Source organism: Dendropsophus ebraccatus, chromosome 5 (genome assembly GCF_027789765.1).
Source record: "Dendropsophus ebraccatus isolate aDenEbr1 chromosome 5, aDenEbr1.pat, whole genome shotgun sequence".
Lineage (NCBI taxonomy): Eukaryota > Metazoa > Chordata > Amphibia > Anura > Hylidae > Dendropsophus > Dendropsophus ebraccatus.
Window position 1 is genome coordinate 162,684,516 of NC_091458.1, and position 72,089 is coordinate 162,756,604.

General features: G+C 42.3%; 1 protein-coding gene across 2 annotated transcripts; it reads right to left on the minus strand.

Annotated features, from left to right (window-relative positions):
- Positions 1-8,560: 8,560 nt before the first annotated feature.
- Positions 8,561-49,137, minus strand: LOC138793298 (KN motif and ankyrin repeat domains 1-like). 2 transcript variants are annotated; one of them, XM_069971818.1, is made up of 3 exons: positions 48,960-49,137; positions 16,151-16,231; positions 8,561-11,505 (listed from the first exon to the last, which is right to left on the minus strand). In XM_069971818.1, the coding sequence occupies exons 2-3, from the start codon at positions 16,185-16,187 to the stop codon at positions 10,076-10,078; spliced, it is 1,467 nt and encodes a 488-aa protein (XP_069827919.1). In that variant the 5' UTR covers positions 16,188-16,231; positions 48,960-49,137; the 3' UTR covers positions 8,561-10,075. The 2 variants fall into 2 exon arrangements, with proteins under 2 accessions (XP_069827919.1, XP_069827920.1); XM_069971819.1 differs by having other exon boundaries at positions 48,956-49,137.
- Between the last annotated feature and the right edge of the window lie 22,952 nt (positions 49,138-72,089).

Below are 72,089 nucleotides of genomic sequence, written 5' to 3' on the forward strand. Positions count from 1 at the left end.
ATTTGGGCTCCTGACTGGTTGGTGTCCCGGGGAGTGGTTCTGTATTACAGGCTCCCCACTGGCTGGTGTCCTGGGGAGTGGTTCTGTAATATGTTCTCCTGACTGTCTGGTCTTCCGAGGAGTGGTTCTTTACTACAGGCTCCTGACCGGCTGGTGTCCTGGGAAGTGGTTCTGTATTACAGGCTCCTGACTGGGCGGTGTATGTGGGAAGTGGTTCTGTAATATGGTCTCCTGACTGGCTAGTGTCCCGGGGAGTGGTTCTGTAATAAGGGCTCCTGACTGGGTGGTGTTCTGGGGACTGGTTCTGTATTACAGGCTCCTGACTGGCTGGTGTCCCGGGGAGTGGTTCTGTAATATGGGCTGCTGACTGGCTGGTGTCCCGGGGAGTGGTTCTGTAATATGGGCTCCTGACTGGCTGGTGTCCCAGGGAGTGGTTCTGTATTACAGGCTCCTGACTGGCTGGTGTCCTGGGGAGTGGTTCTGTAATATGGGCTCCTGACTGGGTGGTGTCCTGGGGAGTGGTTCTGTATTACAGGCTCCTGACTGGCTGGTGTTCCAAGGAATGGTTCTGTATTACAGGCTCCTGACTGGATGGTGTTCCGGGGAATGGTCCTGTATTACAGGCTTCTGACTGGCTGGTGTCCTGGGGAGTGGTTCTGTATTACAGGCTCCTGACTGGATGGTGTCCTGGGGAGTGGTTCTGTATTACAGGCTCCTGACTGGGCGGTGTATGTGGGAAGTGGTTCTGTAATATGGTCTCTTGACTGGCTAATGTCCCGGGGAGTGGTTCTGTAATATGGGCTCCTGACTGGCTGGTGTCCCGGGGAGTGGTTCTGTATTACAGGCTCCTGACTGGCTGGTGTCCCGGGGAGTGGTTCTGTAATATGGGCTCCTGACTGGGTGGTGTCCTGTTGACTGGTTCTGTATTATAGGCTCCTGACTGGCTGGTGTTCCGGGGAGTGGTTCTGTATTACAGGCTCCTGACTGACTGGTGTCCTGGGGAAGTGTTCTGTAATATGGTCTCCTGAATGGATGGTGTCCTGGGGAGTGGTTCTCCAATATGGTTTCCTGACTGGGCGGTGTTCCCGGCAGTGGTTCTGTATTACAGGCTCCTGACTGGCTGGTGTCCTGGGGAGTGGTTCTGTATTACAGGCTCCTGACTGGCTGGTGTCCCAGGGAGTGGTTATGTAATATGGGCTCCTTACTAGCTGGTGTCCCGGGGAGTGGTTCTGTATTACAGGCTTCTGACTGGCTGGTGTCCCGGGGAGTGGTTATGTAATATGGGCTCCTTACTAGTTGGTGTCCCCGGGAGTGGTTCCGTATTACAGGCTCCTGACTGGGCGGTGTATGCGGGAAGTGGTTCTGTAGTATGTTCTCCTGACTGGCTGGTGTCCCGGGGAGTGGTTCTGTAATATGGGCTCCTGACTGGCTGGTGTCCCAGAGAGTGGTTCCGTATTACAGGCTCCTGACTGGCTGGTGTCCCAGAGAGTGGTTCCATATTACAGGCTCCTGACTGGCTGGTGTCCTGGGGAATGGTTCTGTATTACAGGCTCCTGACTGGCTGGTGTTCCGGGGAATGGTTCTGTATTACAGGCTCCTGACTGGCTGGTGTCCCAGGGAGTGGTTCTGTAATATGGGCTGCTGACTGGCTGGTGTCCTGGGGAATGGTTCTTTAATATGGGCTCCTGACTGGTTGGTATCCTGGGGAGTGGTTCTGTATTACAGGCTCCTGACTGGCTGGTGTCCCAGGGAACGGTTCTGTAATATGGGCTGCTTACTGGCTGGTGTCCTGGGGAATGGTTCTGTAATATGGGCTCCTGACTGGTTGGTATCCTGGGGAGTGGTTCTGTATTACAGGCTCTTGACTGGCTGGTGTCCTGGGGAGTGGTTCTGTATTACAGGCTCCTGACTGGCTGGTGTCCCGGGGAGTGGTTCTGTATTACAGGCTCCTGACTGGGTGGTGTCCCGGGGAGTGGTTCTGTAATATGGGCTGCTGACTGGGTGGTGTTCCGGGGAATGGTTCGGTATTACAGGCTCCTGACTGGGTGGTGTCCTGGGGAATGGTTCTGTAATATGGGCTGCTGACTGGGTGGTGTCCTGGGGAATGGTTCTGTAATATGGGCTGCTGACTGGGTGGTTCCCGGGGAGTGGTTCTGTATTACAGGCTCCTGACTGGCTGGTGTCCTGGGGAATGGTTCTGTATTATGGGCTGCTGACTGGGCGGTGTCCCGGGGAGTGGTTCTGTATTACAGGCTCCTGACTGGGTGGTGTCACGGGGAGTGGTTCTGTAATATGGGCTCCTGATTGGCTGGTGTCCTGGGGAATGGTTCTGTATTATGGGCTCCTGACTGGGTGGTGTCCCGGGGAGTGGTTCTGTATTACAGGCTCCTGACTGGGTGGTGTCCCGGGGAGTGGTTCTGTAATATGGGCTCCTGATTGGCTGGTGTCCTGGGGAGTGGTTCTGTATTACAGGCTCCTGACTGGCTGGTGTCCTGGGGAGTGGTTCTGTATTACAGGCTCTTGACTGGCTGGTGTCCTGGGGAATGGTTCTGTAATATGGGCTGCTGACTGGCTGGTGTCCTGGGGAATGGTTCTGTATTATGGGCTGCTGACTGGCTGGTGTCCTGGGGAATGGTTCTGTAATATGGGCTGCTGACTGGCTGGTGTCCTGGGGAGTGGTTCTGTAATATGGGCTCCTGACTGGGTGGTGTTCCGGGGAATGGTTCGGTATTACAGGCTCCTGACTGGGTGGTGTCCTGGGGAATGGTTCTGTAATATGGGCTGCTGACTGGGTGGTGTCCTGGGGAATGGTTCTGTAATATGGGCTGCTGACTGGGTGGTTCCCGGGGAGTGGTTCTGTATTACAGGCTCCTGACTGGCTGGTGTCCTGGGGAATGGTTCTGTATTACAGGCTCCTGACTGGGTGGTGTCACGGGGAGTGGTTCTGTAATATGGGCTCCTGATTGGCTGGTGTCCTGGGGAGTGGTTCTGTATTACAGGCTTCTGACTGGCTGGTGTCCCGCGGAGTGGTTGTGTAATATGGGCCCCTGACTGGGTGGTGTCCCGTGGGGAGTGGTTGTGTAATATGGGCCCCTGACTGGCTGGTGTCCTGGGGAGTGGTTCTGTATTACAGGCTCCTGACTGGGTGGTGTCCTGGGGAGTGGTTCTGTAATATGGGCCCCTGACTGAGTGGTGTCCCGGGGAGTGGTTCTGTAATATGGGCCCCTGACTGGGTGGTGTCCTGGGGAGTGGTTCTGTAATATGGGCCCCTGACTGGGTGGTGTCCCGTCGGGAGCGGTTCTGTAATATGGGCTCCTGACTGGGTGGTGTCCCGGGGAGTGGTTCTGTAATATGGGCTCCTGATTGGCTGGTGTTCTGGGGAGTGGTTCTGTATTACAGGCTCCTGACTGGCTGGTGTCCTGGGGAGTGGTTCTGTAATATGGGCTGCTAACTGGCTGGTGTCCTGGGGAATGGTTCTGTATTATGGGCTGCTGACTGGCTGGTGTCCTGGGGAGTGGTTCTGTATTACAGGCTCCTGATTGGTTGGTGTCCTGGGGAATGGTTCTGTATTATGGGCTGCTGACTGGCTGGTGTCCTGGGGAATGGTTCTGTATTACAGGCTCCTGATTGGCTGGTGTCCTGGGGAATGGTTCTGTATTACAGGCTCCTGATTGGTTGGTGTCCTGGGGAATGGTTCTGTATTATGGGCTGCTGACTGGCTGGTGTCCCGGGGAGTGGTTCTGTATTACAGGCTCCTGACTGGCTGGTGTCCCGGGGAGTGGTTCTGTATTACAAGCTCCTGACTGGCTGGTGTCCCGGGGAGTGGTTCTGTAATATGGGCACCTGACTGGCTGGTGTCCTTGGAAGTGGTTCTGTATTACAGGCTCCTGACTGGCTGGTGTCCTGGGGAGTGGTTCTGTATTACAGGCTCCTGACTGGGTGGTGTCCTGGGGACTGGTTCTGTATTATAGGCTCCTGACTGGCTGGTGTTCCGGGGAGTGGTTCTGTATTACAGGCTCCTAACTGGCTGGTGTCCTGGGGAGTGGTTCTGTATTACAGGCTCCTGACTGGCTGGTGTCCTGGGGAGGTGTTCTGTAATATGATCTCCTGACTGGATGGTGTCCTGGGGAGTGGTTCTCCAATATGGTTTCCTGACTGGGCGGTGTTCCCGGCAGTGGTTCTGTATTACAGGCTCCTGACTGGCTGGTGTCCTGGGGAGTGGTTCTGTATTACAGGCTCCTGACTGGCTGGTGCCCCGGGGAGTGGTTATGTAATATGGGCTCCTTACTAGCTGGTGTCCCGGGGAGGGGTTCTGTATTACAGGCTTCTGACTAGCTGGTGTCCCGGAGAGCGGTTCTGTATTACAGGCTCCTGACTGGGCGGTGTATGCGGGAAGTGGTTCTGTAATATGTTCTCCTGACTGGCTGGTGTCCCGGGGAGTGGTTCTGTAATATGGGCTCCTGACTGGCTGGTGTCCTGGGAAATAGTTCTGTATTACAGGCTCCTGACTGGCTGGTGTTCCGGGGAATGGTTCTGTATTACAGGCTCCTGACTGGCTGGTGTCCCAGGGAGTGGTTCTGTAATATGGGCTCCTGACTGGCTGGTGTCCTGGGAAATGGTTCTGTAATATGGGCTCCTGACTGGTTGGTATCCTGGGAAGTGGTTCTGTATTACAGGCTCCTTAACTGGCTGGTGTCCCGGGGAGTGGTTCTGTAATTTGGGCTCCTGACTGGTTGGTGTCCCGGGGAGTGGTTCTGTATTACAGGCTCCCCACTGGCTGGTGTCCTGGGGAGTGGTTCTGTAATATGTTCTCCTGACTGTCTGGTCTTCCGAGGAGTGGTTCTTTACTACAGGCTCCTGACCGGCTGGTGTCCTGGGAAGTGGTTCTGTATTACAGGCTCCTGACTGGGCGGTGTATGTGGGAAGTGGTTCTGTAATATGGTCTCCTGACTGGCTAGTGTCCCGGGGAGTGGTTCTGTAATAAGGGCTCCTGACTGGGTGGTGTTCTGGGGACTGGTTCTGTATTACAGGCTCTGACTGGCTGGTGTCCCGGGGAGTGGTTCTGTAATATGGGCTGCTGACTGGCTGGTGTCCCGGGGAGTGGTTCTGTAATATGGGCTCCTGACTGGCTGGTGTCCCAGGGAGTGGTTCTGTATTACAGGCTCCTGACTGGCTGGTGTCCCGGGGAGTGGATCTGTAATATGGGCTCCTGACTGGGTGGTGTCCTGGGGAGTGGTTCTGTATTACAGGCTCCTGACTGGCTGGTGTTCCAAGGAATGGTTCTGTATTACAGGCTCCTGACTGGATGGTGTTCCGGGGAATGGTCCTGTATTACAGGCTTCTGACTGGCTGGTGTCCTGGGGAGTGGTTCTGTATTACAGGCTCCTGACTGGATGGTGTCCTGGGGAGTGGTTCTGTATTACAGGCTCCTGACTGGGCGGTGTATGTGGGAAGTGGTTCTGTAATATGGTCTCTTGACTGGCTAATGTCCCGGGGAGTGGTTCTGTAATATGGGCTCCTGACTGGCTGGTGTCCCGGGGAGTGGTTCTGTATTACAGGCTCCTGACTGGCTGGTGTCCCGGGGAGTGGTTCTGTAATATGGGCTCCTGACTGGGTGGTGTCCTGTTGACTGGTTCTGTATTATAGGCTCCTGACTGGCTGGTGTTCCGGGGAGTGGTTCTGTATTACAGGCTCCTGACTGACTGGTGTCCTGGGGAGGTGTTCTGTAATATGGTCTCCTGAATGGATGGTGTCCTGGGGAGTGGTTCTCCAATATGGTTTCCTGACTGGGCGGTGTTCCCGGCAGTGGTTCTGTATTACAGGCTCCTGACTGGCTGGTGTCCTGGGGAGTGGTTCTGTATTACAGGCTCCTGACTGGGTGGTGTCCCAGGGAGTGGTTATGTAATATGGGCTCCTTACTAGCTGGTGTCCCGGGGAGTGGTTCTGTATTACAGGCTTCTGACTGGCTGGTGTCCCGGGGAGTGGTTATGTAATATGGGCTCCTTACTAGTTGGTGTCCCTGGGAGTGGTTCCGTATTACAGGCTCCTGACTGGGCGGTGTATGCGGGAAGTGGTTCTGTAGTATGTTCTCCTGACTGGCTGGTGTCCCGGGGAGTGGTTCTGTAATATGGGCTCCTGACTGGCTGGTGTCCCAGAGAGTGGTTCCGTATTACAGGCTCCTGACTGGCTGGTGTCCCAGAGAGTGGTTCCATATTACAGGCTCCTGACTGGCTGGTGTCCTGGGGAATGGTTCTGTATTACAGGCTCCTGACTGGCTGGTGTTCCGGGGAATGGTTCTGTATTACAGGCTCCTGACTGGCTGGTGTCCCAGGGAGTGGTTCTGTAATATGGGCTGCTGACTGGCTGGTGTCCTGGGGAATGGTTCTTTAATATGGGCTCCTGACTGGTTGGTATCCTGGGGAGTGGTTCTGTATTACAGGCTCCTGACTGGCTGGTGTCCCAGGGAACGGTTCTGTAATATGGGCTGCTTACTGGCTGGTGTCCTGGGGAATGGTTCTGTAATATGGGCTCCTGACTGGGTGGTATCCTGGGGAGTGGTTCTGTATTACAGGCTCTTGACTGGCTGGTGTCCTGGGGAGTGGTTCTGTATTACAGGCTCCTGACTGGCTGGTGTCCCGGGGAGTGGTTCTGTATTACAGGCTCCTGACTGGGTGGTGTCCCGGGGAGTGGTTCTGTAATATGGGCTGCTGACTGGGTGGTGTTCCGGGGAATGGTTCGGTATTACAGGCTCCTGACTGGGTGGTGTCCTGGGGAATGGTTCTGTAATATGGGCTGCTGACTGGGTGGTGTCCTGGGGAATGGTTCTGTAATATGGGCTGCTGACTGGGTGGTTCCCGGGGAGTGGTTCTGTATTACAGGCTCCTGACTGGCTGGTGTCCTGGGGAATGGTTCTGTATTATGGGCTGCTGACTGGGCGGTGTCCCGGGGAGTGGTTCTGTATTACAGGCTCCTGACTGGGTGGTGTCACGGGGAGTGGTTCTGTAATATGGGCTCCTGATTGGCTGGTGTCCTGGGGAGTGGTTCTGTATTACAGGCTCCTGACTGGCTGGTGTCCTGGGGAGTGGTTCTGTATTACAGGCTCCTGACTGGGTGGTGTCCCGGGGAGTGGTTCTGTAATATGGGCTGCTGACTGGGTGGTGTCCTGGGGAATGGTTCTGTAATATGGGCTCCTGACTGGCTGGTGTCCTGGGGAGTGGTTCTGTATTACAGGCTCTTGACTGGCTGGTGTCCTGGGGAATGGTTCTGTAATATGGGCTGCTGACTGGCTGGTGTCCTGGGGAATGGTTCTGTATTATGGGCTGCTGACTGGGTGGTGTCCTGGGGAATGGTTCTGTAATATGGGCTGCTGACTGGCTGGTGTCCTGGGGAGTGGTTCTGTAATATGGGCTCCTGACTGGGTGGTGTTCCGGGGAATGGTTCGGTATTACAGGCTCCTGACTGGGTGGTGTCCTGGGGAGTGGTTCTGTAATATGGGCTGCTGACTGGGTGGTGTCCTGGGGAATGGTTCTGTAATATGGGCTGCTGACTGGGTGGTTCCCGGGGAGTGGTTCTGTATTACAGGCTCCTGACTGGCTGGTGTCCTGGGGAATGGTTCTGTATTACAGGCTCCTGACTGGGTGGTGTCACGGGGAGTGGTTCTGTAATATGGGCTCCTGATTGGCTGGTGTCCTGGGGAGTGGTTCTGTATTACAGGCTTCTGACTGGCTGGTGTCCCGCGGAGTGGTTGTGTAATATGGGCCCCTGACTGGGTGGTGTCCCGTGGGGAGTGGTTGTGTAATATGGGCCCCTGACTGGCTGGTGTCCTGGGGAGTGGTTCTGTATTACAGGCTCCTGACTGGGTGGTGTCCTGGGGAGTGGTTCTGTAATATGGGCCCCTGACTGAGTGGTGTCCCGGGGAGTGGTTCTGTAATATGGGCCCCTGACTGGGTGGTGTCCTGGGGAGTGGTTCTGTAATATGGGCCCCTGACTGGGTGGTGTCCCGTCGGGAGCGGTTCTGTAATATGGGCTCCTGACTGGGTGGTGTCCCGGGGAGTGGTTCTGTAATATGGGCTCCTGATTGGCTGGTGTTCTGGGGAGTGGTTCTGTATTACAGGCTCCTGACTGGCTGGTGTCCTGGGGAGTGGTTCTGTAATATGGGCTGCTAACTGGCTGGTGTCCTGGGGAATGGTTCTGTATTATGGGCTGCTGACTGGCTGGTGTCCTGGGGAGTGGTTCTGTATTACAGGCTCCTGATTGGTTGGTGTCCTGGGGAATGGTTCTGTATTATGGGCTGCTGACTGGCTGGTGTCCTGGGGAATGGTTCTGTATTACAGGCTCCTGATTGGCTGGTGTCCTGGGGAATGGTTCTGTATTACAGGCTCCTGATTGGTTGGTGTCCTGGGGAATGGTTCTGTATTATGGGCTGCTGACTGGGTGAATTGGCACAGAGGACAGTTTTCTTCACTTCCTGGATTTCTATCAGCTACTAGTGTGGCAGAACCGCACAGATATGGAAATACATTGTATACACACATCTATATAACTTTTAATGTACTTTTAATAGAAAATAAGCTTTCCTTATGTGGAGTTCCCCTTTAAATGTTCGTATGTTCGTACAAACATGATGCTAATTCTTCATGTTCGCCGATCATGAATAATTTGTTTGATGATCGGAATAGTTATAACAATCATTTTCGAACATATTCGAACTTGCGAATGTACGCAATTGTGTAATTAGCGCTGTGCACCTCATAATCTGTACGCATGTGTGTAGACCAAATTATACGCTTCTACTGTATGTTTGTTTATAATTGTTCGAGGAACACAAACCGATCACAATAATTTTTTTTTTTTATGTTCGTGTTCGGGATCTGAACCAAACATCGGGATGTGCGCTCATCACTAGTCGTGACGTCACTTTATTTATTTTTTTTTTGGGGGGGGGGGAGGAATTAAAGCCTGCCCGATCTAGTAAATTAAGGGAAATAGCACTAAGCTGGCCCAAAGCCACTGGCAGCGGGACGTCCTCTAGAGGCCATGATCAATAGTTACCACCAGAGGAATTGAGCAGGTGAATCCCCCCTCCCCCCCCAAGAAAAGTGAAAAGTTGTAAATACATTAAAATGGTGACAAATTAAAAAAAAAAATCATAATACAATTATACAATTTTTCCCATAGTAAACAACCATATAATGTGCTGAGTGTGACCTAGACCGTGGTGTCAGGCCAGTAATGTATCATAGTGCCAGGTCGATGTCACTGTCCACCATCTGTCCACCACATTGCGGATATGACGGGGAGATTAAAAACTATTCAAGCAGAATCTGCAGATCAAAGGCCAAATGGTGCTTCTTCCTCTCTGCGTCCCGCCATGTGCTCAATGTTCTATATTATTGGACACGAGATGAAACCTCTCACAGTCCAGTGCTAAACGAATCCATGAGGTGCCCGAATGCCCAGTGTCTCCCCAGATATGGGCCCAGCAGGTGGTACTCTCATAGCTCCCGGTGCTTGTGCTTCTCCGCCATGAAAAAATGTTTGCATGAATAACTTATGTCCGTGCAAAATAAAAGAAAATACTAATGGTTGTGATGAAGACAGCCACAAGTCAAGCAGAGATGAACCGAGCACAATATATTCCCGCTGAAATGAATGGGGAGTTGGAGGGATCGTGAGGGTAAAAGGCTGGTGGAAACCTGTCTCTAGCCGGCATCTAGTTCCTCTCTCCTACTCCATTCTACATGTTGATGCATCTCCATAGTCTGCAGCGTCTATTACATTGGGTAACGGATTATTGCTTGTGCGATGCATCTGAAAATGTGTCAGGTTCACTTTCCTTTGTCTGCACATGGATTGTGTAGAGAGATTTGGACATCTTTACTCTCAATGGCTGCCACTAGCTCCTCGGACATTGGGTACTCTCTGGACACACCTCACCTGTTGGATGACATATGGACTGTTCCTCAGTGGTTGTGGCTGTATTTTTTACTATAGTATTTGTAATTTCTGCAGGTATATTATCCGCTGTAACATTAGAAAAGGAAGACGTGTCCACCAGCTGTGAACCTTGTTGAGGTCATTCCCCGCCATAGGGCACAGATACATCGAGTAATGATTCCACCTGATTTGCCTGCATTGTCTTTTCTTTATCTTGCCATGAGGCAACAGCTACCCTCAGCTCTTCCAGTTCCTCGGCTGCAGCCTTCACATGATCTTCAAGCATGCCGATAACTGCCCTCTGGTGCTCTACAGTATGCTGAAGAAGCTGGATCTCCTTCTCTGCATCAGAGGATAAGCCTAATAAAGATTCCATAACCCATTCACCTACATCTCTGGTTACTGGGGAGGCCTGGGAAGCAACATCTTTGGTGTTCAGCCTGGATTTGTCGTCCATACTAACATCATCGCCAACTGCTACCGATTTACGAGTCTTCTCTTTCACTGCCGGGTGGCGACCGCATGGTTTTTCACCGGCCACTTTCCTGTTCCCTAAGTTTCTATCTGGATCACTTAGTTTCTCTGTTAACCTTTTTAGCTCTGCTATTTTACTTCTTTTATGTCCTGCAGGTCCTGAATGACTTTTCTGTCCAGACTTCACTTCTTCTTCTTCTTCTTTTCTGTCTTGTTCGTCAATGGTACTTGTTTCTCCACTATTTAAAAGACTGTTTTTCTGTTCCTCCAAATCATAGGTCAGCTTCTTGTTTTTTCTTTCTAGAGTTGAAATCTTCCTTTGTAATGCAGGAATAATCTTCACTTGTTCTTCCAGATCTTTCAACCGCTTTAATGAAGCAGCCATCTGTTCCCGAATGTATTGAAGATGAGCTGGAGAAATGTTGGCAGCAGGGGTACTTCTACCAGAATTTACAGGACTTATTTTCACAGACCCCATGAAACCTTGGCTTGACGTGGCATGAGTTTCTCCCCCTTTGTTCTGGTAGACAGTTAGTGATGTTTGGCTAAGGTTTGGTGAACTTCTACTAGCATTGGTAAGTTTAGAAAGATTGGAAGTCTGGAGAGATCTATCAGAGTAGAAACTTAGCTGGTCTTGTTGAAGTCTTCTGCTAGTCTCCTGTAGAGTTTCCTCAATTCGAGGATTCTTTACCAAGTTCTTTGCTGGTGGAGGTGGAAGGAGTTTAAAATAGGGCGTTGGGGACAATGGGTTGGACTTTCTTAAAGCCAATGTTTCTTTGGTGTGTGAGGAATCGGTTTCTGTTCTACAAGCTGTTAAAAATACAGAATCTGATGTTCCATCTTCACTAAAGTCCAAAGATTCAGTTGAGACCCAAGCACCTGTTTGACTTGAAAGACTTCTTAAAGATGATGTGGACCGACGTGGCACCCTTGGTTTCCGATTGGCTTTCAGTTTCTTTAAGGTGTGACCACTCTGAATATCATCAACATATTTCATAAAATCCAAATCCAACTGGAAGCCATATGGAGTTTCAACAGAGTAAGATGTTTTCTCATTTTCATTCTGGTCCCAGTACAAGAAAGGACCTCCGAGGTCTGTGGAAGTGAAATCACAAGGTTTTATACACTGTAATATAATAATACAATAAACATGCATAGGATTTCTTTGTATTTAACATGATTATTAAGGAAGCATTTTGTCTTGTTTTTTATTGTTCCCCTGGCTGCAGGCTGGCACGTATCCTTACCCATGACGATCAGTGTCCTGTGTCACAGCTCCATTCCCATCCTACAGCATTGCTTGCATCCCACTGGCTGTGAAATAACCGCTTTCCTGACCCCTTTTCTATCTCTTTAGGTCTATTGAAGGTCAGAAGTCAGAGCCGTCCCATAGAGATGTATTGGGTACAATGACTTCCGGCCTCCTGAGCTGCAGAGCTGAAGCTGATGAGGTCACAAGGACGCCCGTGGGATGCAAGTGGCGCCATAGGAAGGGAATGAAGCTGCGCCGTAGGACACCGATCATCATGGGTAAGTATACGTGGCGGCCTGCAGCCGGAGGAACAATTTAAAAAAAAACGGAATGCTTTTTTAACGTCATTCTATTTTTGCCAACATATGGTTGTTAAGAAATGGAGGAAAGCATGGATAACATCCCGCCACAGTCCCTTGTCCATTCTCTCATCCCTAAGACACCTGTAAACAATTATGGGCAATAAACTATCCAAAGTCAACACAATACTCCACAATGTATTCAATGTTTTATTAATCTCTATTAAAAATCACACAAATCCATAAAAAACTCAGAAAGGAGGGAAAAAATAACATCATAGCAGCATAATATGTTATAATATATAATATTTAACTCACTACCGCTCCACTCTGGGTCCCTGGAAAAGCTGGATCCAAACTTATCCAAGTTTTCAAGGACTGGATTCAGCTTTTCCAGGCACCTGTAGAGGAACGGCACGGAGCAGCAGTCAGTTATAAAGCACCCGGGGAGAAGCAGCAGTCAGTTATAAGGCAGCCGGGAGGAGTGGCACTGAGCAGCAGTCAGTTATAAAGCCCCCGGGGAGAAATGCCAGTTAGTTTCAAGGAACCCAGGGAGGAGCAGCACGGAGTAGCAGCCAGGTATAAGACGGCCGGGGAGAAGCAGCACGGAGTAGCAGCCAGGTATAAGACGGCCGGGGAGAAGCAGCACGGAGTAGCAGCCAGGTATAAGACGGCCGGGGAGAAGCAGCACGGAGTAGCAGCCAGGTATAAGACGGCCGGGGAGAAGCAGCACGGAGTACCGGCCAGGTATAAGACGGCCGGGGAGAAGCAGCGCGGAGTAGCAGCCAGGTATAAGACGGCCGGGGAGAAGCAGCACGGAGTAGCAGCCAGGTATAAGACGGACGGGGAGAAGCAGCGCGGAGTAACAGCCAGGTATAAGACGGCCGGGGAGAAGCAGCGCGGAGTAGCAGCCAGGTATAAGACGGCCGGGGAGAAGCAGCGCGGAGTAGCAGCCAGGTATAAGACGGCCGGGGAGAAGCAGCGCGGAGTAGCAGCCAGGTATAAGACGGCCGGGGAGAAGCAGCACGGAGTAGCAGCCAGGTATAAGACGGTCGGGGAGAAGCAGCACGGAGTAGCAGCCAGGTATAAGACGGCCGGGGAGAAGCAGCGCGGAGTAGCAGCCAGGTATAAGACGGCCGGGGAGAAGCAGCGCGGAGTAGCAGCCAGGTATAAGACGGCCGGGGAGAAGCAGCGCGGAGTAGCAGCCAGGTATAAGACGGTCGGGGAGAAGCAGCACGGAGTAGCAGCCAGGTATAAGACGGCCGGGGAGAAGCAGCGCGGAGTAGCAGCCAGGTATAAGACGGCCGGGGAGAAGCAGCGCGGAGTAGCAGCCAGGTATAAGACGTCCGGGGAGAAGCAGCACGGAGTAGCAGCCAGGTATAAGACGGCCGGGGAGAAGCAGCACGGAGTAGCAGCCAGGTATAAGACGGCCGGGGAGAAGCAGCACGGAGTAGCAGTCAGTTATAAGGCAGCCGGGGAGGAGTGGCATGGAACAACAGTCAGTTATAAGGCAGGGGGCACACAGTTACATGGTAATATCAAGGTTTTACAAATCCTTAGTCTGGCAAACATGTTTACAACGCCTGCACTTTGCAACAGGATATCAGGCAATAGCATATTCACCGGGATCCATCCATCTATAGGGGCTGTACAATAGCATATTCACTGGGATCCATCTATCTATAGGGGCTAAGACCAGCACAGGGGATTTCGTCTTGCTATCCCCCCCATAGTGTCTAAGGTTCCTAACAAGTTGTTCCCAATACATCATGCCCCATGTCCCATCCTATAGATACATGCAACCAGCAACAAACTGATAGATCTAATGCCATGGAGGAAAATACCAGACATGGCTTCCCATGTTCCACTGATGGATTTCTTTCCTAGTCCAGTTGGCCCCTGAAGGTTATTTTTGTGTGGGTTGCCTGTTTCCTTCTGTGTTATATTTCTAGAGATGTCTTACTACTGTTTGGCCACAAGATGCCGCTACTAAATATTATGTTTCTCCAGCACATTGAAAGCTATGGGGGTTAATGGACTTTCTTTAGTTTTTGCAGAGTGTGACGGCTGTCCGGTCCCTTCCTTCTGGCCAACCAGAACTCTAGTCTAGTAATTTCTCACTAATCACATGTCAAGTCAGCCACTTCACAGTTCCTCCACCAATGAGGGACCAGCTTACTTGTAACCCTATATATGGGAAGATTGGTCAAGTTTAGTGAGATTAGATTAGACTTAAAACTGAGTGTTCCTGATGAGTTTCCTCAGATCTGGTCATTTTGGCCAGGTTCCCGCTCCTGACAGAGATTGATTCTTTCCTTACATGTTTGAGCCTACAAGATGATGGCCTGATAAAACCCTAAGAGGGGCAACTACCACCCAAGAGACCTAACCTGTCTACATCTGGGGTGACCACGCTCTATTAATTATTCATCAGGAAGTCCTTCAGCTCTTCGGACTATCCCCAGTCATGGCAAAGAGCAGATAAATCCAAAGTGCCCCACTGAACCTTTGCTTGATCTCCTCAGGTAATCGTTAGGGATTAGCTACAGCTTGGGGCCCATTTTCTTGGATCTGGGAGTATGGGTTTCTTCTAGCAAATCTCAAATATTAAGGTGCCCCTGACAGAGTTCTGCACCACCTAGACAGTACCCCCTGGTAGCCCCCAAACAACTCTACAAACCCTAACAAAGAGACTGTACCATGTAAAGCTATCACCCCACTATTTCCAAAGGAACTGGCCATCACACTCAAGCGCAAACCAATTGCTCTAGACTTGTGCCGAGTATCAAGCTGTACTGTCGCTTCAAGAAGTTTCCAGTAAAGCATTCAATGTTAAGTTTATCCTGGACTCTGTGGTTCCTCCGCACTGCAGGGACACCAGGGACTGCCTGCACCTACAACCTATTACCTGGCGTGTGTCGGTATGGGAGGATGCACACCACTCCTGGCCTCCGTGACAAGTGCCGCAGTCGTACCACGACACCAGCCCCGGCAATATCCATCTAGTACCCCCTGGGCCACCCCACTTCTTAGCACTATATACTATTAACATCAGGAGTTAGTTACAATTTGGTCAAAGTCTATAAGACCACAGACCGATTCACGGTTCCTGATTCCCTAACGTAAAATGGCGCAGTACTGCACGGCGACCACCATTGCCAAAGCAACAGTCCCCGAGGAAGGACCGACCCAGCAGTCCGGCAGCCCCTCTACTGCCAGACAACCCTCTGGGCCCTGCAGACACCACGCTGCAGCAAAAAATGGCCGCCACACAGCAGCTAAGAAAGACCTGCAGGAGGAGAGCTGGCCGGGGCAAAAATAGGTGAATGGGTCAGAAAAAAAAACACTTCTCATCATTATATCCAAACATCAGCAGTGTATAAGCCTATACACTCCTGACGTTAGTATTAAAGGGGTATTAAAGGGGTACTCTACTCAAACATAACTTCTAATATACTGCTGCCCATGGTGAGACTAACAATTCCTGCCACACTTGTAATTATCTATTCAGTCTCCTTCCCCCAGTTCTCAGCTGCGGCTTTCTGCTGAGGACACAGAAATCTGTGTGTGAGCCTCTCTCTCTGTCTCTCCCTACTCCCCCTCCATTCTGAGACAGCTAATGTAAACAAGCCCCTGGCTGGCTGTATCTGCAACATTGTAGCTTCTTTGTAATGCTGGGAGGATTAATAACATCAGCAACTTGACTTGTATGGAAGGAATTGTTAGTCTCACCATGGGCAACAACATATCAAAAGTTATGTTTAAGTGGAATACGGCTGAGAAGCGGAGTGTAAGCCGTGTGGATGTGCCGCCATTGATGGATCTACCCCATGCGGAATTTACTGCCTTAGGGTATGTGCACACTGAGCAATTCTCGAGGAATTGTAGCTGAAAGTTTTCAGGCAGAATTTAAGCAGAATTTAAGCCCCCCATTGACTTCTATAGGATTCCTCTAGCAGATCTACAGCAGAAAATTTTGCTCGGAAATTCTGCAGTGTGAACAACAGAGCAGAAAACCCATTGAAAGAGACTTTGCTCTGTACATATTTTACGGGAGGAATTTCAAGCTGAATTCCTCGCCTTTTCCTCAGTGTGCACACAGCCTTACATCACAGTATTAGGAATCTAATGTCGTCTAATGTGTCTAGTTTTTTATTTCCATCGTGTCATTTTATCGTAACTGAGTTACCTGGAAGGTCATTTCTTAGATTAACAGAGTCCGTCATCCCGATGGCTGAGAAATCCCGGTAACAAATGACGTCCAAGCCACCTGTAATACACACAATATAAGCTATACATGTATGTAAAATAAAGAACTCATCAGGCTATGTTCACACAACGTAAAAAAAAAAAAAGAAAGACGTCCGTTATTGGCGAGATTTAGTTGACTGCAATGCATTGAAGTCAATGGAATGACGGACGTCCAATACACACATTGTATAAAATGACGGACATTATCTGCACGCACATCAAAATAATGATCATGACAATTATTTTCGGACGTCTTTTGCAAACAGTGGACGTAATTTTTTATTTGTTCACACACAGTTTTTCTTTTTTTTCACAGTTTTTACTATTAAATTCAATGGACAAAGGGCGATCAGTCCACCTGACCTAGAATAATGGACCGACAGCTGTCACTGCACTGACCGGCGGCCAGACAGCAAAATGATGTCCGACATTTCAACTCAAAATGACAGATGCCATTTTACATGGAGAGGGAAAACTGTTGTGTGAACATAACCATACAATGCAAGGAAGAAGGGTCTGCAGCCAGTCCTAGCGTCATGAAGACCATTGCAGCTGCAGGTTTATAGATGCTCAGGTTCACACTACAAAATAGTCAATTCTTTTGGCGGAGTCCCCGTGACACATTCTATCAAAGGGACAGGCAGAACTTCAGGAAGGGAACTCCGCTTGAAATTCTGTGCAAATTCAGAAGTGTGAACTGACCCTTAGGTCAGTTACAGTATACAAGGCATTACAAAGAAGCTACAATGTTGCAGATAAAGCCTGCCAGGGACCTGTTTACATTAGCTGTCTCAGAAGGGAGGGGGGGAGGAGGGGTAGACAGAGGGAAAGGCACACACAGATTTTTGCATCTTCAGCAGAAAGCAGCAGCTGAGAACTGGGGGAAGGAGACTGAATAGATAATAATGAGTATGGAAGGAATTGTTTGAGTATGAATGTTTGAGTGGAATACCCCTTTAATAAACCAAGAAGACATAAACTTCTGTATTATTTAGATATTTTATATTCATACAGGAACATTTATAAGGATATAACATAACGGACCAATGAAAGAGGGTCCTCCAGGGGCCACTACCTCCTTCAGGGGTCACCATGGCCAGCACAGGCCACCATAATTGACCGCAGAATACAAAAGATGAGACTAGAGACGAGTGAACCTGGAGCAGCTGGAGTCCATCCGAACCCGAACGATCGGCATATGATTAGCGGTGGCTGCTGAAGTTGGATAAAGCTCTAAGGTTGTCTGGAAAACATGGATACAGCCAATAACTACAGCCAATAACTATATCCAATAACTACAGCCAATAACTACAGCCAATAACTATATCCAATAACTATATCCAATAACTACAGCCAATAACTATATCCAATAACTACATCCAATAACTATATCCAATAACTATATCCAATAACTATATCCAATAACTACATCCAATAACTACATCCAATAACTATATCCAATAACTATATCCAATAACTATATCCAATAACTATATCCAATAACTATATCCAATAACTACATCCAATAACTATATCCAATAACTATATCCAATAACTATATCCAATAACTACATCCAATAACTACAGCCAATAACTATATCCAATAACTATATCCAATAACTATATCCAATAACTATATCCAATAACTATATCCAATAACTACATCCAATAACTACATCCAATAACTATATCCAATAACTATATCCAATAACTATATCCAATAACTACAGCCAATAACTATATCCAATAACTATATCCAATAACTACAGCCAATAACTACAGCCAATAACTATATCCAATAACTATATCCAATAACTATATCCAATAACTACAGCCAATAACTACAGCCAATAACTACATCCAATAACTATATCCAATAACTACATCCAATGACTATATCCAATAACTACAGCCAATGACTATATCCAATAACTACAGCCAATGACTATATCCAATAACTACAGCCAATAACTACAGCCAATAACTACAGCCAATGACTATATCCAATAACTACAGCCAATAACTACAGCCAATGACTATATCCAATAACTACAGCCAATGACTATATCCAATAACTACAGGCAATAACTATATCCATGTTTTCCACATAGCCTTAGGGCTTTATCCAAGTTCAGCAGCCACCGCTAATCAAATGCCAAACGTTCAGGTTCGGATCGACTCGAGCATGCTCCAGGTTCACCCATCTCTAGATGAGACCTAAACCGTAACTTCAACTAACCGGGAGTGAAAAGGTAGAAAGGCTATGTTGACACATGGTTAAACAGTAACCGTTGCATAGCAGAAACGTTCTTTTTTTTACAATTGACTTGCAGGTACTGTCGGGTGTGCAGGTACTGTCGGGGTGGAGATACCGTTGGGTGTGGAGATACCGTTGGGTGTGGAGATACCGTTGGGTGTGGAGATACCGTTGGGTGTGGAGATACCGTTGGGTGTGCAGGTATCGTTGGGGTGCAGGTACCTTTGGGTGTGGAGATACCGTTGGGGTGTAGGTACCGTTGGGTGTGGAGATACCGTTGGGTGTGCAGGTACCGTTGGGTGTGGAGATACCGTTGGGTGTGGAGGTACCGTTGGGGTGCAGGTACCATTGGGGTGTAGGTACCGTTGGGTGTGGAGATACCGTTGGGTGTGGAGATACCGTTGGGTGTGGAGATACCGTTGGGTGTGCAGGTATCGTTGGGGTGCAGGTACCTTTGGGTGTGGAGATACCGTTGGGGTGTAGGTACCGTTGGGTGTGGAGATACCGTTGGGTGTGCAGGTACCGTTGGGTGTGGAGATACCGTTGGGTGTGGAGGTACTGTTGGGGTGCAGGTACCATTGGGGTGTAGGTACCGTTGGGTGTGGAGATACTGTTGGGTGTGGAGATACCGTTGGGGTGCAGATACCGTTGGGTGTGGAGATACCGTTGGGTGTGGAGATACCGTTGGGTGTGGAGGTACCGTTGGGTGTGGAGGTACCATTGGGGTGCAGGTACCGTTGGGTGTGGAGATACTGTTGGGTGTGGAGATACCGTTGGGGTGCAGATACCGTTGGGTGTGGAGATACCATTGGGTGTGGAGATACCGTTGGGTGTGGAGATACCGTTGGGTGTGGAGATACCGTTGGGTGTGCAGGTATCGTTGGGGTGCAGGTACTGTTGGGTGTGGAGATACCGTTGGGGTGTAGGTACCGTTGGGTGTGCAGGTACCGTCGGGTGTGCAGGTAGCTTTGGCTGTGCCGGCAAATCAATTAACCATTCACTTCAATGTAAAGTACGGCGTCTGGACGACTTTACATTGTGTGAATAGAGAATATTTCTGGATGCTGTTCAGTGGACAGCGTCCGGAAATAAAATCATGTACATGCCTATTAACACCTGTTCTAAAAAACAGACGTTAAAATAATGGTGTGTGAACACAGCGGACGGCATTGGATTGACTTCAATGCAATGCTGCCCCTCCAGTAAAGAACGGACACTAATTCCATTGCAATCAGCGTCCTTTCTTTACTCAAAAAAAATAAAATGTTTTGTGAACATAGCCAAACTGTGCAAATCTTTCCATTATAATTTTACCTGTCAGTTCCTCTCCTGGGGAGCGGGGGCGCAGCCTAAGCACAGGCCCGGCATGACTGGGTTGGCTGGGGCAGGAAGCAAGAGTAGGGGGTTAAATGAAATGTAGATTCCCCCACTTGATAGTGATATGGTGTTGTTCCCACTGGGGTAGGACCCGGAAAACGCTGGTATATTATTGGGGTGCCTGTTGACTAATTGTTGGCGCGGTGCGGCTAGGGGAAATGTTTCGGCACTGATGATGCTAGATGGCGCCCTGCCAGACCTCCCTTGTTTGTGGATCTGAATGTTATTTATACAGAAGTTATATTCTAGAGATGAGTGAATACAATTCGATCGAGTAGTGTGATGAATACGCGGGAAACATTCGAAAGCCCTCCTATCGCACTTGGCGCTTTTTTAATCCAATCACCATGCAGGGAGGCCGTGAGGGACCCTGGGAGTACACACGCAGCGCCAAAACCTACCCTCATTGGATGGCTGAACCACATGACCTCGAATATTTAATAATTGACTTCCGCCTCTCGACCGCAGATGCCTTTCAGCCTAGTCAGGGAGAGATCCTGGAGCAGGGAGAGATCGGTGTTAGTAGGGAGAGATCCTGGAGCAGGGAGAGATCGGTGTTAGTAGGTTTGGTCAGGCAGGATTACTACACAACCCAGAAGTCCTTCTCAGGGCGAAGATCCAGCGAGAAAGTCATCTCTGCATCCAAAGCTTCTCAGGGCTAAGAAATAGATGATATAACAGCAGCATCAGGTGTATTCATCCCAGGACCCTGTGTGTACAGTGACTTATAGTGTCCCTGGCGTAGCCCACTAAGGGCAGGTAAACGTTATACATATTGTGCCAGTTGACCACTAAAAGGCGAGAGGAAGAGTCCAACTGGAACATCCGCCAGGTCCACGGACAATAAGCCAATGCTGGACAAAATGTGGGACAATTTAATGGCATCCCAGCGCAAAACATCCACAGGGACAAGTATTGGCGGATGTTTAGGGAGAACATGGCAGACCGTGACCCTGTCCTCCCGGATCCCTCGGCACCATACAAGCTGGACACATGGCTGGAGCCGTCTCTCTTTGCTTTGGGGGTGCTGACCGCCTGACGCTTATAAAGATGAACAACAACTGGATAGACCCAGAGTTCTGAACTTGTCCACCACAGTAACGCAGCCAACAGTGAAGTGCCTTGTGCCTTGTGCCCTTCCCCCACACATTACCGCCTAGTATTCCTCCTCAACCTCCTACTTCCTCCTTTACCACTGACTGCACCTGTAGGGCCTACTAGACCCAATTTTTCAGGGGGCTCGCTTCAAGGGCCCCCAAGTGATTTTCAAAAGGAAAAACCTTTTGGGCCTACTATGGCCAATGCTTTCGGGGGCTCAACTCAAGGGCCCCCCCATCTAATTTTTCCAGGGCTTGCTTGATGGTTCTAAACATAATTTTTGGAAGGCTGAGCTGAAGCGCCTGCCTGCTACCTTGTTCTTGGAAGGCTGAGCTGAAGCGCCTGCCTGCTACCTTGTTCTTGGAAGGCTGAGCTGAAGCGTCTGCCTTCTACCTTGTTCTTGGAAGGCTGAGCTGAAGCGTCTGCCTGCTACCTTGTTCTTGGAAGGCTGAGCTGAAGCGTCTGCCTGCTACCTTGTTCTTGGAAGGCTGAGCTGAAGTGCCTGCCTGCTACCTTGTTCTTGGAAGGCTGAGCTGAAACGCCTGCCTGCTACCTTGTTCTTGGAAGGCTGAGCTGAATCGCCTGCCTGCTACCTTGTTCTTGGAAGGCTGAGCTGAATCGCCTGCCTGCTACATTGTTCTTGGAAGGCTGAGCTGAAGTGTCTGTCTGCTACCTTGTTCTTGGAAGGCTGAGCTGAAGCGCCTGCCTTTGAGCATAGTGTATTCAAAAACCAATGGAAGAAACCAATACAAACACTGCATAGAGATCTAAATAATAACACATTTTAATTATAAAATTAGGAAAACAAATAACGAAAAACAGAAATAAACAGGAAAAAAAACATCAAGTTGCCTTTGGCGCAACTTGTCAATCTGTCCCTTGAGATTTCTCAGCCCCGGCTGCACATCCCTTAAGGTGCGCATTGCCCCATATGCCCTCCTAGAGAGGTGGTCTGTCTCCTCCGCCAGCTGGTTGAGGGTCTCTATTACTGTTATGTGATGATTAGAAAACTTCTACAGGTGATGAAAAGCGATCATTTCCATCCTGTAGTTTCTCAGGTTTCTGCCCTTACTATATGCTGGAGGAGTTTGTAGGTAAGGGCCGCGCTTCCGTTGGCTCTGGCGGAAAACGGCCGGACAGTCCCCGAGGGTCGGAGCTAAAAAAGAAAGGCGCAAATTAGCCGATGTTTTCTAGAAAGAAATTGAATCTGCATCCCATGTTATTTTACCGACCATTAGAAGAGGAGCTCGATGCTGGAGGCGTCCTCTGGGGAGATGGGGTCCTTTCTGGCGATGGGGTCAGAGGGGCGGGGCTTATCAGTGGTGGCGGTGTGGGAGGGGCTGTCCTTAGCAGTGTGTGAACTATCCAAAATAAATAAATAAATTGAAACAAAGACCTGCCACACGCTCCCCCGTATCGGCGGCTCTCCTCTTCTCCCTCCGAGCACATGTGGTGTGTAATGCACTCGGCCCGCGCTGCAAGCAGGCTCGGACTGGCCCACAGGGGAGCATGGCAATCCCCCGGTGGGCCCTACCCATTGGTGGGCCCCTGAGCAGGAGGTCTGTATCCCTGTATAGCAGCTTCAGGATGACATATAATCCCCCAGTTACTTTCATTGGACGTCACCTTTCAAGAAACCTTAGTGGGCGGCTGTGCTGTGTGCATAGAGCAGGGATGGGGAACCTTCACCTCTACATCAATTGCAAAACTACAACTCCCATCATGCCTGGACAGCTCCTGTACAACAGAAGAGGGATGGGGAACCTTCAGCCTTCTAGCTCAATCCTTCTATTATGAGAGGAGACCATATGCTGTGGCTGCACATGACCGGTGGAGGGAACATATCATATATGTGAGCCTATGTGTGGGCAATAGGGTGGGGGTTCTGTGGGTACAAAGTAAAAGGGTTGTGAAAGTCCCCAGTATATTAAACACCCCAGTAGCAGATCCCAGTATATTACATATTCCAGTCTCAGGACTCCAGTATATTACACATCCCACTATCAGGCTCACAGCATATTACACATCCCAGTATCACTACTCCAGTATATTACACATCCCAGTATCACTACTCCAGTATATTACACATCCCAGTATCACAACTCCAGTATATTACACATCCCAGTATCACAACTCCAGTATATTACACATCCCAGTATCACAACTCCAGTATATTACACATCCCAGTATCACTACTCCAGTATATTACACATCCCAGTATCAGGACTCCAGTATATTACACATCCCAGTATCAGGACTCCAGTATATTACACATCCCAGTATCACGACTCCAGTATATTACACATCCCAGTATCACGACTCCAGTATATTACACATCCCCGTATCACTACTCCAGTATATTACACATCCCCGTATCACTACTCCAGTATATTACACATCCCAGTATCACCACTCCAGTATATTACACATCCCAGTATCACTACTCCAGTATATTACACATCCCAGTATCACTACTCCAGTATATTACACATCCCAGTATCACTACTCCCGTATATTACACATCCCAGTATCACTACTCCAGTATATTACACATCCCAGTATCAGGACTCCAGTATATTACACATCCCAGTATCACTACTCCAGTATATTACACATCCCAGTATCACTACTCCAGTATATTACACATCCCAGTATCACTACTCCAGTATATTACACATCCCAGTATCACTACTCCAGTATATTACACATCCCAGTATCACTACTCCAGTATATTACACATCCCAGTATCACTACTCCCGTATATTACACATCCCAGTATCACTACTCCCGTATATTACACATCCCAGTATCACTACTCCAGTATATTACACATCCCAGTATCACTACTCCAGTATATTACACATCCCCGTATCACTACTCCAGTATATTACACATCCCCGTATCACTACTCCAGTATATTACACATCCCAGTATCACTACTCCAGTATATTACACATCCCAGTATCACTACTCCAGTATATTACACATCCCAGTATCACTACTCCAGTATATTACACATCCCAGTATCAGGACTCCAGTATATTACACATCCCAGTATCACTACTCCAGTATATTACACATCCCAGTATCACTACTCCAGTATATTACACATCCCAGTATCACTACTCCAGTATATTACACATCCCAGTATCACAACTCCAGTATATTACACATCCCAGTATCAGGACTCCAGTATATTACACATCCCAGTATCACTACTCCAGTATATTACACATCCCAGTATCACTACTCCAGTATATCACACATCCCAGTATCAGGACTCCAGTATATTACACATCCCAGTATCACTACTCCAGTATATTACACATCCCAGTATCACTACTCCAGTATATTACACATCCCAGTATCACTACTCCAGTATATTACACATCCCAGTATCACTACTCCAGTATATTACACACCCCAGTATCACGACTCCAGTATATTACACATCCCAGTATCACTACTCCAGTATATTACACATCCCAGTATCAGGACTCCAGTATATTACACATCCCAGTATCAGGACTCCAGTATATTACACATCCCAGTATCACTACTCCAGTATATTACACACCCCAGTATCAGGACTCCAGTATATCACACATCCCCGTATCACTCCAGTATATTACACATCCCAGTATCAGGACTCCAGTATATTACACATCCCAGTATCAGGACTCCAGCATATTACACATCCCAGTATCACCACTCCAGTATATTACACATCCCAGTATCACTACTCCAGTATATTACACACCCCAGTATCACGACTCCAGTATATTACACATCCCAGTATCACTACTCCAGTATATTACACCCCCCCCCCCCGATCAGGCTCACAGCATATTACTCACCGTGCCGTATCTCTGCAAGTATCCGGGGACTCTTATATTTCAGGTCCAACCATTTTTTTGGATTTGGGTGGGGGTCCTTCTCTTGTTGAGATCCTGCTGGAGGGCACGTACCACCTTTCTTATTATCCGCCTTTAATGTGTATTGGGGTTAGTGACAGGGACACGTTCTGGGCCCATAATCCATTTCATCCATGATTTGGACCATGAGCTTCAGCTCTTCATCGCCAAACGGGACGATCTCCTGGACATTTTTCTCTCTCCTAATCTCTGCTCTGCTGCGGCCTAGCGTTCGTACAGCGTAATGCGTGATGCACGCGAATAACGATGCTCTATGGACGCACATTGGGATCTGTTTTGCTAACTCTTAAGCAAAAGGTTCAGATACGTATATAAAGAAGGCGACCAATAAAGATACAACGCAATTTTATTAAACAAATTATTAAAAAGATCTATAAAAAGGATTATATAGAGATGGTATATCAGAAATACAATAACCAGGTGTTCTTAGTATGAGATTGCGTACACTTTTGCATAGATATGAATACAAAGGTTAAGTACTTACAATATCACTAGTGCATAGTCACATCATCTGTCCTTCTAGTATCAGCCACAAGCAAAGCCGCAAGTGGCCAAAACCAAACATCAGCCGTAAATCGGCGCAAGACAGAGAATAAATCACTACCAGGAACATAACGATACTTCATCTGTCATAGAACTTCAACTGGGGAGAGGCTTCCAGCGATCTGACAGAGACCAAGTCCTGGGCCTACACTATGGAAGCGTCCCGGGCCTACACTATGGAAGCCTCCCGGGCCTACACTATGGAAGCCTCCTGGGCCTACACTATGGAAGCGTCCCGGGCCTACACTATGGAAGCGTCCTGGGCCTACACCATGGAAGCGTCCCGGGCCTACACCATGGAAGCGTCCCGGGCCTACACCATGGAAGCGTCCCGGGCCTTCACCATGGAAGCCTCCCGGGCCTACACCATGGAAGCCTCCCGGGCCTACACCATGGAAGCGCCCTGGGCCTACACTATGGAAGCCTCCTGGGCCTACACCATGGAAGCGTCCTGGGCTTACACCATGGAAGCCTCCTGGGCCTACACTATGGAAGCCTCCTGGGCTTACACCATGGAAGCCTCCTGGGCCTACACTATGGAAGCGTCCTGGGCTTACACCATGGAAGCCTCCTGGGCCTACACTATGGAAGCGTCCTGGGCTTACACCATGGAAGCCTCCTGGGCCTACACCATGGAAGCCTCCTGGGCCTACACTATGGAAGCCTCCTAGGCCTACACCATGGAAGCCTCCTGGGCCTACACTATGGAAGCCTCCTGGGCCTACACTATGGAAGCGTCCTGGGCCTACACCATGGAAGCCTCCTGGGCCTACACTATGGAAGCGTCCAGGGCCTACACCATGGAAGCCTCCTGGGCCTACACTATGGAAGCGTCCTGGGCCTACACCATGGAAGCGTCCCGGGCCTACACTATGGAAGCGTCCTTACCACAGGTCCAAACCTCTCTCCCAGATGGCTGCAGCTCTCAGGTTTTATACAGAGTTAGAATCAATAACTTCATACACTTTAGTGCTGCACTAAGTATAGAATACACAGATCTCTGTCCTGTTTGTATTACCTCCATGTTATAGAATAGAATGGCCAGGTCTAATCCTTAGGAGGACAATACTCACACAATGGGACAATGCGCAGATTAATCCTAAAGCAATGATATGAGGTTTTCTTGTTTAGATGATACTATGCGCTATACTATATATTAGATGATACTATGCGCTATACTATATATTAGATGATACTATGCGCTATACTATATATTAGATGATACTATGCGCTATACTATATATTAGATGATACTATGCGCTATACTATATATTAGATGATACTATGCGCTATACTATATATTAGATGATACTATGCGCTATACTATATATTAGATGATACTATGCGCTATACTATTTTCTGTTGAATCACTGGGACTGGTCAAACGTTCTGTTGGTTCGGCAAACTATCGCCATTGGATCAGTAAAAGCCTTCTTCAAACTTGTTGGATGACCTAGAAGTCTCATGTATACTGTCATCGGGGTCAAATGGAGAATGACACATAAAATGGCCGCCAATATGCTTCAAATAGCCCCCATTTATACCTAGCATTACAGGATCATGTATGTAGGAAATACATAAGAAATACGAAGGAAATGTGTGAACATCGCTGTAAATGTTCGTAAAGAGTTTGGAAATATTTTTCCTTCGCAACTGCAGAGAATGGCATTATACTGCGATTTTGGGGTGTTGGGTCCACCCAGGCATGCTCCCCCTGATGTCACAGTGTCATTCCGGAGGTGTTGGCATCGTTTAGGGAGGTTTCATGGGGGACTTGGTGACCTCCAAGTGGTCGAATTTGGATTTCCATGTGCCGAGAATTTCATTCCCATAGACTATAATAGGATCGAAAAGTCTTGAAAGTCGAATAATTCACTACTTGCTCATCTCCAGTAATGTATAGTAATGTATAGTATAGTATAGTAATGTATAGTACAGTATAGTACAGTATAGTAATGTATAGTATAGTATAGTAATGTATAGTACAGTATAGTACAGTATAGTACAGTACAGTATAGTACAGTACAGTACAGTATAGTACAGTATAGTACAGTAATGTATAGTATAGTAATGTATAGTATAGTAATGTATAGTATAGTAATGTATAGTATAGTACAGTATAGTACAGTACAGTATAGTACAGTACAGTACAGTATAGTACAGTATAGTACAGTAATGTATAGTATAGTAATGTATAGTATAGTAATGTATAGTATAGTAATGTATAGTATAGTACAGTATAGTAATGTATAGTATAGTACAGTACAGTATAGTAATGTATAGTAATGTATAGTAATGTATAGTACAGTATAGTAATGTATAGTAATGTATAGTATAGTATAGTAATGTATAGTAATGTATAGTAATGTATAGTATAGTAATGTATAGTATAGTACAGTATAGTAATGTATAGTATAGTACAGTACAGTATAGTAATGTATAGTAATGTATAGTAATGTATAGTACAGTATAGTAATGTATAGTAATGTATAGTATAGTATAGTAATGTATAGTAATGTATAGTAATGTATAGTATAGTATAGTAATGTATAGTAATGTATAGTATAGTACAGTATAGGATAGTATAGTATAGTAATGTATAGTATAGTACAGTATAGTAATGTATAGTATAGTATAGTACAGTATAGTATAGTAATGTATAGTATAGTAATGTATAGTATAGTACAGTATAGTAATGTATAGTATAGTATAGTACAGTATAGTATAGTAATGTATAGTATAGTAATGTATAGTATAGTATAGTATAGTAATGTATAGTATAGTAATGTATAGTATAGTAATGTATAGTATAGTATAGTAATGTATAGTAATGTATAGTATAGTATAGTAATGTATAGTATAGTAATGTATAGTAATGTATAGTAATGTATAGTAATGTATAGTAATGTATAGTATAGTACAGTATAGTAATGTATAGTATAGTATAGTACAGTATAGTAATGTATAGTATAGTATAGTACAGTATAGTATAGTAATGTATAGTATAGTAATGTATAGTATAGTACAGTATAGTAATGTATAGTATAGTATAGTATAGTATAGTATAGTAATGTATAGTATAGTAATGTATAGTATAGTAATGTATAGTATAGTATAGTAATGTATAGTAATGTATAGTATAGTATAGTAATGTATAGTATAGTAATGTATAGTAATGTATAGTAATGTATAGTAATGTATAGTAATGTATAGTAAAGTATAGTCATGTATAGTAATGTATAGTATAGTAATGTATAGTAATGTATAGTATAGTCATGTATAGTAATGTATAGTATAGTACAGTATAGTAATGTATAGTAATGTATAGTATAGTATAGTAATGTATAGTATAGTATAGTACAGTATAGTAATGTATAGTATAGTATAGTACAGTATAGTAATGTATAGTATAGTATAGTACAGTATAGTATAGTAATGTATAGTATAGTAATGTATAGTATAGTACAGTATAGTAATGTATAGTATAGTATAGTACAGTATAGTATAGTAATGTATAGTATAGTAATGTATAGTATAGTACAGTATAGTAATGTATAGTATAGTATAGTATAGTATAGTATAGTAATGTATAGTATAGTAATGTATAGTATAGTAATGTATAGTATAGTATAGTAATGTATAGTAATGTATAGTATAGTATAGTAATGTATAGTATAGTAATGTATAGTAATGTATAGTAATGTATAGTAATGTATAGTAATGTATAGTACAGTATAGTAATGTATAGTAATGTATAGTATAGTAATGTATAGTACAGTAATGTATAGTATAGTAATGTATAGTAATGTATAGTAATGTATAGTAATGTATAGTAATGTATAGTATAGTATAGTATAGTATAGTACAGTATAGTAATGTATAGTAATGTATAGTAATGTATAGTAATGTATAGTATAGTATAGTATAGTATAGTATAGTAATGTATAGTATAGTATAGTACAGTATAGGATAGTATAGTAATGTATAGTATAGTACAGTATAGTAATGTATAGTATAGTACAGTATAGTATAGTATAGTATAGTAATGTATAGTATAGTATAGTAATGTATAGTACAGTATAGTAATGTATAGTAATGTATAGTAATGTATAGTACAGTATAGTAATGTATAGTAATGTATAGTATAGTAATGTATAGTAATGTATAGTAATGTATAGTAATGTATAGTATAGTAATGTATAGTAAAGTATAGTCATGTATAGTAATGTATAGTAATGTATAGTATAGTAATGTATAGTAATGTATAGTAATGTATAGTAAAGTATAGTAATGTATAGTAAAGTATAGTAATGTATAGTATAGTATAGTATAGTAATGTATAGTAATGTATAGTATAGTATAGTATAGTAATGTATAGTATAGTAATGTATAGTAATGTATAGTATAGTATAGTATAGTAATGTATAGTATAGTAATGTATAGTATAGTACAGTATAGTAATGTATAGTATAGTAATGTATAGTATAGTATAGTATAGTAATGTATAGTACAGTACAGTATAGTAATGTATAGTACAGTAATGTATAGTACAGTACAGTATAGTAATGTATAGTATAGTAATGTATAGTAATGTATAGTACAGTACAGTATAGTAATGTATAGTATAGTAATGTATAGTACAGTACAGTATAGTAATGTATAGTACAGTACAGTATAGTAATGTATAGTATAGTACAGTATAGTAATGTATAGTACAGTACAGTATAGTAATGTATAGTATAGTAATGTATAGTAATGTATAGTATAGTACAGTATAGTAATGTATAGTACAGTACAGTATAGTAATGTATAGTATAGTACAGTATAGTAATGTATAGTATAGTACAGTATAGTAATGTATAGTACAGTACAGTATAGTAATGTATAGTATAGTAATGTATAGTAATGTATAGTATAGTAATGTATAGTATAGTACAGTATAGTATAGTACAGTATAGTAATGTATAGTATAGTATAGTATAGTAATGTATAGTACAGTACAGTATAGTAATGTATAGTATAGTAATGTATAGTAATGTATAGTATAGTACAGTATAGTAATGTATAGTACAGTACAGTATAGTAATGTATAGTATAGTACAGTATAGTAATGTATAGTATAGTACAGTATAGTAATGTATAGTACAGTACAGTATAGTAATGTATAGTATAGTACAGTATAGTAATGTATAGTATAGTACAGTATAGTATAGTATAGTACAGTATAGTATAGTAATGTATAGTATAGTACAGTATAGTATAGTACAGTATAGTAATGTATAGTATAGTAATGTATAGTAATGTATAGTACAGTACCGTATAGTACAGTACAGTATAGTACAGTATAGTACAGTATAGTACCAGTATAGTAATGTCCCTACTAGTATAGCTACAGTATATGGATAGGAATAGTATAGTATAGTATAGTACGAGTTATAGTAATGTTATAGTATAGTAATGTATAGTAATGTAATAGTAATGGTATAGTAATGTATAGTATAGTAATGTATAGTAATGTATAGTAATGTATAGTAATGTATAGTATAGTAATGTATAGTAAAGATAGTCATGTATAGTAATGTATAGTACTGTATAGTATAGTAATGTATAGTAATGTATAGTAATGTATAGTAAAGTATAGTAATGTATAGTAAAGTATAGTAATGTGATAGTATAGTATAGTATAGTAATGTATAGTAATGTATAGTATAGTATAGTATAGTAATGTATAGTATAGTAATGTATAGTCAATGTATAGTATAGTACAGTATAGTAATGTATAGTATAGTAATGTATATGTATAGTAACAGTATAGTAATGTATAGTATAGTACAGTATAGTATAGTATAGTATAGTAATGTATAGTACAGTACAGTATAGTAATGTATAGTACAGTAATGTATAGTACAGTACAGTATAGTAATGTATAGTATAGTAATGTATAGTAATGTATAGTACAGTACAGTATAGTAATGTATAGTATAGTAATGTATAGTACAGTACAGTATAGTAATGTATAGTACAGTACAGTATAGTAATGTATAGTATAGTACAGTATAGTAATGTATAGTACAGTACAGTATAGTAATGTATAGTATAGTAATGTATAGTAATGTATAGTATAGTACAGTATAGTAATGTATAGTACAGTACAGTATAGTAATGTATAGTATAGTACAGTATAGTAATGTATAGTATAGTACAGTATAGTAATGTATAGTACAGTACAGTATAGTAATGTATAGTATAGTAATGTATAGTAATGTATAGTATAGTAATGTATAGTATAGTACAGTATAGTATAGTACAGTATAGTAATGTATAGTATAGTATAGTATAGTAATGTATAGTACAGTACAGTATAGTAATGTATAGTATAGTAATGTATAGTAATGTATAGTATAGTACAGTATAGTAATGTATAGTACAGTACAGTATAGTAATGTATAGTATAGTACAGTATAGTAATGTATAGTATAGTACAGTATAGTAATGTATAGTACAGTACAGTATAGTAATGTATAGTATAGTACAGTATAGTAATGTATAGTATAGTACAGTATAGTATAGTATAGTACAGTATAGTATAGTAATGTATAGTATAGTACAGTATAGTATAGTACAGTATAGTAATGTATAGTATAGTAATGTATAGTAATGTATAGTATAGTACAGTATAGTACAGTACAGTATAGTACAGTATAGTACAGTATAGTACAGTATAGTAATGTATAGTATAGTACAGTATAGGATAGGATAGTATAGTATAGTATAGTACAGTATAGTAATGTATAGTATAGTAATGTATAGTAATGTATAGTACAGTATATAAGATAGTAATGTATAGTATAGTTATGTAATAGTATAGTATAGTAATGTATAGTATGTATAGTACATATAGTAATGTATAGTATAGTAATGTATAGTATAGTATAGTACAGTATAGTAATGTATAGTATAGTAATGTATAGTATAGTATAGTACGTATAGGAATGTATAGTACAGTATGTAGTAGTATGTATAGTAAGTATAGTATAGTATAGTACAGTATAGTAATGTATAGTATGTAATGTATAGTATAGTATAGGTACAGTATAGTAATGTATAGTATAGTAATGTATAGTATAGTATAGTACAGTATAGTATAGTATAGTACAGTATAGTAATGTATAGTAATGTATAGTATAGGATAGTATAGTATTAGCAGTTAGTATAGTACGTATAGAGTATAGTATAGTATAGTATAGTATAGTACAGTATAGTAATGTATAGTACAGTATAGTAATGTATAGTATAGTAATGTATAGTACAGTATAGTAATGTATAGTATAGTATAGTAATGTATAGTATAGTAATGTATAGTATAGTATAGTACAGTATAGTAATGTATAGTACAGTATAGTAATGTATAGTATAGTAATGTATAGTATAGTAATGTATAGTAATGTATAGTACAGTATAGTAATGTATAGTATAGTATAGTACAGTATAGTAATGTATAGTACAGTATAGTAATGTATAGTATAGTATAGTAATGTATAGTATAGTATAGTACAGTATAGTAATGTATAGTACAGTATAGTAATGTATAGTATAGTATAGTAATGTATAGTATAGTAATGTATAGTACAGTATAGTAATGTATAGTATAGTATAGTAATGTATAGTATAGTAATGTATAGTATAGTATAGTACAGTATAGTAATGTATAGTACAGTATAGTAATGTATAGTATAGTATAGTAATGTATAGTATAGTATAGTATAGTAATGTATAGTAATGTATAGTAATGTATAGTATAGTATAGTAATGTATAGTATAGTAATGTATAGTATAGTATAGTACAGTATAGTAATGTATAGTACAGTATAGTAATGTATAGTATAGTATAGTATAGTAATGTATAGTATAGTATAGTATAGTAATGTATAGTACAGTATAGTAATGTATAGTAATGTATAGTACAGTATAGTAATGTATAGTATAGTAATGTATAGTATAGTATAGTACAGTATAGTAATGTATAGTATAGTAATGTATAGTATAGTATAGTACAGTATAGTAATGTATAGTATAGTAATGTATAGTATAGTATAGTACAGTATAGGATAGTATAGTACAGTATAGTAATGTATAGTAATGTATAGTATAGTATAGTATAGTATAGTATAGTACAGTATAGTATAGTATAGTAATGTATAGTATAGTATAGTACAGTATAGGATAGTATAGTAATGTATAGTATAGTACAGTATAGTAATGTATAGTATAGTACAGTATAGTATAGTATAGTATAGTAATGTATAGTATAGTATAGTACAGTATAGGATAGTATAGTAATGTATAGTATAGTACAGTATAGTAATGTATAGTATAGTATAGTACAGTATAGGATAGTATAGTACAGTATAGTAATGTATAGTAATGTATAGTATAGTATAGTATAGTATAGTATAGTACAGTATAGTATAGTATAGTAATGTATAGTATAGTAATGTATAGTATAGTATAGTAATGTATAGTATAGTATAGTATAGTACAGTATAGTACAGTATAGTAATGTATAGTAATGTATAGTACAGTATAGTAATGTATAGTATAGTAATGTATAGTATAGTATAGTAATGTATAGTATAGTATAGTATAGTAATGTATAGTACAGTATAGTAATGTATAGTAATGTATAGTACAGTATAGTAATGTATAGTATAGTAATGTATAGTATAGTATAGTACAGTATAGTAATGTATAGTATAGTAATGTATAGTATAGTATAGTACAGTATAGTAATGTATAGTATAGTAATGTATAGTATAGTATAGTACAGTATAGGATAGTATAGTACAGTATAGTAATGTATAGTAATGTATAGTATAGTATAGTACAGTATAGTAATGTATAGTATAGTAATGTATAGTATAGTATAGTACAGTATAGTAATGTATAGTATAGTAATGTATAGTATAGTATAGTACAGTATAGGATAGTATAGTACAGTATAGTAATGTATAGTAATGTATAGTATAGTATAGTATAGTATAGTACAGTATAGTATAGTACAGTATAGTAATGTATAGTATAGTACAGTATAGTATAGTATAGTAATGTATAGTATAGTACAGTATAGTAATGTATAGTATAGTACAGTATAGTATAGTATAGTATAGTAATGTATAGTATAGTATAGTACAGTATAGGATAGTATAGTAATGTATAGTATAGTACAGTATAGTAATGTATAGTATAGTATAGTACAGTATAGGATAGTATAGTACAGTATAGTAATGTATAGTAATGTATAGTATAGTATAGTACAGTATAGGATAGTATAGTACAGTATAGTACAGTATAGTAATGTATAGTATTGGTATATACAATTCCAATCCACAGGGCAGCAGATGCGGCTTTATTAATGATCATTAAGTTACCGCTATTAGCAGGACAATAGTAGTATAAATAACCATAAAAACTTCATTGTTAACATCGACAGGGTAAATGTATTTCCATCTGCATGTGATATAACAATATATAGTAATAAGGTAACATGAGGGGAATCTATCCAGAACCATATATATATAGATAGATAGATAGATAGGAAATAGATAGGAGATAGATAGATAGATAGATAGATAGATAGATAGATAGATAGATAGATAGATAGATAGATAGGAGATAGATAGGAGATAGATAGATAGGAGATAGATAGATAGATAGGAGATAGATAGGAGATAGATAGATAGATAGATAGATAGATAGATAGGAGATAGATAGATAGGAGATAGATAGGAGATAGATAGGAGATAGATAGGAGATAGATAGATAGATAGGAGATAGATAGATAGATAGAGAGAGACAGAGAGAAAATACGTATATAGAATACCACAGACACCCCAGATATACTATAGTCACCAGATATACTATAGTCACCAGATATACTATAGTCACCTCATATACTATAGCCACCAGATATACTATAGTCACCAGATATACTATAGTCACCAGATATACTATAGTCACCAGATATACTATAGTCACCAGATATACTATAGCCACCAGATATACTATAGCCACCAGATATACTATAGTCACCAGATATACTATAGTCACCAGATATACTATAACCACCAGATATACTATAGTCACCAGATATACTATAGTCACCAGATATACTATAGTCACCAGGTATACTATAGTCACCAGATATACTATAGTCACCTCATATACTATAGCCACCAGATATACTATAGCCACCAGATATACTATAGTCACCAGATATACTATAGTCACCAGATATACTATAGCCACCAGATATACTATAGCCACCAGATATACTATAGCCACCAGATATAGTCACCAGATATACTATAGTCACCAGATATACTATAGTCACCAGATATACTATAGTCACCAGATATACTATTAGCCACCAGATATACTATAGCCACCAGATATACTATAGTCACCAGATATACTATAGTCACCAGCTATACTATAGGTCACCAGATATACTATAGCCACCAGATATACTATAGCCACCAGATATACTATAGTCACCAGGTATACTATAGTCACCTCATATACTATAGCCACCAGATATACTATAGTCACCAGGTATACTATAGTCACCAGATATACTATAGTCACCAGATATACTATAGCCACCAGATATACTATAGTCACCAGATTACTATAGCCACCAGATATACTATAGTCACCAGATATACTATAGTCACCAGATATACTATAGCCACCAGATATACTATAGTCACCAGATATAGCCACCAGATATAGTAGCACCAGATATACTATAGCCCACCAGATATACTATAGTCCACCAGATATACTATAGTCACCAGATATACTATAGTCACCAGATATAGCCACCAGATATAGTCACCAGATATACTATAGTCACCAGATATACTATAGCCACCAGATATACTATTAGTCACCAGATATACTATAGTCCACCAGATACTATAGCCACAGATATACTATAGCCACCAGATATTACTATAGCCACCAGATATACTATAGTCACCAGATATACTATAGCACCAGATATACTATAGTCCACCAGATATACTATAGCCACCAGATATACTATAGTCACCAGATATACTATAGTCTACCAGATATACTATAGTCACCAGATATACTATAGTCACCAGATATACTATAGTCACCAGATATACTATAGTCACCAGATATACTATAGCCACCAGATATTACTATAGTCACCTCAGATATACTATAGTCACCAGATATAATAGCCACCAGATATACTATAGCCACCAGATATACTATAGTCACCAGATATACTATAGTCACCAGATATACTATAGTCACCAGATATACTATTAGTCCACCAGATATACTATAGCCCACCAGATATACTATAGTCCACCAGAGATACTATAGTCACCAGATATACTATAGTCACCAGATATACTATAGCCCACCAGATATACTATAGCCGACCAGATATACTATAGTCACCAGATATAGTCACCAGATATACTATAGTCACCAGATATACTATATAGTCACCAGATATACTATAGCCACCAGATATACTATAGCGACCAGATATACTATAGTCACCAGATATAGTCACCAGATATACTATAGCCACAGATATACTATAGCACCAGATATACTATAGTCACCTCATATACTATAGCCACCAGATATACTATAGTCACCAGATATACTATAGTCACCAGGTATACTATAGTCACCAGGTATACTATAGTCACCAGATATACTATAGCCACCAGATATACTATAGTCACAGAATATACTATAGTCACAGGTATCCTATAGCCACCAGATATACTATAGCCACCAGATATACTATAGTCACCAGATATACTATAGCCACCAGATATACTATAGTCACCAGATATACTATAGCCACCAGATATACTATAGTCACCAGATATAGTCACCAGATATACTATAGTCACCAGATATACTATAGCCACCAGATATACTATAGTCACCAGATATACTATAGCCACCAGATATACTATAGTCACCAGATATACTATAGTCACCTCATATACTATAGCCACCAGATATACTATAGCCACCAGATATAGTCACCAGATATACTATATAGTCACCAGATATCCTATAGTCACCAGATATACTATAGCCACCAGATATACTATAGCCACCAGATATACTATAGCCACCAGATATACTATAGCCACCAGATATACTATAGTCACCAGATATACTATAGTCACCAGATATACTATAGTCACCAGATATACTATAGTCACCAGATATACTATAGTCACCAGATATACTATAGCCACCAGATATACTGATAAGCCACCAGATAGACTATATTCACCGTCATATACGATAGCCACCAGATATACTATAGTCCACCAGATATACTATAGTCCACAGATATACTATAGTCACCAGATATACTATAGTCACCAGATATACTATAGCCACCAGATATACTATAGCCACCAGATATACTATAGCCACCAGATATCCTATAGTCACCAGATATACTATAGCCACCAGATATACTATAGTCACCAGATATACTATAGCGACCAGATATACTATAGCGACCAGATATACTATAGTCCCCAGATATACTCTAGTCACCAGATATACTATAGTCACCTCATATACTATAGTCCACAAGATATACTATAGGCCACCAGATATACTATAGTCACCAGATCATACTATAGTCCACCTAGATATACTATAGCCACCAGATATACTCATAGTCACCAGATATACTATAGTCCACCAGATATACTATAGTCACCAGATATACTATAGTCACCAGATATACTATAGCACCAGATATTACTATAGCACCAGGATATACTATAGTTCACCAGATATACTATAGTCACCTAGATATACTATAGCCACCAGATATACTATAGTCACCAGATATACTATATAGTCACCAGATATACTATAGCCACCAGATATACTATAGCGACCAGATATACTATAGTCACCAGATATAGTCACCAGATATACTATAGCCACCAGATATACTATAGCCACCAGATATACTATAGTCACCTCATATACTATAGCCACCAGATATACTATAGTCAACAGATATACTATAGTCACCAGGTATACTATAGTCACCAGGTATACTATAGTCACCAGATATACTATAGCCACCAGATATACTATAGTCACCAGATATACTATAGTCACCAGGTATACTATAGCCACCAGATATACTATAGCCACCAGATATACTATAGTCACCAGATATACTATAGCCACCAGATATACTATAGTCACCAGATATACTATAGCCACCAGATATACTATAGTCACCAGATATAGTCACCAGATATACTATAGTCACCAGATATACTATAGTCACCAGATATACTATAGCCACCAGATATACTATAGCCACCAGATATACTATAGTCACCAGATATCCTATAGCCACCAGATATACTATAGTCACCAGATATACTATAGTCACCAGATATACTATAGCCACCAGATATAGTCACCAGATATACTATAGTCACCAGATATACTATAGCCACCAGATATAGCCACCAGATATACTATAGTCACCAGATATACTATAGCCACCAGATATACTATAGCCACCAGATATACTATAGTCACCAGATATACTATAGTCACCAGATATACTATAGCCACCAGATATACTATAGTCACCAGATATACTATAGCCACCAGATATACTATAGTCACCAGATATACTATAGTCACCAGATATACTATAGTCACCAGATATACTATAGTCACCTCATATACTATAGCCACCAGATATACTATAGTCACCAGATATACTATAGCCACTAGATATACTATAGCCACCAGATATACTATAGCCACCAGATATACTATAGCCACCAGATATACTATAGTCACCAGATATACTATAGTCACCAGATATACTATAGTCACCTCATATACTATAGCCACCAGATATACTATAGTCACCAGATATACTATAGTCACCAGATATACTATAGTCACCAGATATACTATAGTCACCAGATATACTATAGCCACCAGATATACTATAGCCACCAGATATACTATAGTCACCAGATATACTATAGTCACCAGATATACTATAACCACCAGATATACTATAGTCACCAGATATACTATAGTCACCAGATATACTATAGTCACCAGGTATACTATAGTCACCAGATATACTATAGTCACCTCATATACTATAGCCACCAGATATACTATAGTCACCAGATATACTATAGTCACCAGATATACTATAGCCACCAGATATACTATAGCCACCAGATATACTATAGCCACCAGATATAGTCACCAGATATACTATAGTCACCAGATATACTATAGTCACCAGATATACTATAGTCACCAGATATACTATAGCCACCAGATATACTATAGTCACCAGATATACTATAGTCACCAGATATACTATAGGTCACCAGATATACTATAGCCACCAGATATACTATAGCCACCAGATATACTATAGTCACCAGGTATACTATAGTCACCTCATATACTATAGCCACCAGATATACTATAGTCACCAGGTATACTATAGTCACCAGATATACTATAGTCACCAGATATACTATAGCCACCAGATATACTATAGTCACCAGATATACTATAGCCACCAGATATACTATAGTCACCAGATATACTATAGTCACCAGATATACTATAGCCACCAGATATACTATAGTCACCAGATATAGCCACCAGATATAGTCACCAGATATACTATAGCCACCAGATATACTATAGTCACCAGATATACTATAGTCACCAGATATACTATAGTCACCAGATATAGCCACCAGATATAGTCACCAGATATACTATAGCCACCACATATACTATAGTCACCAGATATACTATAGTCACCAGATATACTATAGCCACCAGATATACTATAGTCACCAGATATACTATAGCCACCAGATATACTATAGCCACCAGATATACTATAGCCACCAGATATACTATAGCCACCAGATATACTATAGTCACCAGATATACTATAGCCACCAGATATACTATAGTCACCAGATATACTATAGCTACCAGATATACTATAGTCACCAGATATACTATAGTCACCAGATATAGTCACCTCATATACTATAGTCACCAGATATACTATAGCCACCAGATATAGTCACCTCATATACTATAGTCACCAGATATACTATAGCCACCAGATATACTATAGCCACCAGATATACTATAGCCACCAGATATACTATAGTCACCTCATATACTATAGCCACCAGATATACTATAGCCACCAGATATACTATAGTCACCAGATATACTATAGCCACCAGATATACTATAGCGACCAGATATACTATAGCCACCAGATATAGTCACCAGATATACTATAGTCACCAGATATAGTCACCAGATATACTATAGTCACCAGATATACTATATAGTCACCAGATATACTATAGCCACCAGATATACTATAGCGACCAGATATACTATAGTCACCAGATATAGTCACCAGATATACTATAGCCACCAGATATACTATAGCCACCAGATATACTATAGTCACCTCATATACTATAGCCACCAGATATACTATAGTCACCAGATATACTATAGTCACCAGGTATACTATAGTCACCAGGTATACTATAGTCACCAGATATACTATAGCCACCAGATATACTATAGTCACCAGATATACTATAGTCACCAGGTATACTATAGCCACCAGATATACTATAGCCACCAGATATACTATAGTCACCAGATATACTATAGCCACCAGATATACTATAGTCACCAGATATACTATAGCCACCAGATATACTATAGTCACCAGATATAGTCACCAGATATACTATAGTCACCAGATATACTATAGTCACCAGATATACTATAGTCACCAGATATACTATAGCCACCAGATATACTATAGTCACCAGATATACTATAGTCACCTCATATACTATAGCCACCAGATATACTATAGCCACCAGATATAGTCACCAGATATACTATATAGTCACCAGATATCCTATAGTCACCAGATATACTATAGCCACCAGATATACTATAGCCACCAGATATACTATAGCCACCAGATATACTATAGCCACCAGATATACTATAGTCACCAGATATACTATAGTCACCAGATATACTATAGTCACCAGATATACTATAGTCACCAGATATACTATAGCCACCAGATATACTATAGCCACCAGATATACTATAGTCACCTCATATACTATAGCCACCAGATATACTATAGCCACCAGATATACTATAGCCACCAGATATACTATAGTCACCAGATATACTATAGTCACCAGATATACTATAGCCACCAGATATACTATAGCCACCAGATATACTATAGCCACCAGATATCCTATAGTCACCAGATATACTATAGCCACCAGATATACTATAGTCACCAGATATACTATAGTCACCAGATATACTATAGCGACCAGATATACTATAGCCACCAGATATACTATAGTCACCAGATATACTATAGTCACCAGATATACTATAGCCACCAGATATACTATAGCCACCAGATATACTATAGTCACCAGATATACTATAGTCACCAGATATACTATAGTCACCAGATATACTATAGTCACCAGATATACTATAGCCACCAGATATACTATAGTCACCAGATATACTATAGTCACCAGATATACTATAGTCACCAGATATACTATAGCCACCAGATATACTATAGCGACCAGATATACTATAGTCACCAGATATAGTCACCAGATATACTATAGTCACCAGATATACTATATAGTCACCAGATATACTATAGCCACCAGATATACTATAGCGACCAGATATACTATAGTCACCAGATATAGTCACCAGATATACTATAGCCACCAGATATACTATAGCCACCAGATATACTATAGTCACCTCATATACTATAGCCACCAGATATACTATAGTCACCAGATATACTATAGTCACCAGGTATACTATAGTCACCAGGTATACTATAGTCACCAGATATACTATAGCCACCAGATATACTATAGTCACCAGATATACTATAGTCACCAGGTATACTATAGCCACCAGATATACTATAGCCACCAGATATACTATAGTCACCAGATATACTATAGCCACCAGATATACTATAGTCACCAGATATACTATAGCCACCAGATATACTATAGTCACCAGATATAGTCACCAGATATACTATAGTCACCAGATATACTATAGTCACCAGATATACTATAGCCACCAGATATACTATAGCCACCAGATATACTATAGTCACCAGATATCCTATAGCCACCAGATATACTATAGTCACCAGATATACTATAGTCACCAGATATACTATAGCCACCAGATATAGTCACCAGATATACTATAGTCACCAGATATACTATAGCCACCAGATATAGCCACCAGATATACTATAGTCACCAGATATACTATAGCCACCAGATATACTATAGCCACCAGATATACTATAGTCACCAGATATACTATAGTCACCAGATATACTATAGCCACCAGATATACTATAGTCACCAGATATACTATAGCCACCAGATATACTATAGTCACCAGATATACTATAGTCACCAGATATACTATAGTCACCAGATATACTATAGTCACCTCATATACTATAGCCACCAGATATACTATAGTCACCAGATATACTATAGCCACTAGATATACTATAGCCACCAGATATACTATAGCCACCAGATATACTATAGCCACCAGATATACTATAGTCACCAGATATACTATAGTCACCAGATATACTATAGCCACCAGATATACTATAGCCACCAGATATACTATAGTCACCAGATATACTATAGTCACCAGGTATACTATAGCCACCAGATATACTATAGTCACCAGATATAGTCACCAGATATACTATAGCCACCAGATATACTATAGTCACCAGATATACTATAGCCACCAGATATACTATAGTCACCAGATATACTATAGCCACCAGATATACTATAGCCACCAGATATACTATAGTCACCAGATATACTATAGTCACCAGATATACTATAGCCACCAGATATACTATAGTCACCAGATATACTATAGTCACCAGGTATACTATAGTCACCTCATATACTATAGCCACCAGATATACTATAGTCACCAGGTATACTATAGTCACCAGATATACTATAGTCACCAGATATACTATAGCCACCAGATATAGTCACCAGATATACTATAGTCACCAGATATACTATAGTCACCAGATATACTATAGTCACCAGATATACTATAGTCACCAGATATACTATAGTCACCAGATATACTATAGCCACCAGATATACTATAGTCACCAGATATACTATAGTCACCAGATATACTATAGTCACCTCATATACTATAGCCACCAGATATACTATAGCCACCAGATATACTATAGCCACCAGATATACTATAGCCACTAGATATACTATAGCCACCAGATATACTATAGTCACCAGATATACTATAGTCACCAGATATACTATAGTCACCAGATATACTATAGTCACCAGATATACTATAGCCACCAGATATACTATAGTCACCAGATATACTATAGTCACCAGATATACTATAGTCACCTCATATACTATAGCCACCAGATATACTATAGCCACCAGATATACTATAGTCACCAGATATACTATAGTCACCAGATATACTATAGTCACCAGGTATACTATAGTCACCTCATATACTATAGCCACCAGATATACTATAGTCACCAGGTATACTATAGTCACCAGATATACTATAGTCACCAGATATACTATAGCCACCAGATATAGTCACCAGATATACTATAGTCACCAGATATACTATAGTCACCAGATATACTATAGCCACCAGATATACTATAGCCACTAGATATACTATAGCCACCAGATATACTATAGTCACCAGATATACTATAGTCACCAGATATACTATAGCCACCAGATATACTATAGTCACCAGATATACTATAGCCACCAGATATACTATAGTCACCAGATATACTATAGTCACCAGATATACTATAGTCACCAGATATACTATAGTCACCAGATATACTATAGTCACCTCATATACTATAGCCACCAGATATACTATAGCCACCAGATATACTATAGTCACCAGATATACTATAGTCACCAGATATACTATAGTCACCAGGTATACTATAGTCACCTCATATACTATAGTCACCAGATATACTATAGTCACCAGGTATACTATAGTCACCTCATATACTATAGCCACCAGATATACTATAGTCACCAGGTATACTATAGTCACCAGATATACTATAGTCACCAGATATACTATAGCCACCAGATATAGTCACCAGATATACTATAGTCACCAGATATACTATAGTCACCAGATATACTATAGCCACCAGATATACTATAGCACTAGATATACTATAGCCACCAGATATACTATAGTCACCAGATATACTATAGTCACCAGATATACTATAGTCACCAGATATACTATAGCCACCAGATATACTATAGTCACCAGATATACTATAGCCACCAGATATACTATAGTCACCAGATATACTATAGTCACCAGATATACTATAGTCACCAGATATACTATAGTCACCAGATATACTATAGTCACCTCATATACTATAGCCACCAGATATACTATAGCCACCAGATATACTATAGTCACCAGATATACTATAGTCACCAGATATACTATAGTCACCAGGTATACTATAGTCACCTCATATACTATAGCCACCCACCAGATATACTATAGTCACCAGATATACTATAGCCACCAGATATACTATAGCCACTAGATATACTATAGCCACCAGATATACTATAGTCACCAGATATACTATAGTCACCAGGTATACTATAGTCACCTCATATACTATAGCCACCAGATATACTATAGTCACCAGATATACTATAGCCACCAGATATACTATAGTCACCAGATATACTATAGCCACCAGATATACTATAGCCACCAGATATACTATAGCCACCAGATATACTATAGTCACCAGATATACTATAGTCACCAGATATACTATAGTCACCAGATATACTATAGTCACCAGATATACTATAGTCACCAGATATACTATAGTCACCTCATATACTATAGCCACCAGATATACTATAGCCACCAGATATACTATAGTCACCAGATATACTATAGTCACCAGATATACTATAGTCACCAGATATACTATAGTCACCAGATATACTATAGTCACCTCATATACTATAGCCACCAGATATACTATAGCCACCAGATATACTATAGCCACCAGATATACTATAGTCACCAGATATCCTATAGCCACCAGATATACTATAGTCACCAGATATACTATAGTCACCAGATATACTATAGCCACCAGATATAGTCACCAGATATACTATAGTCACCAGATATACTATAGCCACCAGATATAGCCACCAGATATACTATAGTCACCAGATATACTATAGCCACCAGATATACTATAGTCACCAGATATACTATAGTCACCAGATATACTATAGTCACCAGGTATACTATAGTCACCAGATATACTATAGTCACCAGATATACTATAGTCACCAGATATACTATAGTCACCAGGTATACTATAGTCACCTCATATACTATAGCCACCAGATATACTATAGTCACCAGATATACTATAGCCACCAGATATACTATAGCCACTAGATATACTATAGTCACCAGGTATACTATAGTCACCTCATATACTATAGCCACCAGATATACTATAGTCACCAGATATACTATAGCCACCAGATATACTATAGTCACCAGATATACTATAGTCACCAGATATACTATAGCCACCAGATATACTATAGCCACCAGATATACTATAGCCACCAGATATACTATAGCCACCAGATATACTATAGTCACCTCATATACTATAGCCACCAGATATACTATAGTCACCAGATATACTATAGTCACCAGATATACTATAGTCACCAGGTATACTATAGCCACCAGATATACTATAGCCACCAGATATACTATAGTCACCAGATATACTATAGCCACCAGATATACTATAGTCACCTCATATACTATAGTCACCAGATATAGTCACCAGATATACTATAGTCACCAGATATACTATAGTCACCAGATATACTATAGCCACCAGATATACTATAGCCACCAGATATACTATAGTCACCAGATATACTATAGCCACCAGATATACTATAGTCACCAGATATAGTCACCAGATATACTATAGTCACCAGATATACTATAGCCACCAGATATACTATAGTCACCAGATATACTATAGCCACCAGATATCCTATAGTCACCAGATATACTATAGTCACCAGATATACTATAGCCACCAGATATACTATAGTCACCAGATATCCTATAGCCACCAGATATAGTCACCAGATATACTATAGTCACCAGATATACTATAGTCACCAGAAATAGTCACCAGATATACTATAGTCACCAGATATACTATAGTCACCAGATATACTATAGTCACCAGATATACTATAGCCACCAGATATACTATAGCCACCAGATATACTATAGCCACCAGATATACTATAGTCACCAGATATACTATAGTCACCAGATATACTATAGCCACCAGATATACTATAGTCACCAGATATACTATAGCCACCAGATATCCTATAGTCACCAGATATACTATAGTCACCAGATATACTATAGCCACCAGATATACTATAGCCACCAGATATACTATAGTCACCAGATATACTATAGTCACCAGATATACTATAGTCACCAGATATACTATAGTCACCAGATATACTATAGCCACCAGATATACTATAGCCACCAGATATACTATAGTCACCAGATATACTATAGCCACCAGATATACTATAGTCACCAGATATACTATAGTCACCAGATATACTATAGCCACCAGATATACTATAGCCACCAGATATACTATAGCCACCAGATATACTATAGCCACCAGATATAGTCACCAGATATACTATAGTCACCAGATATACTATAACCACCAGATATACTATAGTCACCAGATATACTATAGTCACCAGATATAGTCACCAGATATACTATAGTCACCAGATATACTATAGTCACCAGATATACTATAGTCACCAGATATAGTCACCAGATATACTATAGTCACCAGATATACTATAGTCACCAGATATACTATAGCCACCAGATATACTATAGCCACCAGATATAGCCACCAGATATACTATAGTCACCAGATATACTATAGCCACCAGATATAGTCACCAGATATACTATAGCCACCAGATATACTATAGTCACCAGATATACTATAGTCACCAGATATACTATAGTCACCAGATATACTATAGCCACCAGATATAGTCACCAGATATACTATAGCCACCAGATATACTATAGTCACCAGATATACTATAACCACCAGATATACTATAGTCACCAGATATACTATAGCCACCAGATATACTATAGTCACCAGATATAGTCACCAGATATCCTATAGCCACCAGAAATAGTCACCAGATATACTATAGTCACCAGATATACTATAGTCACCAGAAATAGTCACCAGATATACTAGTCACCAGATATACTATAACCACCAGATATACTATAGTCACCAGATATACTATAGTCACCAGATATACTATAGCCACCAGATATACTATAGCCACCAGATATACTATAGCCACCAGATATAGTCACCAGATATACTATAGTCACCAGATATACTATATAGTCACCAGATATACTATAGCCACCAGATATACTATAGTCACCAGATATACTATAGCCACCAGATATACTATAGTCACCAGATATACTATAGCCACCAGATATACTATAGCCACCAGATATACTATAGTCACCAGATATATTATAGTCACCAGATATACTATAGTCACCAGATATACTATAGCCACCAGATATACTATAGCCACCAGATATACTATAGTCACCAGATATACTATAGCCACCAGATATACTATAGTCACCAGATATACTATAGTCACCAGATATACTATAGCCACCAGATATACTATAGTCACCAGATATACTATAGCCACAGGATATACTATAGTCACCAGATATACTATAGCCACCAGATATACTATAGTCACCAGATATACTATAGTCACCAGATATAGTCACCAGATATAGCCACCAGATATACTATATAGCCACCAGATATACTATAGCCACCAGATATACTATAGCCACCAGATATACTATAGTCACCAGATATACTATAGTCACCAGATATACTATAGTCACCAGATATCCTATAGCCACCAGATATAGTCACCAGATATACTATATAGTCACCAGATATACTATAGCCACCAGATATACTATAGTCACCAGATATACTATAGCCACCAGATATACTATAGTCACCAGATATACTATATTCACTCACCTACCTCTTCGCCGCAGTCTATCCTATGGCTTTTAGAATTATTCACAGATTTTCAGCGGTCACACAGAAGACAAGTAGTAATGAAACCTGTAAAACCATCTGTTGTCACAAGAAGTGCGGTTTCCTGAGGATAGGCTCGCTCCTTTCCTTTGGAAAACTCTTCATTGTTGTGGAGTTAGAATCGGATTCCAGCCTGTCAGGAGAATGCGGCCAGCTTCCTGCCGCCATCAAACCTGGAACAATATGGAGGATAAGAAGAGTTAAGCCCCTATAACACGAGGCGATCAGCGGGAGGAAGACGGCACCCAACTCTCATGTCAACGCTCGCTTGCAACTTGTTCCCCACTCTCTGCCGACACTATTACACACGACGAGAGCGAGCGGGGGAGGGGGCTGCATTCATATAATAGGGGCTTTATTGAATAACGTAATCTTCACATACATCTTGTATCTTTTCTTATTCCTGTATGGTGATTCCAAGTAATTGTTCATACTAGGAAGCCCAATCTACAGTCTACTACTACTACAGACCACCACCACCACCACCAATCTACAGTCTACTACAGACCACCACCACCACCAATCTACAGTCTACTACAGACCACCACCACCAATCTACAGTCTACTACAGACCACCACCACCAATCTACAGTCTACTACAGACCACCACCAATCTACAGTCTACTACAGACCACCACCAATCTACAGTCTACTACAGACCACCACCACCACCAATCTACAGTCTACTACAGACCACCACCACCAATCTACAGTCTACTACAGACCACCACCACCACCACTCTACAGTCCAGTTACGCCCAATCTACAGTCTATTACTACTACTAAGCCCGATCTACAGTCGTCTACTACTACTACGAAGCGCAATCTACAGTCTGCTAGTACTATTACTAAGTCCACTCTACATTCTGCTACTACGACTATGCTCAATCTACACTCTACTACTACTACCACTACAATCTACAGTCTACTACTACTACTACTAAGCAGCCCAATATACAGTCTACTACTAAGCCCAATCTACAGTCTATTACTACTACTAAGCCCAATCTACAGTCTACTACTACTACCACTACCAAGCCCAATCTACAGTCTACTACTACTACTACTACTACTACTACAAAGCCCTGTGGGAGTAGCTAGTTAGCTCCATGGGGAAGTCAGTTCAGTTCAGTCTGGTCTAGTCTGAGACACATGTGGTCAGATGCCACTAGAGACACTTAGTTCTTTCAGTACTACTATATCTACTATGAAGTGGTAAACACTACTAAAGGAGAAGAGTGAACCAGTCTAAAACGTGCAGGGATACTTCCTGATACACAAGAGTAACTAGCCTTGATAGGACAAAGCTACCAGAAGGTCTACGTATCGTATCTTGCAGTGCAGATAACTGGGACACCCCCGGGAACTTAACTTCACCCAGATAACCAAGGCTGAGGCTTATATCACCTTAGGACAGCGGTTCCCAACCATGGTGCTGCAGCACACTGGGGCGCCGTGAGAACCCGCCAGGGTTGCCACGGACCCTGGTGGGAATTGTGACACTGTCACTTTAAGTATACCTAGAAGCTGCACCAAATGCTTTCATGTTCTTCCCACTCACTGGGTAAGCGGGCAGAGCATTCAAGTGAACAGAATGTAGGAGCAGGAACTGTTAGCATCCTGCTCCTACATTCAATCCCATGGGCTGCCGTCACTTCATGCCTGCAGCCTATGGGATGCCGGGACGTGATCTCTCCAGCAGGCGTGATGATGTGAAGCCTTGGCACCTGCCAGAGGATCCGTCCCTGTAGCTCAAAGGATGAAATCGGAAGAAGCAGAATAGCTTCTCCCTGTATCCACACAGCACAGATTAGGTGAGTATGAGGTTTGTTTTTTTATTGGTGCATAGCGGATAAGGGGCACAGCATGGGGGATATTATTACTAGGGGCAGAGCAGGGGGTACATTATTACTGTGAGGCACAGCTTGGGGGACATTATTGCTAAGATGGGCAGAGCAGGGGGTACATTATTGCTATGGAGGCCACAGCAGGGGGCATTTTTATGAAGGGCATAACAGGGGGCATTGTTACTAAATAAAGTGCACATTAGGGGGCATTATTCCTATATCAAGGGCTTTGGACACTATTACTATGTGGGGGGCACAGCATGGGGTATTATTACTATATGGAGGGCATATCAGGAGGCATTATTGTATGGGGGTACACAGCAGGGGGCATTATTAGTATATGAGGGAACAGCAGTGAATCCTACATACAGGGGGCAAATCAGGGGACATTATTATTATTCATTGAGGGGCACAGCAGGGGGCAGTGTTACTATTTGGGGGCACAGCAGGGTATACTACATACAGGGGGCAACCCACATACCTACTTGCTTTACTTACTATAACACCAAACAGCACAGTTACTACAGTTTGGGAGATAATATTAAGAAATAAAAGAAAAAAAGCTGCCAGAAATGTGCAGAGCCTAAGATGTTTGTCTGGCAGGGTCTGAACCGATCAACTATAGTGGTGGTCTGGGCCAGATGGAGAGGAAAAGGGAAAGTGATGCCTCAGCTCAAAGAAGACTTCACCAGTGAGTCACTGAATGGTGTTTTTTTGTATTTTGTAGAACGTTATTTGGTAGGGGTGCCCCGAGCTAACTTTTTTTCCCAAGGGGTGCCCCGAGGTGGAAAATGTTGGGAAGCACTGCCCTAGGAGGACGAGTAACTTGACACTGTAGGGCAGAAGGTGGTCAGACTAAAGTATATAAAAGGGTACAAATAAACTTCTTACTCTCAAGTTCCACCAAAGTACATTGCTATATTGGGTTAGGACTCCCTTGACATGCTATGCTTCTCTCTACTCTACTTTCAACTCTTCAAGCACCGCTACAACTACTTATACTCTACTCTACTTTTTAAGTATTGCCTAAGCACAAACAAGTTCAAGCACTAAAGTCAGTGTGAAGATTTATCTATACACACTAGCCGAACACCTTGGGTTATTTTTCCTTCTTTCTGTGGGTGGCGGTACCGATAGTCTGGGTGGGTTAATTGCCACTCAGGACTATTCTGGCAAGAGCCCAAGGGACACAGCCTAGCAGGTCACCGACCATTTGGGGTACACTACAGACCAGCCGTGCTGTGGACTAGCACCGGCGTTACGACATTACCATCACTGGCCGAGTAGTGCACCACACTACTACTACTGAGTCCAATCTACAGTCTACTACTACTACAAAGCCCACTTTGCCGTCTGCTGCACACAAGCCTAGATTCCCAAGATCTGTGGGAAGTTACTGCTTGTTGTGTTGGGATGTCACATGGATCCAGTAGATTTCATTTTTGTTCTTAAGATTCTATTGTTCTTTAGAGCAAAATTGTTTTCAAACTTACTATATTGTATCCTATTTATATCTTCCTTTGATATGTAACTGTATTGTTATTGATAAAATTTGAAAAATCCAATAAAAATATTTGGGAAATTAGAGAAGAGTGAATCATTCATCTAAACAAAACAAAACACAGGCCGCCGACCTTCCAGTGCTGCTCCGCTCCCTGCCACTCCTTCCAGGATGCCAGGAAAAGCTGAATGCAATCCTGGGATACTTCTCCCAGTTTCCCAGGATTGGATCTAGCTTTTCCCGGCACCCGGGGCGGAGCACCAGAAAGCGGAGCAGCACTGAAAGGCCGGCGGCTTCATGATCAGAGGCTTAGCTTCGTTTGCTGTTCTGTAGTTGAAATGTTCTGCAGGAGGCACAAACAATATGTGCAATGGCCAAACCCAGCAGAAAGCCTGAGGCAGGAAGGAGGAGGGGCGGGTTTGCTCTGACATTTCGCAGGCCTTGTAAAAGAATCTCCTGTAAGACGCACACTTCATACCTGGGGATTAGTTTTTGAAGCGTGATTTGGTATCATCATCTAAACAATTTCCCTCAAGCAACAGCACAAAAAGAGGTAACCACCTGCATAGTGACCTCAATTTACAGACCATTCTTCTTGACATATTAAAAAGTATGACAACTGGGAAAGCCACGGGTCACCACACCCAGAGAGATAAAATGGAGGCATAGGTGGTAAGTAGACCCCAGGGCACGAATGCTGGGCAGTCTGTGTGCAGGTCAGGGCGGTTGAGTTAGAAACAGTAGAATAAAAAACAAACAGGTCATGGACCTTTAGTTGTGGGCAGTGATGTGTAGAACAGATTGTCCCTTTAAGAGGCCGTCAGCCACTGCATGCGTCCTGCCAACAGGCAGAGTGACTGGGAGCAGAATGGGAACGTCACTTCAGGTGATAGGGAACCCTCATGTGGCTGATTGAATTTCTATTGAAGAACTTGGGAGGGAAACACCAGAAAAAGGAGAACTCTTCCAGAGACATCATCGCTCTTGTCTCCAGGTTGGATGTAAGCTTGGTAGCTGGGTTCCATTGAAATGAATGGAGTCTAATTACAAACAAAGAGAGATGCTGTCTCTGGAGGAAAGCGGCCATATTTTTCTATCACTTGAGAACCCCTTTAATTTACTACATGAGTTATTAAGAGAATTCTCATTTTCCATTACATGTAACCCTATGTCCACACCTAGTATTTTACCCAGTGTTTCTGTATTTGTAGCCAGGGGCAGGCTGGGCCGGGGGGCATATGCCCAGTCACCCCCCCAGTGCAATTAAGGAGCAGCAGTCAGCTTCCTGTGGGGAAAGCTCACTGAACTTGTTAGATCAGATGCCACACCAGAGGGAGAGGCCGCTGCTTGATCAAGGAGGGGTGAGTATATATATTATATATATATATATATATATATATATATAATTTATTTTTTTTTTTTTCCTTCTTCACATGAATGCTGCAATGGGGGGGGGGGGTAACTAAGGGGCCTACACTATAGGGGACTACATGGGAAGGGCTACTATACTTTAGGGGGCTACATGACAAGGGGCCTATACTATGTGGGGGCTATACTATGTGGGTGCTACATGGGGGTCTATACCATATAGGGGCTACTCTGTGGGGCTTATTCAATGTGGGGGCTTCAAAATGTTGGCTATAGTATGTGGGGGCTACAGAGCATGTGGGGGCTACACTATGTAGGGCCTACACAGGGGGGCTTATACTATGTGGGGGCAAGAAAGGGTCCTATGGTATGTGAGGTCTACACAGGTACTTATACTATGTGGGGGCTACTCTATGGGGCCTATACTATGTGGGGGTTACAAGGGGTGGGGCTACACTACATGGGGCTGCTAAACAGGAAAAGGTGGGCTATACTACATGGGGCTGCTGCATAGGGGAGGGGGCTATACCATATGGGGCTGCTGTACAGGAAGAGGGGGGCTACACTACACTACAGAGGGGGCCTATACTGTATGGGTTTTGCTGCTCAGTGGGGATCTATACAATAGGTAGATTGCTGCACAGTGGGGGGTTGTACTGTATGGCGACTGCTGCACAGAAGGGGTCTATACTATATGAAGACACTAGGGACCTATAGTTTATGCAGGTACAGATGGGGCCTAATACTATGTAGGCTTAGGGAGGAGGCCTATATGGGGCGAAAGAGGGCAAAACTACTATATTGCACCCAGAGGGACCTTATTACTATAGGGGGCATAAAAGAGTGGCCTAATACTGTATGGGGGAACAGCACACAGAGTCCTATTACTATACAGAAGCACAGATGGGGCCCAGTAATATATAAGGAAAAAGGGGGCCTAATAATATATGGCAACAGAGAGGGGCCTGGCTACTAGTGGGAGGCTCAAACTAGGCCTAACTGCACATATGGGGACACAAAGGAGCACTGTAACTGTGTGAAGCAATACACATGAGTATTTTGTATAGAAAATATCATGATGCTGGAATTAGGAGCCTAAAATATTTGTCTGAGAGATCCTATGCAGATGACTGGAGAAGCCTTCATGATAGCCGGGCAATATGGAGAAGAAAAGGAAAAATGAATAACCTTGGTTAGCAAAAACGTCACTTGCAATTCAAGCAGAGTAGACGCCCCCTGCGAGACACTGGATGTAGCTGCACTCTAATCACTTATAACATCTATAGAACCTGTGTAGGCTGGATCAACCTCTATGTGGTCACTGCTTAGGGAGAATATTGGTCTTTTTATATTGGATTTTGTACAATGACAGTACAGTGGTATTATCCCGTTACTGTGCCATGAAGATTAGTAGTGGTCATGGTGTATTATTTGCTCTTTGTATACTGGTATCATTGGTAGTATTTGTGTTTAAATAGTGAATTTTATTCAGTATCAGTATTCAGTTTTTGGAGGAAAAAAAAAGCAGCCATATTTTTTGAATCCTGAATAACCCTTTAGAGGGAATCTGTTAGATACACAGCTGCAGATCCCGCCAGACAGGTGTTATGGAGGTCAAAGTGACAGGAACTTAAGTCGCCATTTACCCAGCTGAAGTGTCACAGTGACGGCAGCACCGCCCTATATGTCACTCAGAGCAGGAGGAAGCAGGGTAGGGAGATGCAGCTGCTGCTTGGCTCCGCCTCTATGACACTTCAGCTGGTAACGACTGAAACCTTTACTGTCAGTGATCAGCAGCACTAAATGTCCAGTCACTTTCTATCTGTCCGCTGGGACCTGCCGCTCTGTACCCCATATGGACAAAACGGATTCTCTTTAAAGCAGTTATCCAGGCTCCGAAAAACATGGCCGCTTTCTTCCAGCATTGTGCAGCTCAGTTCCATTGACGTGAATAAAGAATAATTGTAATACCACACACAACCTAAGGACAAGGGGGCACTGTTTTTGCAAGAAAGTAGCTGTATTCTTGTAATCTTGGATTACTCCTTAATGGTGCGTTCACACCTACAGGATCTGCAGCTGATTTTATTTAAATAACTGAACACAGCATCAAATCTGCTGCAGATCCTGTAGGTGTGAACGCACCCTAAAGAGTCTTTTTACACTTACCTAATCCTGTGCAGATTTGATGCTGCTGATTTTATCAGTATAAAGTCCTAAAATCTGCAACATTAAATTCAGTACATGTGAATGTGCCCTGACGATCGCTACTCATGGGCTGTGTGGAAACGACAATAGAAAAACTATAATGGAAAGATTCTGGGTTTTCCACCCACTCCTAAAAATGACTGACTGAAATCCTGTGTGTGAACATAGCCTAATAGTTATTTATCAGTGAATAGTGAGATTTTCCACTTTGATGGGTGATGTTACATTATATAGAACACACCGCAGTTATTACAGCCAGATGGCCAGGAATAGGTCAGTACTGGGAGTTATTCCTTTGGTTTCTTCAGGATATAGAACAATGTGCGGAAATCCTGAGGAAACCTCGTCATTCATTGAGGATCAGTTACATAGACACTGAGCTGCACCCAGACTAGTAGTCTACATTACTATGTTCATGGTGTGTATATAGACTTGCTGTATGGGTATATAGAGACTGGGCGTATAGGTGTATATAGGCTTGGTGTATGGGTATATAGAGACTGGGCGTATAGGTGTATAAAGGCTTGGTGTATGGGTGTATATAGACTGGGCGTATGGGTGTATATAGACTGGCTGTATGGGTGTATATAGACTGGCTGTATGGGTGTATATATACTGGCTGTATAGACTGGGTGTATGGGTGTATATAGACTGGGTGTATGGGTGTATATAGACTGGGTGTATGGGTGTATATAGACTGGCTGTATAGATTGGGTGTATGGGTGTATATAGACTGGGTGTATGGGTGTATATAGACTGGCTGTATAGATTGGGTGTATGGGTGTATATAGACTGGCTGTATGGGTGTATATAGACTGGGTGTATGGGTGTATATAGACTGGCTGTATGGGTGTATATAGACTGGGTGTATGGGTGTATATAGACTGGCTGTATGGGTGTATATAGACTGGCTGTATGGGTGTATATAGACTGGGCGTATGGGTGTATATAGACTGGGTGTATGGGTGTATATAGACTGGCTGTATGGGTGTATATAGACTGGGCGCAGGCCCGCTTCTGCCATGAGGCGGAATGAGCCTTCCGCCTCAGGCGGCAGAATTTGCGGTCCGGCAGGGGGCGGCATTATGTCCCCCCTGCTGTCATTTTTGTTAAGTATCACTTAACAAAAATGACAGCGGCCGCTCACCTGTCCCGTCGCACCGCGCTCTCCACATCCCGTCAGGTCCCGCGATGTCACCCTGCAGCTGTCACGGACCTCCAGGCTGTGGTGAGTGCCCGGGGTCGGTGGGGGACGCGCTGGGGTGATCGGGTCGCGCGGGACCGCCCCGCGCGACCCAATCAACTCACTCACCACAGCCTAGAGGTCCGTGACAGCTGCAGGGTGACATCGCGGGACCTGACGGGATGTGGAGACAGCAGAGATCGGCTGTATGGGTGTATATAGACTGGCTGTATGGGTGTACATAGACTGGGTGTATGGGTGTATATAGACTGGGCGTATGGGTATATAGAGACTGGGTGTATGGGTGTATATAGACTGGGCGTATGGGTGTATATAGACTGGCTGTATGGGTGTATATAGACTGGGTGTATGGGTGTATATAGACTGGGCGTATGGGTGTATATAGATTGGGTGTATGGGTGTATATAGACTGGCTGTATGGGTGTATATAGACTGGCTGTATGGGTGTATATAGACTGGCTGTATGGGTGTATATAGACTAGGTGTATATAGGCTTGGTGTATGGGTGTATATAGACTGGGTGTATATAGACTGGGTGTATAGGTGTATATAGACTGGCTGTATGGGTGTATATAGACTGGGTGTAAGGGTGTATATAGACTGGGCGTATGGGTGTATATAGACTGGCTGTATGGGTGTATATAGACTGGCTGTATGGGTGTATATAGACTGGCTGTATGGGTGTATATAGACTGGCTGTATGGGTGTATATAGACTGGGTGTATGGGTGTATATAGACTGGCTGTATGGGTGTATATAGACTGGGTGTATGGGTGTATATAGACTGGCTGTATGGGTGTATATAGACTGGCTGTATGGGTGTATATAGACTGGCTGTATGGGTATATAGAGACTGGGCGTATGGGTGTATATAGACTGGTTGTATAGATGTATATATACTGGCTGTATGGGTGTATGTATACTGGCGGTATGGGTATATAGAGACTGGGCGTATGGGTGTTGTGGGGATCAGTCTCAGTATCCGTCTTTTGCTATGAGACCAGCAGGAGGTTTAAAGAAAAATAAGTGGTTTATTGTCCACAACAGCCAACAAAACCTACAGCTTTCTTCAGCCAACACCCAGGTATAGAACAGAGTCCGTGAAAACAGTCATTGGCAGTTATGCAACACAGTCAATTGGTTCACATAGGGTTCTAACCCGGATAGACGCTGCCAGACACCAAACAGCTCCTGGAAGTCTCCTTTGTCCTCAGAGAAGCCACACACAGCTCCTTCTCCCAAGCAGCACACTCTGCAGACTGGAGATACAACCCCCCCTCTCAGCTGGTTCTCCCAGGCTTACAAAGGCCACCCCAAAACCTGGAGCTGGAGTGTGGGAGCAGCCACCCACCCACTCTTTGGCTCCCATAAAAGACCGTCCCAGACTAAACTGCATTGCAGCCATACTAAATTTTAAATGTGTGCGAGTGGCCTATTGCCGCTGCCACCAGTTATCATAGTCTTTCACCTCACCAAGGCCAGGATCCTTTGTGAGACATATCTACCATCTATGACGGTGCCATGCGCCTTCTTACAGTGTATATAGACTGGCTGTATAGGTGTATATAGACTGGCTGTATGGGTGTATATAGACTGGCTGTATAGGTGTATATAGACTGGGTGTATGGGTGTATATACACTGGGCGTATGGGTGTATATAGACTGGGTGTATATAGACTGGCTGTATGGGTGTATATAGACTGGGTGTATATAGACTGGGTGTATGGGTGTATATACACTGGGCGTATGGGTGTATATAGACTGGGTGTATATAGACTGGCTGTATGGGTGTATATAGACTGGCTGTATGGGTGTATATAGACTGGGTGTAAGGGTGTATATAGACTGGGCGTATGGGTGTATGTATACTGGCTGTATGGGTGTATATAGACTGGCTGTATGGGTGTATATAGACTGGCTGTATAGGTGTATATAGACTGGGCGTTTGGGTGTATATAGACTGGCTGTATGGGTGTATATAGACTGGGTGTATATAGACTGGCTGTATGGGTGTATATAGACTGGGTATATGGGTGTATATAGACTGGCTGTATGGGTGTATATAGACTGGCTGTATGGGTGTATATAGACTGGCTGTATGGGTGTATATAGACTGGGCGTATGGGTGTATATAGACTGGCTGTATGGGTGTATATAGACTGGCTGTATGGGTGTATATAGACTGGATGTATGGGTGTATATAGACTGGGTGTATGGGTGTATATAGACTGGCTGTATGGGTGTATATAGACTGGGCGTATGGGTATATAGAGACTGGGCGTATAGGTGTATACATACTGGCTGTATGGGTGTATATAGACTGGGTGTATGGGTGTATATAGACTGGGTGTATGGGTGTATATAGACTGAATGTATGGGTGTATATAGACTGGGTGTATGGGTGTATATAGACTGGGTGTATGGGTGTATATAGACTGGCTGTATGGGTGTATAAAGACTAGGGGTATGGGTGTATATAGAATGGCTGTATAGGTGTATATAGACTGGGTGTATGGGTGTATATAGACTGGGCGTATGGGGGTATATAGACTGGGTGTATGGGTGTATATAGACTGGCTGTATGGGTGTATATAGACTGGCTGTATGGGTGTATATAGACTGGGTGTATGGGTGTATATAGACTGGGTGTATGGGTGTATATAGACTGGCTGTATAGACTGGGTGTATGGGTGTATATAGACTGGCTGTATGGGTGTATATAGACTGGCTGTATGGGTGTATATAGACTGGCTGTATGGGTGTATATAGACTGGCTGTATGGGTGTATATAGACTGGGTGTAAGGGTGTATATAGACTGGCGTATGGGTGTATGTATACTGGCTGTATGGGTGTATATAGACTGGCTGTATGGGTGTATATAGACTGGCTGTATAGGTGTATATAGACTGGGCGTATGGGTGTATATAGACTGGCTTGTATGGTGTATATAGACTGGGCGTTTGGGTGTATATAGACTGGCTGTATGGGTGTATATAGACTGGGTGTATATAGACTGGCTGTATGGGTGTATGTATACTGGCTGTATGGGTGTATATAGACTGGGCGTATGGGTGTATATAGACTGGGTGTATAGGTGTATATAGACTGGCTGTATGGGTGTATATAGACTGGCTGTATGGGTGTATATAGACTGGCTGTATGGGTGTATATAGACTGGGCGTATGGGTGTATATAGACTGGCTGTATGGGTGTATATAGACTGGGTGTATGGGTGTATATAGACTGGATGTATGGGTGTATATAGACTGGGTGTATGGGTGTATATAGACTGGCTGTATGGGTGTATATAGACTGGCTGTATGGGTGTATATAGACTGGGTGTATGGGTGTATATAGACTGGGCGTATGGGTATATAGAGACTGGGCGTATAGGTGTATACATACTGGCTGTATGGGTGTATATAGACTGGGTGTATGGGTGTATATAGACTGGGTGTATGGGTGTATATAGACTGAATGTATGGGTGTATATAGACTGGGTGTATGGGTGTATATAGACTGGGTGTATGGGTGTATAAAGACTAGGGGTATGGGTGTATATAGAATGGCTGTATAGGTGTATATAGACTGGGTGTATGAGTGTATATAGACTGGGCGTATGGGGGTATATAGACTGGGTGTATGGGTGTATATAGACTGGCTGTATGGGTGTATATAGACTGGCTGTATGGGTGTATATAGACTGGCTGTATGGGTGTATATAGACTGGGTGTATGGGTGTATATAGACTGGGTGTATGGGTGTATATAGACTGGCTGTATAGACTGGGTGTATGGGTGTATATAGACTGGCTGTATGGGTGTATATAGACTGGCTGTATGGGTGTATATAGACTGGCTGTAGGGTGTATATAGACTGGCTGTATGGGTAATATAGACTGGTGTGTATGGGTGTATATAGACTGGGGTTGTAGTGGTGTATATAGACGGGCTGTATGGGTGTATATAGACTGGGTGTGATGGGTGTATATAGACTGGGTGTATGGGTGTATATAGACTGGGTGTATGGGGTGTATATAGAGTGGCTGTATGGGTGTATATCGACTGGGCGTATGGGTGTATATAGACTGGCGGTATAGGTGTTATATACTGGGCTGTATGGGTGTATATAGACTGGCTGTATGGGGTGTATATATACCTGGCATGTATGGGTGTATATATACTGGCTGTTATGGGTGTATGTTATACTGGCTGTATGGGTTGTATATAGACTGGGCGTATGGGTGTTATAGACTGGGTGTATAGGTGTATATAGACTGGCTGTATGGGGTGTATATAGCCTGCTTGTAGGGGTGTATATAGACTGGGTGTATGGGGTGTATATAGACCTGGTCGTATGGGTGTATCTAGACTGGCTGTATGGGTGTATATAGACTGGATGTATGGGTGTATATAGACTGGATTGTATGGGTGTATATTAGACTGGGTGTATGGGTGTATATAGACGGGACTTGTAGGGGTGTATATATGACTGGGTGTATGGGTGTATAATAGACTGGGCGTATGGGTATATAGAGACTGGGCGTATAGGTTGTATACATACTGCTGTATGCTGTATATCGACTGAGGTTGTATGGGTGTATATAGACTGGGTGTATGGGTTGTATATAGACTGAATGTATGGGTGTATATAGACTGGGTGTATGGGTGTATATAGACTGGCTGTATGGGTGTATATAGACTAGGGGTATGGGTGTATATAGAATGGGTGTATGTATACTGGCTGTATAGGTGTATATAGACTGGTGTATGGGTTGTATATAGACTGGGCGTATGGGGGTATATAGACTGGGTGTATGGGTGTATATAGACTGGCTGTATGGGTGTATATAGACTGGGTGTATGGGTGTATATAGACTGGCTGTATGGGTGTATATAGACTGGGCGTGTATGGGTGTATATAGGACTGGCTGTATGGGTGTATATAGACTGGCTGTATGGGTGTATATATACTGGCTGTAGGGTGTATAATAGACTGGCTGTATGGGTGTATATAGACCTGTGCTGTATGGGTGTATATAGACCTGGCTGTATGGGTATATAGACTGGGTGTATGGGTGTATATATACTGGCTGTATAGACTGGGTGTATGGGTGTATATAGACTGGCTGTATGGGTGTATATAGACTGGCTGTATGGGTGTATATAGACTGGGTGTATGGGTGTATATAGACTGGGTGTATGGGTATATATATAGATGGCTGTATGGGTGTATATAGACTGGGTGTATATAGACTCGGGTGTATGGGTTGTCTATAGACTGGGTGTATGGGTGTATATAGACTGGCTGTATGGGTTGTATATAGACTGGGTGTATGGGTGTATATCAGGACTGGGTTTCATGGGTGTTATTATAGAGTGGCTGTATGGGTTGTATATAGAATGGGCGTTATGGGTGTATATAGACTGGCCTGTATGGGGTATATAGACTGGCTGTATGGGTGTATATAGACTGGGTGTATGGGTGTATATAGAGTGGGCGTATGGGGTGTATATAGACTGGCTGTATGGGTGTATAAAGACTGGAGTGTATGGGTGTATATAGACTGGCTGTATGGGTGTATATAGACTGGCTGTATGGGTGTATATAGACTGGCTGTATGGGTGTATTTAGACGGGTGTATGGGTGTCTATATAGACTGAGCTGTATGGGTGTATATAGACTCGGGCGTATGGTGTATATAGACTGGTGGTATGGGTGTATTATAGAACTGGCTGCTATGGGGTGCATATATAGACTGGGCGCTTGTATAGGGTATATTAGACTGGCTGTATGGGTGTATATAGGACTGTGGTGTAGGGTTGTTATTATAGACGGCTGTTATTGGGTTGTATATAGAACTGCGCTGCTATGGGTGTTATATAGACTGGCTGCATGTGGTTTGTATATAGACTGCTGTATGGGTGTATATCGACTGGCGTATGGGTGTATATAGGCTGGCTGTTATGGGTTGTATATAGACTGGCTTGCATGGGTGGCATATAGACTGGCTGGTATGCGGTGTTGTATATCGACTGGCCTTGTATGGGTGTATATAGACTGGCTTGTATGGGTGTATTAAGACTGGGTGTACTGGGTGTCTATAGACTGGCTGTCTGGGGATTGTATATATACTGCGCTGTTATAGACTGGGTGTATGGGTTTATATAACTGGGTGTTAATGGTGTGTATATAGACTGGCTGTATAGGTGGTCATATAGACTTGGGTGTATGGGTGTAATAGACTGGCTGTATGGGTGTATATAGACCTGGGTGTATGGGTGTATATAGACTGGGGTATGGGTGTATATAGACTGGCTGTATGGGTGTATATAGACTGGCGTATGGGTGTATATATACTGGCTGTATGGGTTCTATATTGACTGGGTGTATATAGACTGGCTGTATGGGTGGTATATAGAACTGGCTGTATAGGTGTATATAGACTGGCTGTATGGGTGTATATAGACGGGTGTATGGGTGTTATAGGACTGGGTGTATGGGTGTATATAGGAACGGGCTGTATGGGTGTATATAAGACCTGGCTTGTATGGGTGTTATATAGACTGGGCGGTATGGGTGTAATATAGACTGGGGCGTATGGGTGTATATATACTGGCTGTATGGGTGTATATAAACTGGGCTATGGGTGTATATAGACTGGGTGTATGGGTGGTATATAGACTGGCTTGTATGGGTGTATATAGACTGGGCGTATGGGTGTATATAGACTGGCTGTATGGGTGTATATAGACTGGGTGTATGGGGTGTATATAGACTGGCTGTATGGGTGTATATAGACTGGGCTGTATGGGTGTATATAGACTGGGTGTATGGGTGTATATTAGACTGGCTGTATGGGTGTATATAGACTGGGTGTATGGGTGTATATAGACTGGGTGTATGGGTGTCTATAGACTGGCTGTATGGGTGTATATAGACTGGCTTGTAGGGTGTATATAGACTGGGCCGTATGGGTGTATATAGACCTGGGCGTATGGGTGTATATATACTGGCTGTATGGGTGTATATAAACTGGGGCGTATGGGTGTATATAGACTGGGTGTATGGGTGTATATAGACTGGCTGTTATGGCACCTGTATATAGACTGGCTGTATGGGTGTATATAGGACTGGGCGTATGGGTGTATATAGACTGGGCATATTGGGTGTATATAGACTGGGCGTATGGGTTGTATATAGACCTGGGCGTATGGGTGTATATCAGACTGGGCGTATGGGTATATAGAGACTGGGCGTATAGGTGTATATAGACTGGCTTATGGTGTGTATATAGACTGGGTGCATAGGTGTATCTATACTGGCTGTATAGGTGTATATAGACTGGTGTGTATGGGTGTATATAGACTGGTGTATATATACTGGCTGTATAGGTGATATAGGACTGGCTGTATGGGTGTATATAGACTGGGTGTATGGGTGTATATAGACTGGGTGTATGGGTGTATATAGACTGGCTGTATGGGTGTATATAGACTGGGTGTATTGGTGTATATATACTGGCTGTATGGGTGTATATAGACTGGCTGTATGGGTGTATAAATACTGGGTGTATGGGTGTATATAGGACTGGCTGCTATGGGTGTATATAGACTGGCTGTTATGGGTGTATATATACTGGGTGTATGGGTGTATATAGACTGGGTGTATGGGTATATAGACTGGGTGTATGGGTTGGTATATATACTGGGTGTATGGGTGTATATAGGACTGGGCGTATGGGTTGTATATAGACTGGCTGTATGGGTGTATATAGACTGGGTGTATATGGGTATTATAGACTGGGTATATGGGTGTATATAGACTGGGTGTATGGGTGTATATTAGACTGGCTGTATGGGTTATATAGACCCTGGGTGTATGGATATCTAGACCTGGGTGTATGGGCTTGTATATATACGGCTGTATGGGTGTATATAGACTGGGTGTATGGTATATAGACTGGGTATATGGGTATATATACTGGCTGTATAGGTGATATATAGCTGGTGTATGGGTGTATATAGACTGGCTTGTATGGGTGTATATAGACCTGGGTGTATGGGTATATAGACTGGGTGTATGGGTGTATATAGACTGGGTATATGGGTGTATATAGACTGGGTGTATGGTGTGATATAGACTGGCTGTATGGGTGTATATTAGACTGGGTGTATGGGTATATAGACTGGGTGTATGGGTGTATATAGACTGGGGGTATGGGTGTATATAGACTGGGTGTATGGGTGTATATAGACTGGCTGTATGGGTGTATATAGACTGGGTGTATGGGTATATAGACTGGGTGTATGGGTGTATATAGACTGGCTGTATGGGTGTATATAGACTGGCTGTATGGGTGTATATAGACTGGCTGTATGGGTGTATATAGACTGGGTGTATGGGTGTATATAGACTGGTGTATGGGTTGTATATATACTGGCTGTATGGGTGTATATAGACTGGGTGTATGGGTGTATATAGACTGGGTGTATGGGTGTATATAGACTGGCTGTATGGGTGTATATAGACTGGGTGTATGGGTGTATATATACTGGCTGTATGGGTGTATATAGACTGGGTGTATGGGTGTATATAGACTGGCTGTATGGGTGTATATAGAATGGGGTTATGGGTGTATATAGACTGGCTGTATAGACTGGGTGTATGGGTGTATATAGACTAGCTGTATGGGTGTATATAGACTGGCTGTATGGGTGTATATAGACTGGCTGTATTGGTGTATATAGACTGGGTGTATGGGTGTATATAGACTGGGTGTATGGGTGTATATAGACTGGGTGTATGGGTGTATATAGACTGGGTGTATGGGTGTATATAGACTGGGTGTATGGGTGTATATAGACTGGCTGTATGGGTGTATATAGACTGGGTGTATGGGTGTATATAGACTGGCTGTATGGGTGTATATAGACTGGGTGTATGGGTGTATATATACTGGCTGTATGGGTGTATATAGACTGGGTGTATGGGTGTATATAGACTGGGGTGTATGGGTGTATATAGACTGGCTGTATAGACTGGGTGTATGGGTGTATATAGACTAGCTGTATGGGTGTATATAGACTGGCTGTATGGGTGTATATAGACTGGCTGTATTGGTGTATATAGACTGGGTGTATGGGTGTATATAGACTGGGCGTATGGGTGTATATAGACTGGGTGTATGGGTGTATATAGACTGGGTTGTATGGGTGTATATAGGACTGGGTGTATGGGTGTATATAGAGTGGGCGTATGGGTGTATATAGACTGGCTGTATGGGTGTATATAGACTGGGTGTATGGGTGTATATAGACTGGGTGTATGGGTGTATATAGACTGGCTGTATGGGTGTATATAGACTGGGTGTATGGGTGTATATAGACTGGGTGTATGGGGGTATATAGACTGGCTGTATGGGTGTATATAGACTGGGCGTATGGGTGTATATAGACTGGCTGTATGGGTGTATATAGACTGGGTGTATGGGGGTATATAGACTGGGTGTATGGGGGTATATAGACTGGGTGTATGGGGGTATATAGACTGGCTGTATGGGTGTATATAGACTGGCTGTATTGGTGTATATAGACTGGGTGTATGGGTGTATATAGACTGGGCGTATGGGTGTATATAGACTGGGTGTATGGGTGTATATAGACTGGGTGTATGGGTGTATATAGACTGGGTGTATGGGTGTATATAGACTGGGTGTATGGGTGTATATAGAGTGGGCGTATGGGTGTATATAGACTGGCTGTATGGGTGTATATAGACTGGGTGTATGGGTGTATATAGACTGGGTGTATGGTGTATATAGACTGGCTGTATGGGTGTATATAGACTGGGTGTATGGGTGTATATAGACTGGGTGTATGGGGGTATATAGACTGGCTGTATGGGTGTATATAGACTGGGCGTATGGGTGTATATAGACTGGCTGTATGGGTGTATATAGACTGGGTGTATGGGTGTATATAGACTGGGTGTATGGGGGGTATATAGACTGGCTGTATGGGTGTATATAGACTGGGTGTATGGGTGTATATAGACTGGGTGTATGGGGGTATATAGACTGGCTGTATGGGTGTATATAGACTGGGTGTATGGGTGTATATAGACTGGCTGTATGGGTGTATATAGACTGGGTGTATGGGGGTATATAGACTGGCTGTATGGGTGTATATAGACTGGGTGTATGGGGGTATATAGACTGGCTGTATGGTGTATATAGACTGGCTGTATGGGGGTATATAGACTGGCTGTATGGGTGTATATAGACTGGCTGTATGGGTGTATATAGACTGGCTGTATGGGTGTATATAGACTGGCTGTATGGGGGTATATAGACTGGCTGTATGGGTGTATATAGACTGGCTGTATGGGTGTATATAGACTGGCTGTATGGGTGTATATAGACTGGCTGTATGGGTGTATATAGACTGGCTGTATGGGTGTATATAGACTGGGTGTATGGGGGTATATAGACTGGCTGTATGGGTGTATATAGACTGGGTGTATGGGGGTATATAGACTGGCTGTATGGGTGTATATAGACTGGCTGTATGGGGGTATATAGACTGGCTGTATGGGTGTATATAGACTGGCTGTATGGGTGTATAAAGACTAGGGGTATGGGTGTATATAGAATGGCTGTATAGGTGTATATAGACTGGGTGTATGGGTGTATATAGACTGGGCGTATGGGGGTATATAGACTGGGTGTATGGGTGTATATAGACTGGCTGTATGGGTGTATATAGACTGGCTGTATGGGTGTATATAGACTGGGTGTATGGGTGTATATAGACTGGGTGTATGGGTGTATATAGACTGGCTGTATAGACTGGGTGTATGGGTGTATATAGACTGGCTGTATGGGTGTATATAGACTGGCTGTATGGGTGTATATAGACTGGCTGTATGGGTGTATATAGACTGGCTGTATGGGTGTATATAGACTGGGTGTAAGGGTGTATATAGACTGGGCGTATGGGTGTATGTATACTGGCTGTATGGGTGTATATAGACTGGCTGTATGGGTGTATATAGACTGGCTGTATAGGTGTATATAGACTGGGCGTATGGGTGTATATAGACTGGCTGTATGGGTGTATATAGACTGGGCGTTTGGGTGTATATAGACTGGCTGTATGGGTGTATATAGACTGGGTGTATATAGACTGGCTGTATGGGTGTATGTATACTGGCTGTATGGGTGTATATAGACTGGGCGTATGGGTGTATATAGACTGGGTGTATAGGTGTATATAGACTGGCTGTATGGGTGTATATAGACTGGCTGTATGGGTGTATATAGACTGGCTGTATGGGTGTATATAGACTGGGCGTATGGGTGTATATAGACTGGCTGTATGGGTGTATATAGACTGGATGTATGGGTGTATATAGACTGGATGTATGGGTGTATATAGACTGGGTGTATGGGTGTATATAGACTGGCTGTATGGGTGTATATAGACTGGCTGTATGGGTGTATATAGACTGGGTGTATGGGTGTATATAGACTGGGCGTATGGGTATATAGAGACTGGGCGTATAGGTGTATACATACTGGCTGTATGGGTGTATATAGACTGGGTGTATGGGTGTATATAGACTGGGTGTATGGGTGTATATAGACTGAATGTATGGGTGTATATAGACTGGGTGTATGGGTGTATATAGACTGGGTGTATGGGTGTATAAAGACTAGGGGTATGGGTGTATATAGAATGGCTGTATAGGTGTATATAGACTGGGTGTATGAGTGTATATAGACTGGGCGTATGGGTGTATATAGACTGGCTGTATGGGTGTATATAGACTGGGTGTATGGGTGTATATAGACTGGGTGTATGGGTGTATATAGACTGGCTGTATAGACTGGGTGTATGGGTGTATATAGACTGGCTGTATGGGTGTATATAGACTGGCTGTATGGGTGTATATAGACTGGCTGTATGGGTGTATATAGACTGGCTGTATGGGTAAATATAGACTGGGTGTATGGGTGTATATAGACTGGGTGTATGGGTGTATATAGACTGGCTGTATGGGTGTATATAGACTGGGTGTATGGGTGTATATAGACTGGGTGTATGGGTGTATATAGACTGGGTGTATGGGTGTATATAGAGTGGCTGTATGGGTGTATATAGACTGGGCGTATGGGTGTATATAGACTGGCGGTATAGGTGTATATATACTGGCTGTATGGGTGTATATAGACTGGCTGTATGGGTGTATATATACTGGCTGTATGGGTGTATATATACTGGCTGTATGGGTGTATGTATACTGGCTGTATGGGTGTATATAGACTGGGCGTATGGGTGTATATAGACTGGGTGTATAGGTGTATATAGACTGGCTGTATGGGTGTATATAGACTGGCTGTATGGGTGTATATAGACTGGGTGTATGGGTGTATATAGACTGGGCGTATGGGTGTATATAGACTGGCTGTATGGGTGTATATAGACTGGATGTATGGGTGTATATAGACTGGATGTATGGGTGTATATAGACTGGGTGTATGGGTGTATATAGACTGGATGTATGGGTGTATATAGACTGGATGTATGGGTGTATATAGACTGGATGTATGGGTGTATATAGACTGGGTGTATGGGTGTATATAGACTGGCTGTATGGGTGTATATAGACTGGGTGTATGGGTGTATATAGACTGGGCGTATGGGTATATAGAGACTGGGCGTATAGGTGTATACATACTGGCTGTATGGCTGTATATAGACTGGGTGTATGGGTGTATATAGACTGGGTGTATGGGTGTATATAGACTGAATGTATGGGTGTATATAGACTGGGTGTATGGGTGTATATAGACTGGCTGTATGGGTGTATATAGACTAGGGGTATGGGTGTATATAGACTGGGTGTATGGGTGTATATAGACTGGCTGTATAGGTGTATATAGACTGGGTGTATGGGTGTATATAGACTGGGCGTATGGGGGTATATAGACTGGGTGTATGGGTGTATATAGACTGGCTGTATGGGTGTATATAGACTGGGTGTATGGGTGTATATAGACTGGCTGTATGGGTGTATATAGACTGGGCGTATGGGTGTATATAGACTGGCTGTATGGGTGTATATAGACTGGCTGTATGGGTGTATATATACTGGCTGTAGGGTGTATATAGACTGGCTGTATGGGTGTATATAGACTGGCTGTATGGGTGTATATAGACTGGCTGTATGGGTGTATATAGACTGGGTGTATGGGTGTATATATACTGGCTGTATAGACTGGGTGTATGGGTGTATATAGACTGGCTGTATGGGTGTATATAGACTGGCTGTATGGGTGTATATAGACTGGGTGTATGGGTGTATATAGACTGGGTGTATGGGTATATATAGACTGGCTGTATGGGTGTATATAGACTGGGTGTATATAGACTGGGTGTATGGGTGTATATAGACTGGGTGTATGGGTGTATATAGACTGGCTGTATGGGTGTATATAGACTGGGTGTATGGGTGTATATAGACTGGGTGTATGGGTGTATATAGAGTGGCTGTATGGGTGTATATAGACTGGGCGTATGGGTGTATATAGACTGGCTGTATGGGTGTATATAGACTGGCTGTATGGGTGTATATAGACTGGCTGTATGGGTGTATATAGAGTGGGCGTATGGGTGTATATAGACTGGCTGTATGGGTGTATAAAGACTGGGTGTATGGGTGTATATAGACTGGCTGTATGGGTGTATATAGACTGGCTGTATGGGTGTATATAGACTGGCTGTATGGGTGTATTTAGACTGGGTGTATGGGTGTATATAGACTGGCTGTATGGGTGTATATAGACTGGGCGTATGGGTGTATATAGACTGGGTGTATGGGTGTATATAGACTGGCTGTATGGGTGTATATAGACTGGGCGTATGGGTGTATATAGACTGGCTGTATGGGTGTATATAGACTGGGTGTATGGGTGTATATAGACTGGCTGTATGGGTGTATATAGACTGGCTGTATGGGTGTATATAGACTGGCTGCATGGGTGTATATAGACTGGCTGTATGGGTGTATATAGACTGGCTGTATGGGTGTATATAGACTGGCTGTATGGGTGTATATAGACTGGCTGCATGGGTGTATATAGACTGGCTGTATGGGTGTATATAGACTGGCTGTATGGGTGTATATAGACTGGCTGTATGGGTGTATATAGACTGGGTGTATGGGTGTATATAGACTGGCTGTATGGGTGTATATATACTGGCTGTATAGACTGGGTGTATGGGTGTATATAGACTGGGTGTATGGGTGTATATAGACTGGCTGTATAGGTGTATATAGACTGGGTGTATGGGTGTATATAGACTGGCTGTATGGGTGTATATAGACTGGGTGTATGGGTGTATATAGACTGGGTGTATGGGTGTATATAGACTGGCTGTATGGGTGTATATAGACTGGCTGTATGGGTGTATATAGACTGGCTGTATGGGTCTATATTGACTGGGTGTATATAGACTGGCTGTATGGGTGTATATAGACTGGCTGTATAGGTGTATATAGACTGGCTGTATGGGTGTATATAGACTGGGTGTATGGGTGTATATAGACTGGGTGTATGGGTGTATATAGACTGGCTGTATGGGTGTATATAGACTGGCTGTATGGGTGTATATAGACTGGGCGTATGGGTGTATATAGACTGGGCGTATGGGTGTATATATACTGGCTGTATGGGTGTATATAAACTGGGCGTATGGGTGTATATAGACTGGGTGTATGGGTGTATATAGACTGGCTGTATGGGTGTATATAGACTGGGCGTATGGGTGTATATAGACTGGCTGTATGGGTGTATATAGACTGGGTGTATGGGTGTATATAGACTGGCTGTATGGGTGTATATAGACTGGCTGTATGGGTGTATATAGACTGGGTGTATG

Excerpts from the sequence above, each read along its gene's own strand:
- LOC138793298 (XM_069971818.1), bottom strand. The coding sequence starts at position 16,187 with ATGACGGACTCTGTTAATCTAAGAAATGACCTTCCAG. Across the intron at positions 11,506-16,150 it reads TCTAAGAAATGACCTTCCAG|ACCTCGGAGGTCCTTTCTTG; the intron begins GTAACTCAGTTA and ends TCACTTCCACAG.